This window comes from Nicotiana sylvestris, chromosome 2 (genome assembly GCF_000393655.2).
Source record: "Nicotiana sylvestris chromosome 2, ASM39365v2, whole genome shotgun sequence".
NCBI classification, from domain to species: domain Eukaryota; kingdom Viridiplantae; phylum Streptophyta; class Magnoliopsida; order Solanales; family Solanaceae; genus Nicotiana; species Nicotiana sylvestris.
In genome coordinates, this window is record NC_091058.1 from 60,665,277 (window position 1) to 60,737,365 (window position 72,089).

General features: G+C 39.4%; 4 protein-coding genes across 4 annotated transcripts; 1 reads left to right on the forward strand and 3 right to left on the reverse strand.

Moving 5' to 3' along the window:
- Positions 1-9,811: 9,811 nt before the first annotated feature.
- Positions 9,812-13,660, reverse strand: LOC104220282 (protein POLAR LOCALIZATION DURING ASYMMETRIC DIVISION AND REDISTRIBUTION-like). Its single transcript, XM_009771120.2, has 3 exons — positions 13,134-13,660; positions 10,606-11,039; positions 9,812-10,341 (listed from the first exon to the last, which is right to left on the reverse strand). The coding sequence occupies exons 1-3, from the start codon at positions 13,408-13,410 to the stop codon at positions 10,051-10,053; spliced, it is 1,002 nt and encodes a 333-aa protein (XP_009769422.1). The 5' UTR covers positions 13,411-13,660; the 3' UTR covers positions 9,812-10,050.
- A 10,624-nt stretch (positions 13,661-24,284) lies between these two features.
- On the reverse strand, positions 24,285-28,434 carry LOC104221212 (mediator of RNA polymerase II transcription subunit 9). Its single transcript, XM_009772223.2, has 7 exons — positions 28,316-28,434; positions 26,337-26,704; positions 26,156-26,218; positions 25,975-26,055; positions 25,532-25,590; positions 25,337-25,417; positions 24,285-24,476 (listed from the first exon to the last, which is right to left on the reverse strand). Exons 2-6 carry the CDS (start codon positions 26,652-26,654, stop codon positions 25,360-25,362), a joined length of 579 nt encoding a protein of 192 aa, XP_009770525.1. The 5' UTR covers positions 26,655-26,704; positions 28,316-28,434; the 3' UTR covers positions 24,285-24,476; positions 25,337-25,359.
- Positions 28,435-29,698: 1,264 nt separating this feature from the next.
- On the reverse strand, positions 29,699-30,130 carry LOC138884970 (uncharacterized mitochondrial protein AtMg00810-like). Its single transcript, XM_070165848.1, has one exon. The coding sequence runs from the start codon at positions 30,128-30,130 to the stop codon at positions 29,699-29,701; it is 432 nt and encodes a 143-aa protein (XP_070021949.1).
- Positions 30,131-54,653: 24,523 nt separating this feature from the next.
- On the forward strand, positions 54,654-55,190 carry LOC104221214 (protein LIGHT-DEPENDENT SHORT HYPOCOTYLS 4-like). The gene has a single exon (XM_009772224.2). The coding sequence runs from the start codon at positions 54,654-54,656 to the stop codon at positions 55,188-55,190; it is 537 nt and encodes a 178-aa protein (XP_009770526.1).
- Positions 55,191-72,089: the final 16,899 nt, after the last annotated feature.

The window sequence follows — 72,089 nt, forward strand, 5'->3', positions numbered from 1 at the left end:
AACCATGGGTGGTGGAGGGTTTTGTTTGGGGGGTGGAGCTGGGGGAGCGTATGAAGTGGTACCATAGCCCTGGGTGTGATAGGGGAAGGCTGAAGATGCGTGGGGAGTGGTGGGCTCCTAAGCTTGAGCCAGGGGTGGGATGTAAGATGGATTGGCGGGATATAGTGGTGCCGGATGTCCCTGAGACCATGCCCGATGCATCTCAGCCATTTGTGCTTTTAATTTCCTCATCTCTTCTTTCATAGCACCCACATTTGTTACCTCAACTTCATTTGAAGGGTCTACGATGCTGATTTCCGAATCCTGCCCTGTCATTTTTACTTGATCTTTCGACCGAGTGTTGTACGAGTGAGTTGCCAGAATTGCCAATCAACTAACCACCTGCCTGGACTCACACATTTAGACAACCACTTTGTTAGCGATTAGGTTTTAACAGATTTAACAACCGCACGTTGGCATGAATGCACTTATACAGTTAATCATTTCTATTATGCATTTGCTCGATTGCATGCGTCATCCCGACACTTCGTTCCTTGTTTCTTTTTACCCTTCTTTCAAATTTCCTCACCTCATCCCTTTCTTGTGCTCTTCTCTTTCTTTTCTTTCTTTCTCTCTTTCTTTGGTTTCTCTTCTTTTTCTTCTTTTTTCTTCTTTCTTTTTTTTCTTACGATTACGGCCGAATCCTATGAAGATTGCCTACGTATCGTGACCCCGCACGAATCAGACCAAGTGTAGTTCATGAAAATAAATGCAAAAATAAAGGGTGAAAAATATTTTTTTGAAATTTTCAATTTTCATTACTAAAACAAACTATTACAAACTCAACACTTTTCGGAATGAGACTAACAAACGCAAACTAAAAGCAAATACAGACTCTAAGACTGCAGGCGCGCTTGACCTAGAAAGATAACGGACATACGAAAGACTGACTCAAAATGGTAGAAAATTACAGACACGGACTATGCATACTCTAGTGCTTCAAACTTAGGTGTCCGCGGGGCGTCGCTCGGCCTTGCCGCGGGCCTAGGATCCAAATCCCTTTCAAACTGCTTTAATTCATTCATGGTTCGCTTCACATAGATCATTGCTGCTGAGATAAAAGTAGTATAAGTCATGTCTTCACAAACTCGACATCTCCTGAAAATGGCAAGAGCAATGGCTCTAATCCTGTCTTTTGTTTGCTTCTTTTCTATGAGCAAGCGTCTTATCTGTTCGCTGCACGTCTTTAAAGCTCGAGAATCCTGCAGGTGTTGATCTTGCAACTGCTGCACTTCTACCTCCATTTGGGCCAACAAGTCGTAACAATGTCCACTTTCAATTTCAAAATCTCTAGCCTGCCTAACCGCTTTACCCTCAAGGGCAACCACTTTTCTCTTTAAATTGGCAACAATCTTCTCATGGTCCCTTTTCAACTGATTCAAGTAGTGGCGACGCTCCTCTGTTATTGTAGCCCACTGTGCTTTATGTTCTGCCATGATATTCTCAGATTTTTCTAATTCATCCCGCCATTCCCTGACTTCGTTTTCCAATCTTTTTATCAATTGCTCATCGGATCGGCTCCTCGGTTGCTTATCGACGGTTATCTTCAATTGCCGGATTTGGGCCCTAAGTGCTTCATTTTCTCGAGCCAGTCTATTCTTTTCACCTTGATCCGCGACAACCTGTACACTGTTCTCGAATTTCAGACTCTCAACTTGCTGCTTCAGTTTACCAATCTCAACTCGATAGCCTTCTTCCTTTGCTAACCAGTCCCACTGCTCTTGGGACGACTTGGCGAAATCTTCGAGATGAGGTCTTTTAGCCGGTCTCCCACATGCCACGTCACCTCTGAACCAATCATGATACCCTGGGGCAACTTCCCCTTTAACCCTATCAGACACATAAGTGTTTGCCATCAAATGTTGACACTCACTCCAGATTTGGCGAACCTCTTTCTCGGGGAACCGACCGTCAGGACTAATTTCGACCACTTGGGTACTCAGATCTTCATCTCTCGGTACTACTTGATACCTCCCGAGTTGCCTCAGAACCCGATATGGTGCATAGGGCTGGATGTTTTTGAGTCCCATCAACAAAAAATGCGGGCGGGCTGCTGGCATATATATGGCCTCTTCGACAGGCAACCATCCAAGCACCCACTGTATCTGGCTGGCATTGAGGTTCCGAAATAATGTTGTCCAGGCCGTGAATCCTTCAGGTAGACTAGCCCCTTTGATTCTTGTGTAAAATTCTCCTATACAAGTTTTCTCAGTCGAACCATAACTCAATAGCTGAGAGCGAGGGCACAAATGCTCAGTCATCCACATTTGTAACAACAAGTTACATCCCTCAAAAAGTTTGTCCCCAACTTTGCACGCAGTGAGAGCCCGGAAGATGTCAGCCACGATCATATGTGCTAAAGTGCTTTTCCCCATGGTTTGCAAGGTACTGACGACCCCTGCTACTTTCAAATCAATATTACCATCTTTTCTCGGGAATATTATGAGGCCCAAAAAAGCAATCATAAATGCCACTCGTCTGTGTTCCTCCCATTTTTGTCGGTTACTTCTACTACATAACTTAAAGTCTGGATTATTGAACCCGCCCACGTGGCCATACCTATCATATATGAAGCGGAAACTGTAGAAACCCTTTGCAAAATCTGGATGATGAACTGTTCGGGGTATTTTCAAGGAATCCAAGAACCAGTGTATGGTAATGGCCCTAGGAGCAATTAAGTATTTGAACCTCAATGGAGCTTGATCACTTCCAATATACCCCGCTATTTCTTCCAATGTTGGGGTGAGCTCAAAGTCTGAGAAATGAAATACATTATGTGCTGAATCCCAATAGGCGACCAATGCCCTGATGATATCCCCCCGAGGCTGGATGTTTAATAAATCCGGAAGGTCTTTCAAATATTTTTTCACTTCGTCTTGCCCCTCTTTGCCTAAATCATTCCACCATAATTGCAGCTCAAAAGGGATTTTGGTCATTATTGAAAAGGGCTCATTTATCATCGTGTTCATCCTGTACATTTATTAAAGCATTTAAGCAAAAAGAAAACTTTTATTCGACTCAAAAAAAACCATCTAATATCCAGCTTATTCACGATTCTTACTTCTCTTTTTTTTTTAAGATAAAAATACCCAGTATTGCAACACGGCCTTTCAACGCCTTGCGGACGAAAACTTAAGGCTGTGAGGGTCGAAAAACAAAAAAAATGAAAATATGACCAAAGGTGGCTGTTTATGCAAAGTCAGCCTTCCGGCGCCCCGTTTGGGAACATTTGGCTATTTTGACAAAAACGGCATCACCTAGTTTATTTATGACAAAAATTAAAATTTTGATATTTTTTGATTATTTTTGCAAAGGGGAGGTTGGACCCGATGAGGGTTGCCTACGTATCTCACGCCCTGTGAGAATCAAACCATGCGTAGTTCGGGCAAATTAACCGAACTATTTTAAAACATGACTCTTTTCCATTTTTGTTTTTGGCATTTCATAAGCGAAAAAACTATTTTTAGAAACAAGACTCTCTTTTTTTTCTTTTCAACAAATAATAAAACAACCTATTTTCCAAACTAAAAATAAAAGACTTTTTTTTTCTTTCCTTTTTCAACAAATAATGAAACAACTTATGTTTTTCGAACTAAAACAAAAAAATTTCTTGTCCTTTTCCTTTTCAACAACCAACTTTCCGAAAAATAAAAGACTCTTTTTTTTTCCTATTTTTCCTTTGCTTTTTTTTAAGTAAAACAAAATAAAACATTTTCCTTTTTTTCAAAATTTCGGCAGAGTTCCGCCAGTAATTGGTCATTGATTTTTTTATTTATAAAATAAACAATTAACTCCCTAATTGATATTCCTTTTTTTCCCTCTTTTCTCTTTTTTTTTCTCAATTTTCCAACATTCCCGAGATTCAGAAACCGGTCAACATGTAGGTTTGAAACAAATATATATACAGAGCAAGTAGGATGCATCAGGACGGTCTTTTCATTTCAGGTTGCTAGTCCTAGACAGACCCAACCCTTGTGTTGAGTCCCCTAAGTCAAATGCAACATGATGCAAATAATCGTTCCTACTAGGGATCCGGCATGAAGTCATGTTATTCTATGTTCAAAAACCTGGGTCAGTGTTCTAGACTGTGTACCCGAACGGACAACTCGAGTCGAGGAGGGGGCAACTTACCGGGAACCAAAAGGCCATCTGGCTTCGTAACTTGTCCGGCCTCTTTCTTAATTCAAGGTATGACACTAACAGAATAGGGAGTCTCAACCAGTAAGCACATCCCCGGAGGTGAAGAGAGAAGGGTGTCGGCGTAGAGTTCAAATAATATCAAAGCGGTAACATTTAGCACATTCAGCATGAAATATGTAGGAAAATCAAATGTAATGAAATACAACATTCCAAATGAACCACAAATTAACCACAACATCAATCCTATTATTACATATCCGGTACAGATTTAATCATTCCAAATGAACACTACGGAAACAGTGTATGACTTAAAGTAACAACACAATACTCGCACTTCAATCTCTTTTTCAATTCAGTTTTATTCAGCTTGTAAACACATACACCACTCAATGCTAGAGATAAGTACCTGGAAGTAACGAAACAAGTGGGGAATAAGAAGGATCAGCAGCAGGCAGCAGAAATAATTGAACCGCAGTAATAGTTTCAACCCAGCAAGCAGATCAGCAACCCAAGTACCAAACAGGAAGGAGAAATTGACCAAAACAGCATTAATGCCAAACAAACGAACTCAAATGGCATCCATAGACATCAGCAACCGTCAAACTCTAATAAATCCCAGTTTAATTCAATCCAAAATGCTTAATAACAAACCAGCATGGTTCAGAGCACTCTAACAATCAAAGGAGAAGACTAATTTTTTTTTTGAGGGGATTTTGGGGCTCTCAGCTGAAGGAAGAAGACCCCTTCCCTAAGGCATTTCATGCCCTTTTATAGGCAACAAGAGAGAGTAGATCAGATTTTAGGCCTTCTTTTTTAGTCCCTCCCTTATTTTCAGTTTAGTCCCTCTATTCTTGACTTGCTAAACAAGTAAATGCATCACAATTATTGAAATCTACACTTGTACCCCATTCTAGAAGCCTCTAGGATGCTCTTTTAGCTAGGCAATTCCTATACTACCCTTACTCCTGCTTTAAAATTACCAGTCCTTAAAGAAACTACCCCTTTCATCCAACTAGAATTATTATCTTGTTTTCAGCTATAACCATACTGCTCAAACAGCCAAGATTTAAATAAAACTTCAAACATTTACCCCAAATCAAACAAAATTCAGAACAATCCAATTATTAAAACAAACTACTTAGCATGAAGCCACCAACCAAAGAAACCCCGATTGATTCAGAGTTTGAACTAATCGACTGACAAGCCCACGCCCAATATTGATAGAAATATATAAAGAATAAACAAATACACAAACTATTCTAATCGAATTCACTAGCTAAACCCACAGACAACAGAAAGCGTGAGGCCATGACTTCTAATCCTAACTGATTGTTCAACAAACAAGGTTATGAATTAAACTAATTGACATTCAACTAAACTAATCAACACAAAACAAAACTGAACAAAGCGATGAACAAAGAAACTCACCAATGGAGGGAAAACTCCGGCCAACCACTGCCGTCCGAATCTTTCCAGATTTTTGACACGTAGCATCCCTAACCATGTGTTTTCACAAGAAAACACATGGCTAAGGATATTACGGTCCAAAGTCACAAAGATTTTGCGTTAGGGTTTTTGGCCGGAAAATTTAAAATTGATATTTGAACCAATCTAGGAAGATTCGAGACCAACGGGTATGGGGATTGGGTAGAGTAGGTTTCGGCGGTCACAAGGTATAAATTTGATGGTAATTGGGTTACTTTGAGTTTTGGCCGGAAACCTTTGATCAAAGATTCAATGAGCTAGGGATAGATTTGAAGGAAACGGATGGTGGATTCATGACGAGGGGGAAGAGGAGGTCTCGTGATGTTATTTTGGTGGTCGATGGCATAAATGGCGTTTCCCGCCGGCGAGGATTCCGGCGAGCTCAAGGCTGTACGAGGAAGGAGGCATCTGTCTCTAGGGTTTGTGAGTGTCCTTCAGACACTTTTATTCAAAAGCTATATGGACTCTGAACCGTTGATATAAGGCAGATGAACGGTCAGGATCGTATCGCTTACAAAACGACGTCATTTGGGTTAGGATAGGGGTAGGCCGGCTATTGCAGCATTGGGCCTGGATCTGGTTGGAATGGTCTAAGGGCGTTTGGGCCTGAAAATTATCAATGAATTAGCCCAAATTTGGGTCTTTATTAAGACCACTTTCCTACTCTTATTTTCTTTTCTCTTTTATTTCCTTTTTCTCATTTTTATAATTTTTTCTAATTTTTATAAAGATGTAATACCAACATGAAATCCTAATTATTTCAAAATAAAGATTAATTAATTCCTAAAATTGTTTTAAAAACTATTTCATGACAAATTCACAATAAAAGTCATTAGAATGCAAAAGTGAACTAATTTTGTGATTTTTCATGTTTTGTTCTAAACAAATTAACCCTTAATTGATACTAAAATATAAAACTAAACCTAAATGCGAAAATGCAGAAGTTGCTAGTAAAGCGTGAGTCGCGCCTACTAACAATGTTTTTGGGCAGGCCCCAATGTTTGACAATGTGCGAGAAGAAGAGTCGAGCTGTATCTTCTGCTGAGATGTTTTGCGGGGCTGCTATGAAAGTTGCATAGTCTGAAAATTGATCTATGACAACCATGATGGATGCAAGATTGCCGACTTGGGGCAATCCCGTGATGAATCTGAGGGAAACACTTTCCCATGGTCTCTGAGGGACATGTAATGGCTGCGAGGGTCCCGGCTGTGATGAGTGATCCGACTTGTCCTTGTGGCATGGCTGACAAGTCTTCACACGATGATGAGCGTCACCAGTCTTTTGAGGCCGATGACATGATGACTGATTGTTGCTGCGAAGGGTAGCCTGAACCTGAGGTTCATGTCTGTTGACTACCTTCTCCAACTGCATGGCCGAGATGTTTTCAGCGGCCATCTTTATGGGAAAGCATGGTATGGTGCAGGGCTTGGCCCCGTTTTCTCCCATCATCAGGAGCATGTTGGCATATGGTACCGGTATGGTGTTGGTTTGCCTCATGAACTCCAAACCCACTATGATGTCGAAGTCATCTATGATTGCGATGCGCAGGTCGATGCTTCCTTTGTATGGGCCAAGTTTCACTGGGACATTTGTAGCTGTTCCACCCAATGTCTGAGGTGGTGAGTTGATAGCCTTGACGCGGCCTTTGCTCTTTTGTACCACAAGACCTAGGCGCTCTACTTGCGTTGATGACAAGTAGTTATGGGTGGCACCCGTGTCTATCAATGCGTGAAGGGGCTTGCCGTTCACTTTCAATTCGACGAACATTAGGGTCCTCGCTTGCTTAGGAGGTCCTTCGTCCATCTTTTCTTTCCCTTTCCTGGTGATCGGGACTGATGTTTTCTTAGGAGGACATGCACTGGTCCCCGCTAAGGCATGAGGGATAGAGCCAACAATTGCATTGAAGGCGCCTACCTGGTTGTCTTCTGATGTGTCTGATGCATCTGTCTCATCCTCGACAGTCTGATGAGCATTGACCTTGATGTTTGGGCATTCATTGTTCCAATATGCCCCGCCGCAATGACGGCATTATGAGGGAGGCTTTCTCCCCTGATTGTTGTTGATGGATGCAGCATTGTTGCTGTTGGAGGGAGGAGTCTTAGTTTTGGATGCATTCCGATCTCCCCTACTTTTTCTTGGGCCACCATTGCTGGGATGGTTCCCGTTGAATCCCCCTCGGACAGACGGCTGGGGCCTGTCGTTCTGAGTTCCCAAATGATAATCGGCAAGGCATTCTGCAGCTTGAATGGCCTTGGGCAGGGTGTCTACCCGTTGTCTCTGTAGTTCCATACGGGCATGAGGTTTCAAACCTTCTATGAATGCGAAGAGTTTGTTTTTGTCCCCCATGTCGCGTATGTTTAGCATGAGTGCGGAGAATTCGCGCACGTACTCCCGCACTGATCTGGTGTGGCGGAGTTCCCGTAGCTTTCTCCTTGCATTGTATTCCACATTTTCGGGGAAGAACTGCAGGCGTATGGCTACCTTCAATTCGTCCCATGTCTGAAGAGTATCTTCACCGGCCTTGATGGCTTCGTATTTGACTCGTCACCAAAGTTTGGCATCGCCCTGAAGATACTTGGTAGCAGTCGCTACCTTTTTGGATTCCTCCAAATGGCCCACGACATCGAAGTATTGTTCGATATCGAAGATGAAGTTTTCCACTTCTTTAGCATCCCGGGATCCGTCGTATGGCTTTGGCTCCGGTATCTTAAGCTTTTGTGGAATGGGGGTGAGGTTTGCTGCACCCCTGATATGGTTGTCGCCTTCTCGAAGTAGGCTCTGTAAGGCAGCATTGACAACATTGAGCTTGTCTGTCAAGTCGTCTATGGTTTGATGCATGGCAGTTAGTCTGTCTGCCTCTTGTTGCTGATGGGCCAAATCGTCGGCACGCTCCTGCTGGAGGTCCTCAAATTTGCCATGAATATTGGCAGTTTCGATGGCTGCCGTTTGTCGGTCGTCGTCAGAGTCACGACTGATGTTTTCAATGTCATTTTCGGCCTTCCGTATTCGGCGGTCCAGGTCGTCCAACCTTTGCACTAGGTTGTTGTTTTGATCAGGCATCGTATCCACGATGGGTCGTAATCGATCAACCGTCTCTTCTAGGGATGCTAGACGCTCCCCATGATTCACCATGGTCATAAATGGTGATGATGGCAAATGTGTTCCCTCGTCCGATGTCGAGCCTAGGCTCTGATACCAATTGTTACGCAACGCCTTCCTGATGTTCTTTGGAAGGGCAACGTAAGGCTAAGAAACCGATGTCAGTGCGGTTGTTGTCCGCCAATGAGGTCCCCTCCGCACGCTAGACTAGATTGTCAGTGTCGTGCGGGAAAACCAATGTCATGAGCAATTGCGGAAGCTGAGAGAGAATTGGGTTTTGAATGATGATGATGATTTTATTGATGAATGAAAATGCTGATTACAAAGATGCGGTGTCGAGGAGGAGAGACACCAGAAATGCTTGCTTGAAAATGTTTGATTGTTTGGTCCCCCTTAATAATGCTTTAAAAAAATAAACCAACATTACATGACTAGTCCTAATAAAGCTGTAGAAGCACACTGAAATGGAAATGATGTAAACTAGCCTATGATTACAATGAAAAGGACTTAGATTATTACAAGGTAGAACTAAGTCCGATGGCAGCAACTTTGTCTTGCGGGTCAGGGTCTGCGCGCGCGTTGCTGTGGGCGCGCGACACTTGATGTGCTGGCCTGAGGCTGGGCGTTGGTGCTTGGCATCAGGGTCTGTGCGCGAGGCGCTGCTGGAATGTGCCTGCAGCTTGACGCTGGCGAGGCATCAGGATCTGCGCGCGCGGCATTGTCAGGGCGCGCGGCGCTGTTGTCATTGGCCAGCTCTTGGGCGCTGGCGAGAGGCATCGGTGGGGCGACAGAGGCGCCTGCGCGCTTGTCACTTGGCGCAGCCAAGACCACGGGGCCGACCATGGCGTTAGGCATTGTGAGGCTTGTTAGGCCGCCATGGGGCGCGGCCAAGGGGTCATGGGGCGTGTCTGGAAAGCAGCCCATGACATTACACTTGCAGTGTAATTGTTTGGCTTAAACTTCTTTTATTTTTCCTAGTTAATATTCTTCATTCTCTCATAGATAATTACCTTATTCTTCGTCAGCAGACAACATGTTAAACCAGACTTTTAGTGTGTTCCTGAGAAATAACTCTGTGGCGACCATCTCAAACAAAATGAAGGCATCCATTCCTCTTGTTATTTCAAACTTTAACTTTAGTATTTGATATTTGAAGCTGTGGTTTATTTCCCTTCACCTTCTTTTACATGAAATGGTATCCGGCCATGTAAAAGGTTTTTTTCTTCTTCTTCTTTCTTTCGATCCAAAAAAACTTTGGACAAATTCCTTCAAGGTTGGTGTGGCGTTTAATCTATTGTAGCAAGTGATCGACGACTAGGAACTTGTTGAGAGATGACCTTAGCAGTATCTCTCCACCAACAGATCTCTTTTTCTTTTTCTTCAAGCTTTTGCATGGCGGATTCTAAAGCTGATTCCAGTTCTTTGATCCTTTCTTCTTGCCTTGTCTGCAGAAGCTCATGCAGTTTCCTGTTTAATTCTTCTGCTGGAACTCCACAGCTTTCAATTGTTACACAGGCATTAGGGTTGTATACTTCTGTAAAGCTTGTGCTAATGCTTCCTTCTGAGCTATCCATAATCTGCCACAATTGAAGTTCACTACTTGAGGTCTTACACAAAACTAATTAGAAAATTATAATCGTGTAAACAGCCTCTTGCAGAAATGCAGGATAAGGCTGCGTAAGATAGACCATTGTGGTCCGGTCCTTTCCCGGACCTAGCGCATAGCGGGAGCTTAGTTGCACCGGGCTGCCCTATACTATGCTAAACTAAAAGCAATTTAGTATAGTCATCTCGTACTCCAATTTGTAATCTAAACAAATGTAACTGCTAACTGAACGTACCTCAGCATTCTGTTGTGTTGGATATTTCAACATGACTTCTGAATCTGAATGGAATTGCAAACGTTCTAATTCGACTTCGAGCTCTGCTTCAAGCTGGTTCATTTCCAAATTCCTCTCATTTCCTTTCATTGATTTGCAGTTGAAAGCTGTGTGATCATGGCTGCAAGTGATTTCTGATTCTTCTTCTATATCAGTAGAGTATGCGAATTGTTCAACATAATCTGAATCGTGGTGTGAGATTTTGGCTCTTGAATCAGAAAGATTTCTTCTGATTCTTCCTTGGTTTTGGAATTCCACCTTGGAATTATGAAGCAGGATTTCCATTTCTCTACGAATCTCAACTATTTTGTTGAGCTCATTTTTGGTAGCATTAAACAGATAAATTAGACCAAATCCAATGCCTAGGTTCAAAGAGTCTGCTTTCTTGTCTCCTCCTGCATAAAATGTTGATTGGTTTGTTTTAATAAATATTACACAGATGAAATCATAGAAAGACGAAATTTTCTAAAATGGCATGGATTTTGCAAATTTGCTTAGGTTTATCATATGCATGTATATATGATGGCTTTCGTAAATAATGCATTCAGGTAATAAGTTACATGTCCAAAATATTATTATGTCATTTTCCATGTCAATCAAAAAAAAAATGTTTCATATTCTTATACGGGATATAATATGAAAACGTGAAGGTAAAAATAGTAAAATAACGTCAAAATAGCACGGCCTAGCCATTTTTCGGATTGGTAATCGAAAATAGCCAGCGTTTGCAAAGTCATTGAAAAATAGCCACCGTTTTGCTGAAACACGGAAAGTTACAGCATAATATGTTGGATTATGGATCTCCTGTGTATAAACTTCCAGAATATTATGTTGGAACTTCAGGACACGGAAAGTTCCAGCATAATATGCGAGATTATAGAGCTCCTGCATATAAACTTCCAGCATATTATGATGGAACTCCAGCACATTATAAAATTTCAGCATATTATGCTCAGAGGCGGATCCCGGATTTAAATCTTATGGGTTCAATTTTAAGGGCTTTTAATATTGAACCCATTGTATTTTTAAATTTATGGGTTCATATCTACTATTTTTGCAATTTTAATAAATTTTTACATACAAATTTTTATTCCGCGTCGAAAGTTATGGGTTCAGTTGAACTCATAGGTTATACGCTGCATCCGCCCCTAATTATGCTGGAAGCTCATATGTAAAAAATTCGAACTCCAGCATATTATGCTGGAATATTTCGGATTTTTAACTCTATTTTAGTTCAGATTTTATCTTTATATGAAAAGTGACTAAATTTCGATTACTTTTGAAACTGTGGCTATTTTTCAATTACCAGTTGTAAATCCAGTTATTTTTTAATTTCACTCTAAAATAACATCTCAATTTCATGGCCCACTACCGGAGTTGCAATATTTCAAATAAAAGGTACGTTTCTATATTAGATGACAGCATGCTCAAAATAAGAGTTTAAATATTTTTTAAGTGTCAAAATATTTGGAAATCATATTTTAGGTTGAAAGGTTGAATTCAAACCTGCCGAAATTGTATGGAGTAATTATTTTTTAGTTTGTCAGCATCTTATCTAACTGAAATAAATAATTTCGGCAGGAACGTAGGGATTAAATAACATTAAAAAGTAACGGATTTGGCAAACGAAGCTGTCTCTGAGTTTTCTAGTTCAAAGCAACACATGGTCCTACCTATTTATTAAGATGACATTGATATGAATTTTTTTTTTTTCTCTTCGTAATATGAAGTTTTCCATGCACCTAATATTTTTAAATATGTAAGTACTAATTATTTATTTCTGTTTTCGTTTAGTGGTTCTTCTTGTCCTGCCTTCCTTCTTGTTACACAACCTTATTTCTCTTTTAAGACTTAACAATTCAAGCAAACATATTTATAAAAGAAACAACTTCTGCAATATGTCCATTTATTTACACTATCACAATACTGCTTATATATGTTTATGCAAATAGCCACCCTTAAAAAAGGAAATTTGTAATAAGAAATAAGACAAATTACCTATAACAAGTTGAAACAAATTTTCTTTTATATTCGAATAAAAATTAAATCCTTAAAGAATAAGTATATATTTAAGTTTATATACTGATAATATAAATAAATAGTAAAAGGTAAGCTCGGTGCATAAAGTATCTCGCATTCATGCAGGGTCCGGGCCGGGGAAGGGCCGCACCCCAAGGAAATATGATGTTAGGCAGCCTACCTGACTAATTTCACGGTTCGAACCTATAGGTCACACGGAAACAACTTCATCGTTGCTCCAAAACTCCCCTTTTTATACATTGACAATATAAACTATATTTTGTACAATTAAGTGACTTCAAACACAATTCCATCAATAGAAAAATGGTAAACAACCTACTATTAATCAGTCTACATAATCACATAGATACGGTTAAAAAATATTCTAACTTTGAATTTGAATAACACGACCATTTGATTTTTCATCATATTGAAAAAGTAATAAAAATGAGAGGTGTGAAGCAATTTACCTTCCAGTGCCGTAGAAGGCGATGAGGACTCCCTTTCTAATCTTGTAAGATAATCCTTCTTCTTCCTATTAATCTTCTTCTCCTTTTTTCTGCTAACATACTGAAGCTGTTGCTCCTTCACTTTTTTTGTCTCAAACCACCTCGACAAAATCCACCTTGGCGATATACAAGTACTAAAGCTCCTGGTACACGTTGTTTCTGCAGATCTTCTTTTCCTAATTTCTGTACAAGCCCTTGCTGTGATTATGGAGATGCTACAATAATCGTCACTTCCCATTAGGATCTTCGTTAAAACTTATTTCCCCTCAATACTTGCTGTTTTATGGCCAACAGAGTTAACTCACGATCTCTTGTTTGAGTTTTCGAAATAGAAATACTACTAAGAATTGAGGAGGGAAATTTTTGAAAGTGAAAGGTTCACGGGTTTCTTCATGTCCTAATTTATGAGCCTATCTCACTGAAACCGAAACAACATTAATGACATTAATTTAGGTGATGATTCAATTTTTGTATATTACTCCCTCCAATAAGTGATTTCTTTTTGTATTTGGCATGCTCCTTAAGAAAAAAACATAAGTATCTTAACTATATTACCCTTAATTAAAATTTATATATTATTAACTTGACACATTGGTATGCGTAAAGAAGGACAAATTTGACAAAGTAAAGTTAATTCATTCTTGATTATGTAAAAGGAGCACTTATTTTTAACCAAATAAAAAGGTCAAAAAATCACTTACTATGGACCGGAGGCAGTAGTATATTACATGGAAATGATTTGTGTTATATTTACCAAAAAAATCGATCTTCTTGTTAGTTCTGCAGTTTAGGCATTAACGCTGTAAATTTGAACAAAACCAGTTTTCCCCTGAAACTGGTTGGGAAAGTAAATGCAAAAAATACACTCTACCCACCCCAGGTTAAATGTTTTGTTATGCTTATCAATGGCCAATTCAATTTTTTTTTAACTGAACTTCGTTTTGAAATAAAAATTAAAGTTTTGCTACAAAATAGTTAACCATACGCAACTTTTAAAATTTTATTTTAATAAATACTCAGAAAGTTAGGGTAATATAGCAATTGCTAAGAACAAAAACAAGATATTCAATTTCTAAGGAAGAATGTAATTTAAATAAAAAGAATGAAAGAAAATGAATACATATTATACATCTATTTGGCCATAAATAATATTTCTGTAATGCAAGTACTGACGTTTAATATTTTCAAATGACATCAATATTTGAAACACATTGAAAAACTTATTTGATGAGTATTGCAAGTAAGATTTCAATTTTGTTTCTAAGTGAAATTCATATTTAAATATATATTTTTGAATTCTAACTTCCAACTTTAAATTCAAATATCAATCCTTTTTCGACGTCAACCGAATACTGCCGCGTGCTTAGTACATGGTGGATGATTAATGACTAAAGGAAAGGAATTAATCCCTAACTAATCTTGCCAACTACGTAATAACTTTTATAAGCTAGTTAATTAATTAGTTGAATATTCCTAAAATGCAAATCACTAGAATGTTACAGAATACGTATCAGAAAATAACGAAATAAAAACGTAAAACTCCTTTCCTGGTGTGACGTAATATCAGAGAGAGGATTATTTCGGGGGCTAAATTGCAACATCTAAGAACTTGAGGGAACTCCGTCCCAATACTATCAAACGATATTTGTTTTTTCACGCAATTACTGATCTTTAATGTAGTGGAAGGCAGATGTAGGAATTAGCACACAATTGCGGCCAGTGACAAATTATTGCTCTATTTTGGGACCACGAAGCATATGACTTTATTCATCCTTTCAAAATCAATTGATTCTATCTCGGAATTTATAGTTTAATTTTCGAATCTCTCTCAGCTTTCTATTAAAAAAAATGTGAATGTTATCAGAAAACCAAAAGTATAATTACCGAAAGCTCATTTCAATTGTTATGTTTTGCAGTTAAGCTAGTTAACAATGGGCATTCTCGTTTTAATTAATGTTACACTTATGTTGAATAGTTGTTTATATTTTTCGACTATTACTGGCTCAATGTCTTGGTACCAGCCACGGAGCTCCAACTAATAAACAGAAAATGTTTCATAATTAATCAACTAAATCAAAATTAGAAAAAGGAAGAAGTACAGTGTGGAAAGGGCTTTAAAGAAAGTAGCTGTCTAAAAATAAATGGTGAAAGATAAATAAAGTTGAAGAAGAAACGAGTTTGCATATGAACAAGGACAAAAGGCCAAATATACCCCTCTACTCTCAAATATTATTTACATGTACCCTTCATTATATTATTGGGTTATCCATACCTCTACAGTCATACATTGGAACAAAAATGCCCCTGTTTTGGATGGAGTGACACGTGCCAACACCAGATTAAAATGACTCATTTCTTTTTTTTATCCAACCCATTTTACAAAAAACTCACAATGAACCATATTTTCATTTTTCAGTTTTTTTAAAGAATTTTCTTTTTATAAAACTTAAAAAAAATTGCAAAATATTTTCGTTTTTCTAAACTAAGTAGATACTGAAAAGATTTTGCAAAACAAATTGAAAAAATTCATTTGTTTAACAAATATTTTTTTTAAAAAAAAACTATAAAAACATATTTGTAAAAACTAAAAAAAATGTAAAAAATAAATTTTTTCTTTCAGTTTTTAACAAAATATTTTCGTTTTTTAACAACTGAAAAAATATTTCCAACAAAATATTTTTGTTTTTGAAAAATGTTTTTTTTTAGTTTTTGTAAAGATTTTCTTTTTGTAAAAACTGAAAAAACAAATTAGTATAAACTGAATTTTTTTTGCAAAAAACAGAAAAAAATTATTTTCGTTTTTTAAAAACTGAAAAAATTATTTTCAACAAAATATTTCGTTTTTTGAAAAATATTTTTTTCAGTTTTTAAAAAGAATTTTGTTTTGTAAAAACTGGAAAAACAAATTTGTAAAAACAGAAAAAAAAAATATTTTTGTTTTTTAAAAAACTGAAATTTAAAAAAAAAACTGGAAAAAAATGAAAATAGTGGTCGGGTTGTGGGTTTTTTTAAAAACAGGTCGGGTAAAAAAAAGGTCGTTTTAATCTGGTGTTGCCACGTGTCACTCCATCCAAAACAAGGATATTTTAGTTTCAAAGTATGACAGTAGGGGTATAGATAACTCAATAGTATGACGGTAGGGGTATAGATAACCCAATAGTATAACGAGGGGTACATGTAAACAATATTTGAAAGTAAAGGGGTATATCTAGCCCTTTGCTGAACTCCTTTTCCTCTTTTTTGAAGCATGAACAGATGAACTAGAGAAAATTCTGATAGGTTTGAAAATGTGACGACCCGACCAGTTTCTGCTTCTTATTGCTTTGTCTATCGATTCTATGCATGTTCGGCTTAGTCGGTTCGGGTCCGGAAAAGATTTGGTAAGGCTTGAGACACTTAGTCTCTTTTGGGGAAGCTTAAATTGAAAAAGTTAACCGAATGTTGACTTATGTGTTAGAGGGCTCGGATGTGAGTTCCGATGATTCGGATAGCTTCGGGAGGTGATTTTGGACTTAGGAGCGTGATCGGAATGAATTTTGGAGGTCCGGAGTAGATTTAGGCTTGAATTGGCGAAATTGAATTTTTGGCGATTTCCGGTTGATAGGTGAGATTTTGATATAGGGATCAGAATGGAATTTCGAGAGTTGCAGTAATTCCGTTGTGTCATTTGAGATGTGTGTGCAAAATTTCAGGTCATTCGGACATGGTTTGGTTGGGTTTTAGATCAAAAGCGTAATTTAAAAGATTTTGGAATTTTAGGCTTGAATCCGATGCGAATTTGTGTTTTGATATTGTTTTGAGCGTTCCGAAGATTGGAACAAGTTTGAATGAGGTTATGGGATATGTTGGTATGTTTGGTTGAGGTCCCGGGGGCCTCGGGTGAGTTTCGAGTGGTCAATCGGACCATTTCATGCTTTGGAAAAGTTGCAGATTTTTGAGCTTCAGATATTGCAGAGTTTTCTTCTTCGCGATCGCGTAGGGCAGTGATGGGGGCAGCCCAGGTTGTTCTTCGCGTTCGCGAAGTTGGAGACGTGATCGCATAAGGTGGTGAAGTTATTGATCGCGAACGCGTGGAGAAGGTCGCTTTCGCGTAGAGTTAAGTGGACCAGGGGATTGACCTGGAGTTTATTCATCGCGAACGCGGTCCCTTGTCCGCGATCGCGTAGGTGGGGGATGCCTGAGCATCGCGTTCTCGTGGGAGATGACGCGTTCGCATAGAGTAAAAATTGGGTTCTGAGAATTTGTGCTTCGCGATCGCGAAGGGGGTTCCGCGATCGCGATGAAGGATTTCAGGCTTGGGCAGAAGGTTTAAATAGTCGTCTTGTCCGCGATTTTGGGGTTTATTTCCTCCATTGTTGAGCGTTTTTGAAGCTTTTTGAAGAGGATTGAAGATGGATTCAAGGGGAATCACTTGGAGGTAAGATTCAGAGACTTAAAACTCGATTCTAATGTGAAATCTACCTAATTAATCATAGAAATTAAGCTTAAAATTGAAGAACTACGGCTTGAAATTGGAGACCTAGAATTTGGGATTTGAGGGGTCATTTGTGGTTGGATTTTGATGCTTTTGGTATGAATGAACTCGAGGAGTGATAAGGAATCCATTGATGTGATTGTTACCGAAATCCGAGACGTGGGCCCGACGGTAGGATTTTGGTAATTTCGGGATTTGAGTTGTAAATTGATTATTTTCGCTTGGGCTTCGTTCCTTTAGCATATTTTGACGCCGCGATTCTGATTTTGGATAGATTCAACGGGAGTGGAGGCCGATTCGAGGGGCAAAGGCGTCGCGGGCTAGAGTTTAGACCGAATTGAGGTGAGTAATGATTGTAAATGATGTTCTGAGGGTATGAAACCCCGGATTGCACACTGTTGTGCTATATTGAGGTGACACACACGCTAGATGACGAGCGTTGGGTCGTGCACTGTTGGGGATTGTGACTTAGTCCATCCCGAGTGATGATTTTACCGCGTATTTGACTGAAAACTATTTGCTATCATCATGTTTTGGGCTGAATGCCATATTTGGGCCTCGTGCCAACTATTTGAACCCTTAGGGGATTTTTATTGATATTTCCTCACTGCTTGACTTTATACTTGAACTCAGTCATGCTATATTTTATTGTTTTCATAACTTAACCATGTTTACTCTGTTTTAATACTTGAATGATATTTTAAATAATATTCTAGGCTGAGCATCATGTTTTACTGTTGCCCGAGTGGCTTGTGAGATTCTCACTAAGTAAGGTCGAGGGCCTATGTTGTGAGGAAACACTGATTATGATTATGAGGCCTAGGGCGTGAGATTTGTACGCCACGAGGTGGCTTGTTGATATGAGGCCGAGGGCCTAGTGATGATGCCACGAGATGACTTGATATTGCGCTTGGGCCAAAAGGGGCCCCTCTAGGAGTCTGCACGCCTCCAGTAAGCACAGATACCTATAGTGATGTGAGATATAGCCCGAGGGGTTGGTATTGTTGATATTGTGCCCGATGGGCAACCCTTTATGTGCTTATTTGTCTTATTTGTCTGTCATTTACCTGCTTAATTGTTAAAAAGGCATTTCATGAAGTTTGAACTGAATTAAAATGACTTTAGACATTATCACTGCTTCACTATTTTTTTTATGGCTTTTACTGATTCATTATAGCCAGTAATGTGCTTTATATGATTTCTTGCTTTCAGTCTTTATTTATGATTATTACTCACTGAGTTGGAGTACTCACTTTACTTCTTGCACCCCGTGTGCTGATTCAGGCGTTGCTGATCCTGCTAGTGCAAGTTGAGAGCTCCCGACAGATTTCGGAGTTCACGAGGTAGCTGTTTTGGCGTCCGCAGTCCCGTGGTTCCCCCCTTTATTTCATTTCTATCTCTTTTTCAATTACTTTGTAATAGTTTATAGACTTTTCAGACTTGTGTTGGGATTGATAGATGCTCATGACTAGTGACACCCCGATATTGGGCTGTGTTGGGTTTATTTTTCGCAAACTGTTCTGTTAACTACTTACTTTTGGATTATTTATTACGTTTTAGACTTAATTCTTATTGTTAATTGTTTAAAACTGAAATGGAAAAGTGTCGGCTGGCCTTGTCTTCACGAGAGACGTCATCACGACCGGGTCCGGATTTAGGGTTGTGACAGAAAACCAAAAATGGGAAATATTGCTTGACAATTTTCTGTTAAGCTAGGAAAATTCACATTAATACTGTCTTGGGCTGCTTTCCAACCATGCCCCATGGCCCATTAGACGCGCCCCATGGCGTCCTGGCAATCCTCTCAATGCCCAGCGCCATGGTCGGCCCCGTGGTCTTGGCAGCGCCAAGTGACAAGTGCGCATGTGCCTCTGTCGCCCCACTGATAGCCCTCGCTAGCGTCCAGCAGCTGGCAGATGCCAACAGTTCCGCGCGCACAGACCATGATATTAATAGCTCGCGCACACAGACAATGCCATACGCATATACCATGATGATGCCAACAGCGTCGCGCGCACAGACAATGCCGCACGCGCAGATCCTGATGCTTCGCGAGCGCCCAACCGCAGGCAGATTCCAATAGCGCCACACGCACAAACAATGTCACGCGCGCAGACCCTGATTCCAAGTGCCAGCGCCCAGTCGCAAGCAAATGCAAATAGTGTCGTGCTCGCCGACAGCACCACGCGCGCAGACCCTGATGCGAAAGACAAGGTTGCTGCTAATGGGCCTGTTTCTACCTTATAGAAAACTAAGTCTTTTTCATTGTAAATATAGAGTAGTTTCATTTCATTTACTTTCAGTGTGCCTCTACAACTTAGTTAGGTCAAGACATGTAACTTTGGTTAATTGTTTTTAAGCATTATTAGGGGCGATCAAGCAATCAAACAATCAACTCACTGTACTGGTGTCTCTCCCCCTCGACACCACATAGTCTTTTGTAATATCTTTCATTAATGCAATCAAGCTTTCATTATCAATTCTCAATTGCTCTTAATATTGGTTTTCCCCGTACGACATTGACAATCTCGTCTAGCGTACGGAGGGGACCTCAGTTGGCGGACAACAACTGCACTGACATCGGTTGCTTAACCTTACGTCGCTCTTCCAAGGAATCTCAAGAAGGCGTCGCGTAACATTGGTATCAGAGCCTTGGCTTGGCATCGGACGAGGGAACACATTGCCATAACCACCATTTTTTACCATGGTGAATTATGGGGATCGCATCGCGGTCCTTGAAGAGACGATTGACACATTACGGCGCATTGTGGATACGGTGCCTGAACTAAGAACCAGCCCAGTGTAAAAGATGGACGACCTGGACCACAAAATGCTCCAGGCCTAAGTTGACATAGGGAACATCAGTCGCGACTCTGAAGGGAGACCGGCAAACGGCACCCACAAAGGCAGCCAAAATTTATGGCAAATTTAAGGACCTCCAACAGGAGCGCACCGAGGATTTAGCCCATAGGGAACAAGAGGCAAACATGGTGATTGCCATGCAGCAAACCATAGACAACTTGACAAGCCAGCTTAATGTTGTCAATGCTGCACTACAAAGCCTATTTTGAGGAGGCAAAAACCAAATCTGGGGTGCTGTGAACCTTGCCCATGTGCCAGAAAACTGAAAATTCCTAAGCCAAAGCCATACAATGGAGGTCGGGATGCTAAAGAAGTGGAGAACTTTATCTTCGACATCGAACAATAATTCAATGTCATGGGAGTTGAAAGAAGCCAAAAAGTAGCAACTACTGCCATGTATCTTCAGGGTGATGCTAAACTCTGGTGGCGGGTGAAATATGAAGCCATCAGGGCCGGGGAAGATACTCTCAAAACATGGGCAGAACTGAAGACAGCCACACGCCTGTAGTTCTTCCCCGAAAACGTTGAATACAATGCACAAAGAAAGCTACGGGAGCTCTACCAGAACAGGTCAGTGCGAGATTACGTGCAAGATTCTCCGCGCTCATGCTAAACATATGTGATATGGGGGACAAAGACAAACTCTTCGCATTTACAGAAGGTTTGAAACCTCATGCCCGTATGGAGCTGCAAAGACAAAGGGTAGATACCCTACCCAAGGCAATCCAAGCGGCGAAATGCCTTGGCAATTGTCATATGGAAACTTACAAAGACGGGCCTCAACCGCCTGTCCGAGGAGGATACAACAGGAGCCAGCCTAGCAATGGTGGCCCTAGCAGAAGCGGAGGGGATCAGAGTGCAACCAAACCTAAGACTCCCTCCTCAAGCAGCAACAATGTTGCATCCGTCAACAACAATCAAAGGAGGAAGCCTCCTTCAGAATGCTGTCATTGTGGCGGGTCACATTGGAACAATGAATGCCCACATACAAAGATGAATGCTCATCAAACTGTTGAGGATGGGTCAGATGACGACTTAGACGAGGCAGAACAAGTAGGTGCCTTCAATGCAATTGTTGGCTCTATCCTTGATACCTTAGCGGGAACCAGTGCTGGTATCCATCAGAAGGACTCATGCCCAATCGCCAAGAAAGGGAAAAAGAATGCAGATGAGAGGCCTCCTCCTACACAAGAGAGGACCTTAATGTCCGTCGAAATGAAAGTAAACGGCAAACCCATTCGGGAAATGACAGACACGGGTGCTACCTATAACTACTTAGCCTCGACTCAGGTGGAGCGCCTCAGTCTAGTTGTGGAAAAGAGTAGGGGTCGTGTCAAGGCTATCAACTCACCACCCCATCCAGTGAGTGGAATAGCCAAACAAGTGCCAATGAAGCTTGGCCCTTACGAAGGAAGATTCAACCTACGTGTGGCAATCATAGATAACTTCGAATTGATAGTGGGATTGGAATTCCTGAGGCAAACCAACACCATACAGGTACCTTATGCCAACATGCTCCTGATGATGGGAGAAAACGGTGCCAAACCCCGCATTATACCATGCATGCCCATAAAGATGGCCGCTGAAAACATCTCGGCCATGCAGCCGAAGAAGGGAGTCAAAAGACATGAACCTATGGTTATGGCTACCCTCAACAATAAGAATCACAAATCATATCATCGGCCTCAAACGACTGATGACGCCCCTCAATGTGTGAAGACTTGTCTAGCATGTCAGAAGGACAAGTTGGACCGATCAACACAAACGGGACTCTTGGAGCCACTACCTGTCCTAAAAAGACCTTGGGAAAGTGTTTCCCTGAATTTTTTCACAGGATTACCCAAGGTCGGAGATCTTGCAACTAACTTAGTTGTGATAGATCGGGTTTCCAAGTATGCCACCTTTATAGTAGCCCCACAAAACATATCAGCAGAAGATACAGCTCGACTCTTCTTCTCCCATATTGTCAAATATTGGGGCCTGCCCAAAGACATCGTTAGTGACCGCGATTCACGCTTCACTAGCAACTTTTGGACCCAACTCTTTAGGTGCCTCAGGTCAAAATTAAGTCACAACTCAAGCTTTCATCAACAACCTGATGGACAGATGGAACGGTTCAATGACATGCTAGAGGAATATCTCCGCCACTTTGCAATCGGATCATAGAAGAATTTGGTGAAGCTTCTAGATGCTGCTCAACTGTGTTTCAATTCATAACAGAGCTCTAGTACAAACAAAAGCGCTTTTGAAATTGTTACCAGACAACAACCGCTACTCCCACAAACTGCGAATGCACCAAACATGTTAAAATCTCCTCGAGCTGTTAACTTCTCGAGGGAATGGGAGCGAATTTGGAGATAGTGTGGAGCTATCTTGTCAAATCCCAAGAGCGGGCGAAGAAGTATGTCTATCAAAATCTTCACTTTGTTCAACACCAAACAGGAGACAAAGTGATGGTAAAAATCCCAAAGCGGTACTTGTTTGCAGAGAGGACCCATGACTCTCGCCTATTGCAAAAATACATCGGACCCTTATCCATTGAAAGAGCAAAGGGAAAGCCACATACCGAGTGAATACCCCAGCCTAGTGGAAGATCCATCTAGTCTTCCATGTCAGTCGTCTGAAATCTTTTCGGAAAGACATGTAGCATCATTCACAAAGCCAACTCACAAGACCGAGGGGAACAGACCTTCAAGCCTACAAGAGCCTGATCAATCATCACCTTGCAGGTAAGGCTCTGAGGACGTCGCCAACTCACGTGGTGGAGAATGTCATGGGCTGCTTTCCGGTCATGCCCTATGACCCCTTAGACGTGTCCCATAGCATCCTGGTAAGCCTCCCAGCGCCATGGTCGACCACGTGGTCTCGGCAGCGTCAAGTGACAAGCGCGCATGTGCCTTTGTCGTCCCACCGATAACTCTCGCCAGCGCCCAGTGGTGGCTGGCAGATGCCAACAGTGTCACACGCACAAACCATGATGATGCCAACAGCGCCGCACACACAGACAATGTCGTGTGCGCAGATCCTGACGCCTCGCCAATGCCCAGCCACAAGCAGATTCCAACAGCGTCGCGCGCACAAACAATGCAGCACGCGCAGACCCTGATGCCAAGTGTCAGCGCCCAGCCACAGGCAGATGCACATAGTGTCGTGCGCGCCGACAGCACCGCGCGCGAAGACCCTGATGCGAAAGACAAGGTTGCTGCCAACGAACCTGTTTCTACCTTGTAAGAAACTAAGTCATTTTCATTGTAAATATAGAGTAGTTTCATTTCATTTACTTTCAGTGTGCCTCTACAGCTTAGTTAGGTCAAGTCATGTAACTTTCGTTTATTTTTTTAAAGCATTATTAGGGGGATCAAGCATTCAAACAATCAAGCAAGCAAACAATTCTCTATACTGGTATCTCTCCCCCTCGACATTGCGCAGCCTTCTATAATAGCTTTCATTCTCAATTGCTCTTGACATTGGTTTTCCTGTACAACACTGACAATCTCGTCTAGTGTATGGAGGGAACCTCAGTTGGCGGACAACAACTGCACTGATATCAGTTGCTTAGCCTTACGTCGATGTTCCAACAAATCTCAGGAAGGCGCCGTGTAACAATACTTATGCTTTTTCTTTATCCAAAACTTGACCTTTGGAGAAAGTGTTCTTACAAGATTTTTTATTCACTTGCTATTATCCTATCCCATGGTAATATCTAGATAATCGTTTTTCTTTACTGCCAAATATAGAATCTTTATAAGTGACGAAATAATAAAGCCTACAAATGATTTACGCACTAGAAAAAGACATTTATATTTATTTTTGGTCAGAAGACAGACATATCAAGTCACCGCCAAAGTCTGGCGGAGGCCAGTCTCAGAACAAAAAAGTTTGCGAATGAGGAAGAATTCCCATATAAAGGCCTTCGCTTGACGTGGTGCAAGCACAAAGATGTAGATGCTAGCAACTTGTGTCTTTTCCTGTATAAAGATAAAAGTTTCATCAGGCCAGCCATATGGGAATTCAGATGTTTAATTCAGATGCGCAAAATGATCCCACAAAAAAAGAATTGGTTCTCTGAATCTTAATTTTGAGGAACTGGATGTTGTATAGGATGCTGAATTTAGTAACTACTTTAATTGCAGTTCGATTAATATAATACTAAATTGATATTATGTTTGATTGAACAGCTATCCAGTTTGTAGAATTGGAATAGTTCTCTTCAGAAGAATCCAAATAAAGGAAAAGCGATGATAACTCACCCTTATGGAGTGCAACTAGTTGATAAATGTTACTCCATGTAAGAGAGAAATCCTAAGGCTGACCTTGAAGATGTTAATGTTCCCTAACCCAAATTCAGTCGCAGGCCACTAAGTAGAGAACATACTAAGTGCTTAAGAAAGAAGAATGAGAACTTCCCAGACCTAGAGAAATTTCAGTAATTTAAGTGGTTTTACTTCTGTGGATGGCATGAATACCTAGCATGGATAACCAAGTCGATCCTGAGGCAAGAAGAAGTTCACCCAGCTCCTAGTTGAATACTCCATTTGAAAATCGTCGAGTTATTAAAGGCGAAAAGTGTAGACTTAAAGAGCAAAGCACCATTAAAATGTGGTCTTTAGCGAAGAATGACAACTACCCAGACCTAGAGGAATTTCAGCAACTTAGGTAATTGTTGCCAGCATGAGCGGTTAATTATTAAATATAAAAAAGAGTAAACTACAAATTGACTGCACTGGGTACACTTGTTTCACTGGCATTGAATAAAAATAAAAATGACAGGTGATTCAAGTCAACTTCTTTTGGGCAGACTAGAAACAACTTGCAACACGTACCTCACCATATTTAAAATGGAAGAAGCAGCTATAGTTCAGAGTTAATAAGCTCCTCAACCGAGCCTTTGTACTTTGAAATAAGATCCCTGGAATTAAGCATGAATCACGTCCATCAGAAAAAAGAAGCAAATGCAAATTATACTACTTTCAGTAGAAACATTCAGAAATATAACAAAAAGTATCTCCACCAGGATACAGACCTGCGCTGATTTAGCAATTGTTCGCACTCTGCCTTTTTGCGCTTTTGTCCCTCAACTGTCTGTCAAAAGAACACATGAATGGTCAATTTTTATCCACATTGAAGCATCACAATATACAACAGAATTATAATTTCTGGAGTAACTTTGTTCAAGTGATCATCATGTCAAACATAATAAACCACACTTTTCTGTAAAATTCTTTACAACTATAAGTTGCACAAACAGGCCTAATATAAGAGCACCATTAAAAGCAATTATATGGCCAAAGTAAACAAATACAACTCTTACAGTAAATAATATAACATTGTTTTGTGCTTATTTTTCCTTGTGTATGTGTTTGGGCTTTTTTTGTGTGTGTTTGGGGGGGGGGGGGGGGGGTGATGATGATATGGAGTGTGTTCAAAACAAGTTTCAACAGCTATCAAAGGATGCACATGAGATACCATTGATCTTGAGCTTATAGACCCTGATATTGAGGTCAACAGCTGCTGGCACTTCTCAAACTGGTTTTTCAATTCAGTAACCTTGTGAAGCAAAAAGTAACTTCGTTAAACTAGAACAAATGGCAAACTAACATGTATGATCAAATTATCAAATAATGCATCAGTTAAAATATGAACAAACCAATGCATCTGAGTGCTGATCTCGGTTTCCATTTTCAATAGCATCAGCTAAATTCTCCACCAACTGTAAGATGACAATTAAAGTTAGAACGAAAGGTCTCACTAAGAAATAAAAATGCCTCGTTACTCCACTGAAATAGCAATCTATAGATAATCCATCGATCATGGTTTTTGCCTAGTACTTGTAGAAGATGGAAGTGAGAGGCAAGTGATTGATGGTGCTGTTGTTGCTGTTGTTGCATCTGCTGTTGCTGCTGCTGGATTTGCTGATGTTGTTGCTGAATTTGTTGCTGTTGCATCTGCTGTTGATAGCGTTGTTGTTGTTGTTGTTGTTGTTGTTGCTGCTGCTGCTGATAGAGCTGTTGCGGTTGATTGAACTGTTGCTGCTGAAATTGCTGTTGCTGCAGAAATAATTGGTCTTGATTTGAGGGTGTGGAAGGATTGCTGTGAGTTTGGATGTTGGGGATCATTGTCCAACTTCCTCCTCCAAAGTGGTCCATAGCTAATGGCTGTTTAGCTGGCAAACAAGAACCAGGTGCTACTTTTCGTTCTGAAAATGGATAAACAGAATTTAATATGTCATCAAATGTAATCCTGTAATAAATAAATAGCCAAAACTAGTAAAACATGAACTGGTCTAACGGAATGAATAGCAAAGAGAAATAATTCTAAATAATCTGAAAGGTCACTTCATATGTTTCTTATCATTCCTAAATGACATTTCATCCGCATCTTATTACCAGAATTATTCCTTGCTATCAAAGAGAATAAAACCCTCAAGTGAGACCCCTCAAAGCTGAAGCCAATGCATTGTATTGTAACTAAAAGTAATTATATCCAAGTAACACCTGTCATAACTTCTAAGCAGTTGTATGGTGTGCAAATTGTTATCAAAAGGTATATTAAAAAAAGTTAAAAAACTACAACTGCAAGTATGCCTTAATTCCAAGCAACTCAAAAGGATATTTTTTTTGATGAAGTAAGAGATATTATAAATGGCATCAAGAAGATGCAGAAATATAGATACAAAAGATTTGTTAGCTCCAGTACAAAGAGTCCTATACTAATGTTAAAGAGCTAACAAAGTCCAAAAAATTGTCAGGGGAGTTTACAGGTGTTAAGGTACTCCAACTGTACAAAAGTAAAAGACATTTAGCCTTAAGGAAGTGGTTTGGAATTGCTATTCCATCAAAACATCTCCTATTCCTCTCATTCCAAATACACCAAAAAAATACAGAAAGGGATTAGTTTCCAGATTTTCTTGATGGTTGTACCAACTTTCCAACTATTCCAGTTCAAAAAGGCTTCCTTTAAACTCCCAGGCATTGCCCAGTCCATTCCAAAAAGAGACAAAAACATGTTCCATAGATCTGCTGAAACTGGGCAGTGTAGTAGAAGGTGCCTGGTTGTTTCTTCATTTTGCATGCACATGTGGCATTTGTTTGCCAAGTGGAAAGATCTTCTAGCTAAATTGTCTTGGGTCAAACATGCTTCATAAAGTGCAATCCAACCGAAACAAATCAAAAGGATATATTATCTAATAAAAAGTTCATGACAAAACATAACAAACATACACTATCACCTTCCCCTTTTAGTTTGTTTCTGCATATTCAAAAATTGAATTCAAACAGAACAGAATCTCTAATCAAGTCCCTCAAGGATGCAAAAAGAATTTAAAAAAAATTAGATAGTTAAAAGGAGAAATGACTCAATCTCAAATGCACCTTCTTACTCTTTATCTCTATTTTAGTTCAATAATCAAAAAACGACTATGCCTCAATCCCTAATTAGTTGGGGCCAGCCATACAAATTCTCAGTATCCATTTGGACCCATTCATTCCAATATTCAACAATTTAGGTTTTATAACACCAGAAATTCTCTACATTTTCTACTGACATAAAGATTTCAAATAAGATTAAAAATACCCCTAGCAAACGTTGGACAGTAACAGTTATTACTCACTAGGACAAGGATGCATCGAATCCCTCATTAATCAGCACTTAGAAAAGAAATTGCACAAAAATCTCCTTATCAATGAAAGTAACAGTTTTTGGGTCAAAATCACAACCTAAGAAAAATCCCTTTATTGAAATCCACAACTAATACAGCTAACAACGAAGCAGAGGTACGTGGAGGTACATAGAGAAGGAGAAAGATTACCAGATATGAAAAGCCGGATCTGATTGTGCAGACAGTGAATGTAGCAGCGCTTGAGCCAACAATGGAAAATTCTCTGCTTTTGTGAAATCTCCGGTCGTCGTTTCTGTTTACTACTGGAGTTGGAGTATTATTTTTGAGCAAACAAAGTCCTAATTACTGTTTTCCTTTTTACCAAAGAGTGCTTACTGTTTACTTATTTACTTTACTTTTTCTCCTCCACTTACCCTGGAGTTTCAAAAGCGGCTAAAGGCACCATTAATTATTGGATTTTTATTTTACTTTTCATCTCGTATCCAATTACTCATATTAGGATTCGCGCTGTATAAAATCTTCATAGCAGAATTTTTTACATGGACTCGAATTCGATATTGATTAAGGATGGACGACCTTAGGTGCGTTCGTCGGTCGGTATGGTACGATATTTAAATATTTCGGTTCGGTATTTTCGGTATTCGATTTCTTAAAATATTATACCAATACTGTACCTAGTTAAATTCGATATGGTTTGGTTTTTCTTCTTTCGGTTTCGATTTATTCGGGTTGGTAACTTTGGTTTATTCAGTTTGAGTACTAACTAGTGCATAGAGTCATAGATTATAAAATTCTTAATTAAAGTACTCAAAAGTATAAAATTAAAAATATTTGTTAATAAAAGTTTTGTCCAAAACTAGCAAATATCAACCAAAGAGAGAAAACCAAGGGTGTCTAACGGGTGGGTCGAACCGGGCTGGGTAGGGAAATTTAGTAAGCATACGGGTTGTGGTCCGGGCCAGTTACGGGTGGGGCATACCGGGTTTAATGGGTTTAGGTTCATCCGGGTAAAAATTGAACCGTAAGGATTACGGGTATAAGGGGCCAGGCCGGGCCGGGTTAGTGTAATTTTTAATATTTGTTTTGTATTTTATTTTTGTATAACTATTGTAAGTTATATTAATATAAAGTAAAAAAATAAAGAATACAATGAAAATGGGAAAAAATTGCACTTATAAATTGCAAGTGCTACATTTATTTCAAAATTCAAACTTACAAATTGAAAAGTTTGCATTTAACAAGTAAATTAATGAAAAAAGAGTAAATTCAAAGGCCTCATTGTTTAAAAAAAAATTAAGTGGGCGTTATACCTGTATGGGTCGGGCCGGTTAACCGGTTAATAAAAATTGTTGACCGGGTTTGACCGGTCCGGTTAACCGGTAGCCCCAAGGTGAACTAACCAAACCCCCTTACCCCTTTAACTTAGCCCCCTTCTACCGGTCCGGGCCGGTTCCGGTTTTTAACCGGTTTGGGCCGGTCCGAAAACGGGCTGAACCGGCCCGTTAGACACCCATAGAGAAAACTATACATAAAAGAATAAATTTGATCATTCAAATGCGTGTCTCTTGGACTCTACATGTATTGACTTAGGTGTTGCATACTATAGGCAATGTCAAGTTTGGTGTTAGTGAGAAAGTTCAGTTTCCTTATCAGTTTCCTGTAATGAGATGGGTCTTCTCTTATCCCATCATCTGCTCTGAGTTTAATTGAAGAGTCAAGAGGTGAGGACATTGAAGGACATCTTAAACTATTGTGTTCTTTTAGTAGATATTGAGCAAACTTCCTTTGTGTAAGCAGAACACCGCCTGCAATGTACAATACTTTTATTCCTAGAAAGTAGTGAAGTTTACCTAGATCCTTTATTTTGAATGTCTTATCTAAGAACTTCTTTAGTGAAAGGATTTCCTCCGTATCTTTGCTAGTCAATATAACATCATCCATATAAACTGCTACAAAAACCACTGAATTCCCTTTCTTTCTGGAGAAATATGAGTAGTCCAACATTGAATGTGTGTGGCCCCTGGAACAAAGTGCTTCGGTTAACTTGGCATATCATTTCCTACTTTCCTATCTCAAACCATACAAAGATTTGTTCAACTTACACACAAGGTTAGACTTATGCACCATGAGGCCTTGTGGTACTTGCATTTACACTTCCTCATATAAATCTCCATGGAGGAATGCATTATTAACATCAACCTGATACATTTCTCAACCTTTCATCATTGTTGTGGCAATTAAAGCTCTCACAGTTGTCATTTTCACAACTGGAGAAAAAGTTTATTTATAATTCACTCCTGGTTGTTAGGTATAGCCATTCACCACTAGTCTGGCCTTTAGCCTCTCCACTGTACCATCTGCTTTGTGTTTCACTTTATATATCCACTTGCATCTTGTCGCTCTCTTCCCTGCCGGAAGGGGTACAAATTCCCAATTATGGTTTGCATAAAGTGCTTCAAACTCATGTGTCATGGTTGCTTGCCATGCAGGATCTAGAATTGCCTCCTCATATGAACCGGGTTCACAATCATATGAGATATTGGTAACTAATTGATGACTATCATGTGTTAGATCATTAAGAGATATATATTGTGTATTGGAGCCAGATGTACTGAATGAGAAAGATGGTGTACTATCTACTGGTGTAGTGTTAGAAGAAGGATCATTATGATTGGATTGTAACCTGGGAAGTGTAACCACATAATCTTTCAAATAGGTAGGTGTTTTGTGTATCCTGGAGGATCTTTGTACAGTTGGATTCAGTGAAGGTTGTTGGTTATCATAACTGGAAGAATTTCTGGTAGAGTTAGAGACATGAGAAGGAGGTATGTTGATGACAAGCGCAAAACGCCACTTAAATTATGCTCGCTAATAAAAAATAGTATAGTAAATTATCGTATCCACAAGGATTGGAGTTAAATAGTATTATCGTAGTTTCTAGTTTGATTGTTATCCAAGATGATCAACAATTGATATTTATGTGATTAATACGAAAATTAACTAAGAATCTAGAGCTAATTGGCTAATGACAATTGAAGCAATGAATAAGCTAGGGTTTTGATAGGATAGGTGCAAGATAATTATCTGGGATTTAACTATAGATAATTTACTTCTAATGTTCAAGTGAGTCTCTTGAATTCACTCAATTATTAGTTCGATTGTTTAGTAGAAACTCCTCTTTCGATTAAGTCTCAACCTCACGAGATGAACCAATTTAAGTTTTGTGAAGATATGCAAGAATGCGTAATGGATTGGTCTTTAGGAGAACCTCTCTCGATTATCCTCCTAACTAGGTTTAATCAATGATTCAACTAGCCTTTTTTGATTATTAAGAAGAATTAATGAATCAACCAATAATATAATGCAAAGATATCACAAGCTATGCTTCTCTAAATTACATGAACAAGTGAATATAGATGCAATAATTAAATCATCCAAAAATGCTTCAATACATAAAACTAGAGTTATAATTCACAAACAAATATTAATACACCAAATCCATCAAATACTAAAGAGAACTACTCCATAAACATGGAGAAATTCATCACAAATAAAATTAAAGTATAAGAAAACATAAATTCAATCCAAACTCGGGTCTTGAGTGAGGAAGGAATAATGAAATCCTTGTGCTTTTGCTCCTCCAACTCTTTCTTAGCCTCCTTAGGTCGATTATGTGTCAAAAGTCCAAAAAATAACTTTTTCCATGTATTTATACCAAGTAGGGTCGGGCCTAGATGAAACTACCTTCTCCTAGTCGAATCAGGACATTGGCTCTATAAAAATTGCACAGACGTGCCGCATTGGGCGACGCACCATACAGGGCATTAGTGGGGAAATCTAGAGAGCTAACGATTTGACAGGCAGCAAAATTTAGGCAGCCGCGACGCCCCAAGTGCCGCTCCATGCGTCGTTGCTGTCGAGGTTTCTTAGAGCAAGGTTTTTTCCTTACTTTTTGATATCCAGATGTGGTTCTCGACCCCCGAACGCGATCCCGACTTGATCCTTTGGGCTTTTACTCATACTCCAAAGCTCCAAATAGCTCGAATTAATTTCATAACATCTACATCACTCGAAAAATCACTCCTACAAGGCATAAAACACATAATAAGTACAAAACACTAACAATTTAAGCTCAAACACAATAAAAGTGCAATGAATTAGAATACGATAAGCGACTAAAACACGAGATTATATCCTACCATCAGTTAATGCCTTGATTAGCTATACTACATGAGGTGTTAGGTGACTGTGAGTGGTAATGTGAGCTTATGGGATTATGATCAGTGAAGGAGGTGTCAATATGAGGGATAACTCCTATTCTTCTTGTAGCCGGAGCAAAACCATTGGTTTCATAAGAAGAGAAATCACCAACATTCTAAGGAATAACATTATTAGCAGTAGAAGTCTTAGGACCAGAAGATAAAGGAAAGGAAAAATGTGTTCATGGAAGATTAGATCTCTAGATGCATGGATCTTCTTGGTGGCCAAATTCAACACCTTTGTAGCCTTTTATCCCAAAAAGATATCCCACAAATACATGAGGTGTGGATCTAGGTTCAAATTTATCTTTGTGAGTTTTAAGAGTTGTGGAAAAATAAAGGTAGCCAAAACTTCTAAGGTTTGAGTAGGCAGGCCTTTTGTTATACATCAACTCAAAGAGGCATTTATTCTTGAGGGATGAAGAAATCAGTCTGTTTATTAGGTATGTAGAAGTATGAACACACTCCCCCTAGTATCTAATGGGAAGTTTGGACTGGTATAGCAGGGCTCTGGCTGTTTCTAGCAGGTATTTATGTTTCTTTTCCACTATCCCATTTTGCTAGGGTATGTAGGGGCAAGTTCTTTGATGTAGAATCCCTTTGTCTTGAAAGAAAGAAGTATTTAGATTCTGTGAACTCCAAACCATTATCAGTTCTTATGATTTTTTACTGAAGTGGTAACTAAGTTTCAACCATTGCAATAAACCCTTTGAGGACATGTAAGGCATTGTTTTTGCAACTCAGCAGATGTGTCAATGTTGATTTTCTATAATAATTTACAAGGGTGATGAAGTATCTATAGTTATTATGGGTTATGATGTGGTATGGTCCCCACAAATCAATATGTAATAACTCAAATATCTTGGTAATAGAATTGATCTTTTCTAGAAAAGGGCAATCATGTCTGCCTGGCTATTGGGCAAATGTTACAAAGAAATGATTGTTTAGGTGCAAAAGTGGCTGGTATATATCAGATTCCTTTCATTTTGACAAAAGTCACATGGCCTAATCTATTGTGTCATACAAGATCCACAATATCCTTTTGATGTAAGGTAACATGACACACAGAATAAACATATTTATTATTAATGTTCAAAGAGCTCACATGAATACATAGATGTGCAGGATTATGTATAGTTATTGATGAATCATGAGTTTTAGAACTAGAAGCTAATGAAATAGTAGAAATATCAGTAGGAACAACAGTAGAAAAACTAGGAGAACAACAAGTAGGAGTGACAAAACTAGTTGTGGGAATAGATAAATTGGACCTAGTGTTGTTGTTGCACACATCACAGAAGAGATACATACTACTTTTGCTCTTACCAATCTCTAGAGGTCTCTTCAGTAAAGGGGCTTGCAGTAGTATGCAAGAAAACTTGGTGAATATGACAAGGCAATCTAGTTGTACAGTCAAGGAATGTACATAAATCAAATTGAATCTGAAGTTAGGTACAAAAAAAAAACTTTTCTTAAATAGAATTTAGGACTTAGAATCACATCACCAATAAATGTCACTTTTACTTTGTAGCCATTTGGTAAGGTAACAAGAAATGGGTATATTAAGGTTTTGGTATTGGTTAGCATTGATTTGTTAAATATCATGTAGTTCGTGGCTCCAAAGTCTAAGATTCATGTGTCAGCATTAGTTTCAAAGTGCTCATAAGACTGATCTTTAGATTCAATAGAAGAAGAGCATGCAACTATACCTGCAAAGTTCACAGCTCCACTGGCCATGTTGGCAAAGTTCATAGCTCCACTACCCCTGTTGGCATTCCCAGAACTATCTCCTACATTACCATTGTTGTTAGCTTGAAAATTCTCTAGGATGGTGAGAAGTTTCCTATATTGTTCTTTTGTCAAATTGTACATTGCTCGACCTTGCTCCTAAGCACCACTTTCAATATCACCAATACTTTCACCTTCACTTGGTGCACTAAAGACATTTGCAGCATATCATTTGCCTTTATTGAATCTGGACTGCTGTGAACTCTGTGGTGAATTTTGTGGATAGCCATGTAGCTTGTAGCACTTGTCTTTAGAGTGCCTAATTTCTTGTAGAATTCACAATACACACAAGGTCGATTCTGAGGATAGCCCCCCCCCCGAACACATTACCCCAGTATTATTTGTTTGTTGATTATAGTTTGTTTTGAAATTATTGTATCTGTTTCCACTTGTGTTCCTAAGATTGTTGTTACCAGCTCCACTTTCATTTAAAGCTACGGATTCCATAAGTTGATGACTTTGTGGGCATATCTCTCTTTGCTTTTCTTCTTGAATAAGGATGAAGAAAGTCTGTGCTAAGGAAGGCAGTTGGCTCATCATAAGAATATTGCCTCTCACTATCATATATACCTTTTAGTCCTATAAAAGCCTGAATTAACCTCCGGTCTTGTTCTGTCTTGTGCATACTTACCTTATCTCCACACGTACAGTTGCAAGTGCAACGTATATTATCATTCAACTTCCCACAATTTCTTTATTTTTGTATAGTATCCAGTGATATAAGGTGATCCATGAATTAAGTTATTGACTTCCTTTTGTAACCGATACAACTTAGCCCATTTCGTTTGATCATATCTGTCTTCCAGCTCCTGCTAGAGTTCTTTATAATCTTTTACATATTGTAAGCTATCTGCTAAGCCTTTGGACAATGTTCAGAATCCATGAAGTCACCATATCATCGCATCTCTCCCATTGACTGAAAGTAGGACAATTTGGATCTGGCCTTTTGCAATTCTCATTTATGAAACATGTTTTGTTCTTCACATATAGTGCTCTCAATACTCCTCTCTTCCAAGACCTATACCCAGATCCATCGAAAGCCACTAGAACTAGCATAGATCTAGCATTCTATGAAGGATGCATGTATAACGGATTGGTCGACTCCATAGCAATTTGTGAACTTGTGCAGTTTTGCGGTGGTTGAATCAACTGAAGGAGTTTGATCTCCAGCCATGACTTTAAATAATTACTCAATAGTATAATGAATTGATGGCAGTATGTAATACTAATTAAAAAATGATTCTAATACGTAATTCAACAGCAAAACAAAACTGTTACAGCAATTTCGCAAAGGAGAAGTAAAAGAAATGAGCTTTGATTTCAAAGAGAAACTCACAATTGATTGAACCCTAGATCTCAGTAATCGATCGATATCAAACAATTAATGATCAAATGTTGATAGAAGACAAGAAAACAGAGAGCTCATGGCTCTGATACCATATCGAGAATAAGTAATTAGTAAGAGAAGCTTGAGCTTAGCTCTAAGCTCTAATGGAGGAAAACATAGTAAATATGAAGAAGACCCATCTGAGAGAAGCTTCCAGAAAATGGAACAATGAATGAAATGAATTCCTCAACTATTATAAGCATCCTATTCCTCTATATATATACACTCGAACAACTGGACATAATTGGAATCAAAATGCAACCAACTAACTAACAAACGGAAGCAAGAATATAACTAACTATCGGATAACTAACTATCGGATAACTAACTAACGGACACATACAATGAAAGAATATAACTTGCAGAATAATTACATATCTCAAAAATGTTTCCTTTTTATTATTCTTAATAAAAAACGTCGTATACATCATAAATTTGGATTTATAGTTTATGACTCAAAATCTTGCCGAGAAAGCTGGGCGTGGGAAGATCGTAAGGTAAAAAGACTGTGTTCTAATAGGTCGAGGTCGACCAAAGCCCAACAACGGCAGTCGCTGAGCGAGCCGTAGAGGTCGAGGTCGAGTAGCGAATAGTAAGAATAATGGCTAGTGTAGTCTTGGAACTAGTGACATGACTATTCTCCTGGATATTCCCCTTGTTGTACTTTTTAGGATTTTTAGAGAATATCTCATATATATAGAAAGAGAGGGAGAAGAAAAAAGGGCACTTGAGCTTGAATCTGAGAAAACTGTTGTAAGAAGTTGACTCTTGAGAGAAAATACTAAATTCACCTTTCCATAGTGATTGATTTTATCAATTATTCTTCCCTTTCACTCACATGATCCAAGAAAGCATTGCTCATATTCTCGTTTACTGCCATATTTCATTGTCAGAAGGAAGAATCTTCCACATCATTTGATATTTGGGTGAATTGTTCTTCCTATTTATATGTACTGCCATTTCTCATATTTATTGTTCATTACTCATTCTTTATTTACTCTCTAAAGTGCGCATTTAATGATTGAATACACGACTCTGATCACTAGGTAAGCGGTATCACCCAAACTCTAAGCTAGATCTAAGAATTATTATGCTTGACTAGGATTCACCTTTCACATAAGTTATCGTTTAATTAGTTTAACAAAGAGTATTATACTTTTTGATCAAACAATTTGGCGCCGTCTGTGAGGAGTTTCTAGTCAAAATCATAGTCTTTCTAGATCTACATAAACATACTGATAAACAAAGTATATGACTTTCTTTCCCCTACTTGCATAATCTAGCACGGTAGGAAATGGAGAAGAAAGGCTGAAAGCAGTTGCAGGCCTTACTACTGATCTCCTAAACACCATCAATAAAATTCACGGAGAAGACGAAGAGAACGTGACACCAAAATGCCTCACCAAGGCGAAGTGACTGACCCCTCCTCACGACAGCATTACCGCTTTTCAAGGGAAGGGAATGTCTATGTCCCTAATGGAAGAAGCCCCACCAGCTGTAAAAAAGTTACTAGAAGCATGGATAACGAGTACACTGAATAGTATACTTGACAAACTCGCTCAGATGGTGAGCAGAGAAGGCGTGCAAATTGACATCGCCGAAACAACCAATGAGAAACATACCCTCCCCCCTTGACAGGTATCACTAGGGGTGTTCAAAACCGAACCAAAACCAAAAACCGAATCGAAACCGAAACTTAATGGCTTATTGGTATCGGGTTAACGGTTTAATAAATGGGGAATAGATTGAAATATTTTTATTAACGGCTTATCGGTTTGGTTGCAGATTATTCAATTTTCTTAACGGATAATCCGTTAACCCGTTAAGAATATATATATATATATATTAAATATCAAAAACCCTTCTACTTCGAATACTCTATCTCTAACGCCTAATTTCTAAATAATTAGAAACCCTAACACCTAAATTTCAACCAGCAAGTAAGTACCATACTGTATGATCTCTCTCTGCAATTTGAATGGTTTAGTTGAATGGATATTCAGTAGCATATGATCTTAAATCAATAAGGAAATAATAGTCTTTTCCTCCATTGAAACATTACTAGGCTACCTGTATAATTTTGTTGTATGTAATGAATAAGGAAATGTTGTTCTCATGTTTGATGATTATGATCGCTCTTCAATGCATATAAATAATGAATGGTACAGTGATTCCCATCCATATTCTTGCTTTTCTATGTGATGAAGTTGGCAGCCATTGCTTCATATTTTCACTCTACAACACATAACACACTACATCATTCTTACGTAGGCGTTAACAGACATATATGTCTAGACTCAACGTGTAATTTCCTATTTTGAATTTGTATGCTAGGCGGTCAACAAACAATTAATGCACGCAATATAGATTGAATTAGGCCGATAAACCGCCCGATAAGAGCTAAACCGATACCAATCCGCTCGATATCTTATCGGGTGGCTAGCAGATTAATACATTTAAAAGCCGATAACCGTTAAGTCAAACCGTTAAGAGTAATTAACCGCCCAATCCGCCCGATAGGCAGCCCTAGGTATCACTCATTCTGTTAATGATGTAGGTAACGACGCCCTCATTGCCATCCTTAGAAAAATGGAGGAGATGGAGAACGAGGACAAAGCACTCCACAACCAAACGAGGGAGCATCAAGAAAGGGTAGATAAGATATCGGGGCCCCCAAAAGTCCTACCAAAATGAGACACTGGCTAGTTTGTAGAACAACCATATAGCGACGAAGCCGCACTACATGCTATACCAAAAACTTTCAAAATGCCACCGTACTTGAATATATGATGGCACGACAGACCCTGAGGATCACATCATCCACTACGTCACCGGAGTGAGAGGTAACGACCTCGCTAAAGAGCAAGTGCCATCTATATTGCTGAAAAAGTTTGGTGAAACCCTAACTGGGGGATCATTAACATGGTACTCACAATTTCCCGCATGGTCCATACAGATATTTGAAGAAATGGCTGACAAATTCATCACCGCTCATGTAGGGGCCAAGAAAGCGGAAGCCAGGGTAAATGACATATTCGCCATCAGACAGTCACCTGGAGAAGGGCTAAGGGATTTCTTTGCCCGATTCAATAGAGTGAGAATGACCCTTCCAAACGTATAAGAGGGAATGTCAGTAGCAGCTTTCCAAAATGGGCTGAACAAGGGCGAGTCTAGGGCAACCAAAAGACTGTTGAGTAGACTAATGAAGTACTCTCCCACCACATGGGAAGAAATACATAACTCTTATTGTGCCGAGGTGAGAGCCGTTGAGGACGATCTCAATGGACCTACTCAATGTCTGACCTCGGTCCAAATGAAATCTAGGAAAAACCGAAGAAACGAAAGTAGAAGGGAGCTAGCGGGGTCACGACCTTGTTGATACCCAATTTTTCCCTATGTATTTTATACCCAAAATATTTTCAAAATAGCATATATGTGCATATATAAGCACACCCAAGAGTTTTGGTATTTTTGTGATTTTTAAACCAATTTACTACCTATTTTAATACCACAAAAATCCAAAATCATTCCCAAAATTATCATTTTTGATGAATAAATTATTTCATTCTCATATTTACACCAAAATATAATTAAGGTGATTTTTTCATATTTTACCAATTTATTTGGTATTTTTAAAGCTAAATTGCATATAATTGCAATTATAGCATATTTTTTAATTAATAGCATTTTATAACAATAAAATTTGCTCCAATATTTTTTAAATTAATATTATAATATTTTCCTACCTAGTATTTTTAATTTGCTTTAAAATCGTTATTACTATTTTTATAAAATAGAAAGGGGAAAAGTGGCTATTTAAAACCTAGCCCCAGTTGCATTTCAATTATAGCCCAAATTGCACCCCAATTCGACCCAATTTCAATCCCCAAATCAAACGATCCAATTTCAATTTAGCCCGCCCCTGACCCAACTAGCCTAACCCGCCCGACCTCCCCTTTTAATCCAGGCCATTGATCAGAATGATCAATGGCCACGATCAGTTCTTTCCTTTTTAATTCCCACTTACACCCTAACCCTAAATCACTTTTATCAGATACGCCGCCTCTAAACCCTCGTCCTCTCAAACTCTCTCTAAGCCTTCTCCGAAACCCTAATCTTCCCCACCGGTTTCTACCCAGTTTCACCGGAACCCATGGTATCCCAAGCCCTGGGTGACCTGTATTCACCTCCATGTGCTCTTGTACACTTGCTTCTTGAAGAATCGAGGTCTGACCTTGAAGGTTTTCGCTCAGATCTCCGCCGATTCAAGTTTCACGACCATCTCCGGCTTTGCTCCGGCATGTCCTGATCCTATCTCTGACTCATCCGACTCAGATCAGACCTTTTCCAGGCCTTTCTCGCCTCTAGGGTTCTTCTGAAACCCTAGCCTTACGAGGTTCTCCTAATTTCTCTAGATCTATTCTAGATCTATGTTTATTTTAAGGTTTTCAAACGATTTCTCGAAGTTTCTTTCAAAACTTTGCTTTCAAAAACGTTCATCTTCTTCGACTTAGGGTTTCTTTAGCTTTACTTGCTCTACTGTGACTCTCATGTGTTTTTACTGTATTTGTTCTACTGTGATTATTTTGTGTTTTTCTTCGACTATACTTTCTTCTACCGTTTTCTTATGATTTATTTTACTGTATCTTGTTCTTTTATTATGTTTTCATGAAATGTGTAAGGTCTTAAGTTCCTTTGGGTTTTCAGAACTTATTTTGTTGTTATTCCTGCCTGATTTACTTGCTTTTGTCTCTACACTCGATTAATGGTAAAAACCCTAGAATTTGGGGGTTTCATTCGAGTTCTTGAGGCCACTTGTTACGTGACTTGTTTGCTTCCCATCTCTGAACTTGTTTGGTTTCAAATCCCTAATTTCTGAGTTCCTGAAGTTGTTTCATCTTTGCCTGACCTTCTGCATGCTCTCTGATATTCCCTCTTGCCTATAGTCCACTACTCACTGATTTTTGATTGAAATCCAGCCTCGCATGTTTAAAGCTTATGCACTCTTTATAGGTAGAATTTCCCACTCAGAATAACCTCTGATTTTGGGACTGATTTCAGACTTCCTTGTGTAAGCCTGATTGATTCATTCCTTGTTTAATTTGAAGACCCTCTCTAACCTTTCGATTCCCCTATTTTCTGACTCGGTTCATTAGTGATTTTGAATCTCTAATTCCCTGATTTACTATGTACTAATTGATTTACTCCTTGCGTTATTTATTTAACCGTGTGTTTCAAATCCTCTCCTATGTATTTACCCCTTATTTGTATGATATGCACAATGTGTTACTTGATCCCCTTTCCTTAAATAATTTCTGCCTTTTACCGTTCAAATTTGGACTCCTTAAATAAAGGAATCTCTGCTATTGATTGATTTTAATTGATACATGATTATTTTCTTGCCTTGCTTACCCTGATTTCAAAGTATAAATACCTGCTCCTCTCTTAACACAAAAAAAAAAAACACTTCAGAATTCAAACACACTCCGAGCACTTTTTTTCACAATTGAACACTATCCAATTTCAAAAAAAACTCTCTCTACTACTACTCTACCTCTAATACTGAGCACTCTGCTCCTCTTATCTTTTACTGTCTGAAACATTCTTGAGTTCCTTTTGAACTCTCAAGTACTTGCGGAGGAATTTGGATTTTGATCCTACTGACTTCTGGCTGTTTTATTTACTTTTGTTGTTCTGCTGTTCTAAAACTTGCAATTGGTATGTCACTCTAGTTAAATAATACCCTCTCTACTATGTGTTTATTTTACTCCTAGCATGTTGTGCTTTCTTGCACTATGCATCTACATCCTAGTCTGTTATGCTCTCCTTCCTTATGTTTCCGCACCCTTAGCCTATTATGCTTTCTTTCTTTCCTTGTGTTTCTGTAAATGCTTTTCTAGGTGAGTCCCTTCCCTCTGACCCCCTTTTGTGTGAGAGTACAATTCTGAGTCATGGAAGCACCCTGTTATTGCTGCCCATGACTTTGAACTAGGTCCTTGAACCCTTACTCAAATCAATTCCCACTCCCTTCTTCCCCCTTTATGTGCTGAGCCTTGACTCAAGTCTGACTTCTAAAGTCTGATCTTAATATGTTTGGACCCAGCAATTGGTCAGAGGTGTGCCAGTCTATACCCATGGCTGGGCATGACCACCCTTTGCTATGGTTCCCCAATCCCTCTTTCACTTTGCACTCATTCCTAGTTCTAAGTTCTGCCCCTCTCTGGTAAGCCATGTTTCGGGACCCTTGAGCTCCCACTAAACTTGGATGCCTGAGGGCTGGCTGTTCCGCACTGCACTATTCTAATTCTAAATGGTATCCTGAGTGTAAGCAATACCGGGAATCCTTGAGATTCTTTGGAACTTTGAAACACTTTGGATAAAGAGAAGGCTTTGGAAATTCGGAATTGGTTAATCACATGTTGTTGGGCATTAAGATTGAATTAGGCTGCTCGGATCTAGCTGTTAGTTTTTAATGTATTTATTTTCTTTCTTTTGGTCTGTAATAATTTGTATAAAGGATTTGGGGAATATAGTAAAAGGGTGTGGGAGGGGTTTTTACATTCTTGCATCAGTAGGGGTAGAAACCATGCTTTAGGATTGTAATTTTATAGAAATCCTGCCTATAGGGCTGTTCAATATTTCTGGTTCCACATCACCTAGAGACCATGCCTATAGGGTTAACGCTTCATTGTGTTACAAATCACATAGAAATCATGCCTATAGGACTTAACGTTCATGTAATCAATGCATATAGAGATCATGCCTATAAGGAATGCATATGCATTAGGCAAACTGTAGGGTTAATTAACACAATCATCTTTTACAAGTTCAATAACAGGTTTTAAAAGTCAAAATAGATATCATGCCTATAGGATTTGCATCAAACTCGTCTGATTCGCTTAAAGTAATAATGATCTATTAACTGGCCCTTAACGTCTTAATACAGCAACGATTTCAGAAGTCTTAATTCTTTGACAAAAACTCTCTTGACTTAGTATGCTTTTAAATCCCTCAAATCAGCATCTTTTTTCTGAAACAGTTTCTTTCTAAACATTCTGTCTAAATGTTTTACTCAGACCCTGAAATTGTCTTTTAAAACAGTTGCAACTTACCCTTTCCTTAGATATTTCTATCTCTGAAACTCTTTCACAACCATTTCTGTGTTTTATTTTTTACTACAGTCCATACTTTCTTTTCAAAACTCCTCTGCATTGGACTACTTTTTCCTGAAACCAGTACCTTTTAAATCACTCGCTTGAAATACCTTAATCTCTGACAATCGAATCTGAGTTGCCTAATGTAGACTTTCTGTCTAAATGTATGTGTTGAACTAGTCCGCTCGCCACTTAATTTTTTAACTTAAGACCAAATCAGTATATGCTAAGACATGCTAAACTAAGTGTTTGTTTGGTTAAGGGGTTTACTTGAGCCTTACCTATTTGTTTGTTCATCCTTATATTTATTACTTGTTTTGTGTGTCGCAATTAGAATTTTAACCTTTGAACCCCATATATGCCTACATCCCTTTCCTTCCCCTTTAGGATTAGAAGTCCTGATACCCCGGGACTGATAGGTTGGGACGGGTAATAGCATGCAATAAATAACGATACCATTTCGCGCCTTAACACCTTAACGAGGTGGGAAGGGTAGATATGGATATGATGACCGATGCGCTAATATCACGTGCGACCCCTCTTCTGAGGAGTGATCGCTGGGTATTGCATTGAAGTGATCCATATTAATTACAAACTTAGGACTCCTCTCCCTTTACTTGCTTTCATCTCTTCTTGCAAAACTGTTCAAAACTCTTTTTCATGAATTTCTGCCTTCTCTACTTATCTTTGTAATTTTTTGACTTGGTCGAAATCTTATGTGCGAATCCTTATTTGAGACTTGATTGTTTACTTGTAAAGTCACAATTGCAACATGGCCGGGAACCACACTAGTGGATCTTGAGGGGTGCCTAACACCTTCCCCTCGGGATAATTTCTAGCCCTTACCCTAATCTCTGGTCTCTTCATCTCAAACCCTTCTTAAAGTGTCCTAATGCACTATAATCATTAGGTGGCGACTCTTCAACTTCCAAACCCAATTCTCGAAAGGGAATAGAGTTGTCCTCCCAATGTCGTATACCCGATTTCTGACCCCACGGTTAGAGGAAAAGGGGGCGTCGTCAGACCTAATCGAGAAAGACATCAGCCTTACGTCAGAGGCACCCTCATGACGCCTCCACGCCATGACGAAGATCCATCCAGGACGCGAACGGGAATCCACCGAAATGAAACAGTTATGCCCCCTTGATATCGGCTCATAATTTTTGTGTTTCCCCCTCTAAAATAGTCTACGCATTGGAAAAGCTCGGCCTAAAGGTAAAATGGCCATAGAAGATGAAGTCCGACCCAAGCACCAGAAAGTTAAACGCCCTTTGTAAATTCCACTAGGAACGGGGTCAAGATTCACAGATTTGTCGACATCAAGTTCGTAAAAAGAACCAAATTCTTGTTGGCGATTATTTATTCAAAAAAATGAAATTCTGAAAACAGGCCGAGGACTGCATCGCCCTCAGATAGGAGGTCATGAACATGCTTCACTAAGGGCACCTAAAAAAGTTGATGAGCGATGGAGGAAGGGCCAACTTCGCCCGAGGGCGAGAACAACATCAGGGGCCGCCCAAACCACCTTCCCTAGTTCAGACCATTCAAATGATCATCGGGGGACGCGACGACGCATCTATCAACAACGTGAAGTTCACCACCACTCACAAGCTCAAGTGGTCAATCACCCATGAATAGTATGACGAACTCGAAGAAAGTATCATCTTCGATAAGTTGGATACCCACGGTTTGGTCTTTCCTCACTATGATGCCCTTTTATTACTTTACGTATTTTTGATACTGATGTAAGATGTATCACGGTCGATGATAGGAGCAGTGCGTGTATCATCCATTTCGAGTTCTCACCCAAATGAAGCTCGAGGACAGGATAGTGCCACGTTATATCACGCTAATAGGTTTTAACAATGCAGTTGAGTGGACATCCAGAAAAATCATGCTACCAGTCCTGGCCGGTGGTGTCACCTTGGAGACCACATTCCATATCATGGACCAGGATATGACGTTCAACGCCATCATAGGCTGACCATGGATACACGCCATGAAAGCCATCCCCTCCAGTTTGTACCAAGTCATTACATTTCCCACTCCCTAGGGAGTATTCTGCATCCGGGGAGAGCAACGCACGGCTCGAGAATGCTACCACATCACCCAAGACTACACGTACACCTAACAGCTGAAAGGAAAAGCCAAGGAAGCATAGCAATTAACGAAGTCGGATCAGATGGCGATGAAAAGAAAGACGTCATCAACGACCCTGAAATCATAGAAGCCATAGGGTCAACCGTAGTGGACCTCGACCCTGTCCAACTTGACGACAACGACCACAGCAAGAAAGCTTTCATCGGCCATAAACTCCAAGATCCAGGTAAATTTAATCAATTCTTAAAAAATAATGTAGATCTATTTACCTTTTCCCATACAGACATGCCAGGTATCCCAAAGGAGATAGCAACTCACAAGTTGAACGTCGACCCATTTTACCCCCCAGTAAGGCAAATCAGACGAAAGTTCAACTCCGTGATAAACAACACAGTTCGTGAAGAGGTCAAAAAATTGTTAACGAATGGTTCTATCAGAGAATCGAAGTACCCTCAATGGGTCGCCAATATAGTCATGGTGAAGAAAAAGAACGGTAAGTGGAGAATGTGTGTGGTTCATAGACCTGAACAAAGCCTGCCCAAAAGACTCATTCTCGCTGCCTCACATCGACCAACTCATCGACGCTACAGCCGAGCACGAATTGCTGAGTTTATTGGATGCCTACTCAGGATACAACCAAATCCTAATGGAGGAGAAAGACCAGGAAAAAAACACCTTCATCACCCATTAGGTGACGTACTGCTACAGAGTGATGCCGTTCGAGTTAAAAAATGCGGGGGCAACGTACTAGAGGCTGGTGACCAAAATGTTCAAAGATCAACTCGGCAAAACCATGGAAGTATATATAGACGACATATTGGCCAAGTCTAAGAGAAAGGAAGACCATATCGACCACCTAAGGGAAGCCTTCGACATACTCAGAAGGTATGACATGAAATTAAATCCCGAAAAATGTGCTTTCAGCGTGACATCTGGAAAATTCCTTGGCTTCTTGGTATCACAACGAGGCATCAAGGTCAATCCCGACCAAATCAAGGCCATAGAAAGTATCCCAGAAAATCTAACCAACAAAAAGCAAGTACAAAAGCTGACCGACCGGATAGCCACCCTATAAAGATTCATCTCGTGGTCCTCCGATTGGTGCCACAAATTTTTTGGCGTACTCAAAAAATACAATGGACTACAATGGAATTCCGAGTGCATCAATGCCTTAAAAGAACTAAAGGTCTACCTGTCTTCGCCACCGTTGCTCACTAAGGAAGAACTCGGAGAATGCCTCCTCGTCTACTTGGCCGTATCTGACGTAGCAGTAACTGTTATCCTGGTATGAGAAAACAAAGGTATCAATCTCCGATCCATTACATAAGCAAAACTTTGGCCGACACTGAAACGAGGTACCCCCACATCGAGAAGTTAGCTCTGGCCCTGGTCGTAGCTTCATAGAAACTTAGACCTTATTTCCAGTGCCACCCCATCTCGGTGGTCATGACTTTTCCTTTAAGGAGTATCTTGCATAAACCCGAATTGTGGGGCAGATTGGCCAAGTGGGCCATAGAGCTGAGCGAGCATGATATAACCTATCAGCCGCGAATAACAATAAAGTCACAAGTTTTTGCCGACTTTGTCACCGACTTCAGTGCGAAGATAATATCCGAATTTGAAAAGGAAATGACTACTACCTTCGCCAAAGTACACGACCAATGGGTTTTGTACACCGATGGCGCTTCTAACGCATCAGGATCTGGACTGGGACTCGTGCTCGAGGTTCCAACCGGTGAAATGGTTCGCCAATCCATACGATGACCTGATATGACTAAAAATGAGGCCAAGTACGAGGCTATGATTGCAGGGTTAAAGTTAGCATTAAAGTACGGAGTACATCAAATCATCCTTCAATACGACTCGCAGCTCGTTGTCAATCAAGTCACCGGGACTTTCCAAATTAAGGAGCAACGATTATAGAAATGTCAGGTCGGGATTTGCAAACTATTACCCGAGTTCAACGAATGACAACTTGATCAAATACCTCGAGCGTAGAACATCAAAGCGGACGGCCTCGCCAAATTGGCAGTGGCCACCAAAAGCATAACCGGAGAGGGGACGTGGTCACTCTCCTCCATTCATCGTTGGACCAAATTGAGGTACACTCTATATACCTAACTTGGGAATGGCACAATCGTATTATCTCATACCTACAGGACGGAGTGCTCCCACCAGACAAAAAAGAAGCCAAGAAGCTTTGAATGCAGGCGGCCAGGTACAACGTCGTCAATAATGACTTGTACAAAAGAACATTTGGTGGGCCCCTGGAAAAATGTTTAGGGCCAAATCAAACACGGCGCGTCTTAAAGTAAGTACATGAGGGCCACTACGAAGCTCACACTGACAACCGAGCTCTCGTTAGATGCCTCATACGGGCAGGCTATTATTGGATCACGATGAAGAGGGAAGCCGTCGACTTCGTCAAAAGGTGCGAGCAATGACAAAGATACACCCCCATGATTCACCAAGTGGGCGAACACCTTAATTTTAGTCACTTCGCCATGGCTTTCATCAAGTGGGGAATGGACATTGTCGGACCCCTCCCGGCGGGACGAGGTAATGTACGATTTCTTTTAGTTTTGATTGACTATTTTTCCAAATGGGTAGAAGCAGGTGCATTCGCCCAAATACGCAAATAAGAAGTAATCACGTTCATATGGGGAAATATCATGTGCCAGTTCGGCATTCCCAAAGTAATTAGTTGTGACAACGGTCCTCAGTTCACTGGAAAAAAAATCACCAAGTTTTTTGAAAATGGTACATCAAAAGAATACTCTCCATGCCATATCACCCCGCAGGAGACGGTCAGGCGGAATCCTCCAATAAAATAATATTGAATATCATGAAAAAGAAACTCAAAAACGCCAAGGAACTGTGGACGGAAGTGCTACCAGAAGTGTTATGGGCATATCGTACCTCGCCAAAGACGAGCACAGGGGAAACGCCATACTCACTAGTCTATGGGACTGATGCAATGATACTAGCTGAGGTCGAGGAGCCCAGTCTGAGATACTCAAATGAAATAGGGCCAAGAAACGACGAGAACAAAAGGCAAGACCTCGATGAAGCCGAAGAGCGAAGAGACATGGCCTACATAAGAATGATATCTCAAAAACAATAGGCAGAGCGGTACTACAACAAAAAAGCCAAAATCAGGCCACTCAAAGTCGGGACTATGTACTCAAAGCCAAAACACAAGCAAGCACAGACCCACGAGAAGGCAAACTAGGGACCAATTAGGATGGCCCATACAAAATCACGGTGGCATAAGCAAAGGGTCATTCCAACTAGAAACAATGGAAGGAAATTACTACCAAACAATTGGAACGTCGTCCACCTCAAATACTTCAACTTCCAAGGATAGACGTCTCCCGAGTCGTACTCTTTTTTCCCTTACCCGAGTTTTGTCCCAATAGGGTTTTCTCGATGAGGTTTTTAACGAGGCAATGAAGAGAGCGTCTCAGAGTTTAGGTATAGATTCATCGCTCGACCTATCAACTACTTTTCCAGGTCAACCAATGAAGGGACTAGATAGACTGGGACTTCAGAAAAACATGCAAACTTCAACGTATATAAACTTCTCCAATGAATATATAAACAAAGCAAAATATGCAAACACATGAGTTTTTCATCTCCACCAAGTTCCTATATTACGCCAAGAGTCAAACATTCGACCTCGCTCGAATCGACTCACATTCGACCTCACTCAAATCGACTCACATTAGACCTCGCTCGAATTTATTTACATTCGACCTCGCTCAAATTTATTTACATTCGACCTCGTTCGAATCACTTAAAGAGTCAAACATTTGACCTCGCTCGAATCGACTCACATTCGACCTTGCTCGAATTTATTTACATTCGACCTCGTTTGACCTCGCTCAAATCGACTCACATTCGACCTCGTTCGAATTTATTTACATTCGACCTCGTTCGAATCACTTAAAGAGTCAAACATTAGACATCGCTCGAGTTGACTCACATTCGACCTCGCTCGAATTTATTTATATTAGGCCTCATTCGAATCACTTAAAGAGTCAAACATTCAACCTCGCTCAAATTGACTTACATTCGATCTCGCTCGAATTTATTTATTTGACCTCGTTCGAATTTACTCACACTCAATCTCGCTCGAATCGACTTACATTCGACTCCGTTCAAATTCATTAACATTCGACTTTGTTCGAAATTTATTAACATTCGACCTTGTTCGAATAAACTAGCGTTCGAACTTGCTCAAATTAATTGACATTCGACCTCGGTCACGTCAACTAAGTCAGGAACTCTTACAAAGGAAAAAACATACGAAGAAAAATGAAAAGAGCCAAAAACATACAACAAAAAGACAATAGTCATTCCATTCCAAAATAGAGAATATCTTACAAAGGGCCAAAAAGACAACCCCCAGCCAAAAGAGAAAAAGAGAAAAGAGAAAAAACTAAGTACAAGAAAATCACACTGCATCACCACGCTGCACTATCTCCGCCTGCGCCATTGCCACCTTCACCGCCCGGCCCAACAATACCATCTCCACCCTCGCCATTTAAGTACTCATTTTTGTACCAAGCATCTGGCTTAATCTCATCCAAATCTTCCTCTTCGTCATCCATCCCGGGCGTGCCGGGGTCATAGCCGCAAGCGGCACGAGCTTCCTCAAACTCTAACTTTGAGGCTTTCCCGGTCACCGTCAAACCTCTGTATATGTCAAGGTGAGCCTCAGCATGGACCCACTTCTCATACAAGTCTTGTGGTACATTGGGATAAGTGGATGCATGAGAGGTAGACGACCGAGCCTGCTGCTGCGCTTTCTCGACCTTAAGGACAGCTATCTGCTCATTCAAATCCTGAACGTCTCCTTCCAATCTACCTATCTGCTCTTCGAGCCTCGCCTCTTTAAAAGCAAAGGTCTCTGCTTCACTAAACCGCTCTGATCTGAAGACACGGAGGGTGCCCGCTAGAGCCGTCTCCTCCGCCATAGCAACTGATCTAGCTCTCTCAACTCGCTCCAACTCCACAGTTTTGGAAGCCAGCTCATCCCTTGAGCCGTTGACTACAGTTGCACTCTGCTCAAGCTTAGCCCATAAAGACGTCACCTGAGCTTGGAGGTCGATGCACTTAGGCATGACCCCCTTGCTCACCTCGAGCTCATCGTTCATAGTCATTAACGTCTCTTCAAGCTCACTGCATCTGCCAATAATCCTCATGAGCTTGTCATCCTTCTCCTTCAACTCGCCATCCTTTGCCTTCAACTCCTCATTCTTCTACCTCAGATCGTCATGGAGGGTTGGGAACAAAGCGTCCTCACCAATCATATGGACCAGGGCTTTGTCCTTGGTACAACATTCTCTGTATTTTGACTCCATCTTTTTGTAGAATCTCGTCCTCTTCTCCTCCCAACAGGTGCTCTCAATATCCAAGATGAGGGTCTGATAAACAGATGAAGAAGGGTCAGCAAAGACAAATAACGCAAAAGGAAGAAGAAATCGAAACGCTAAAAGGGGACTTACTCGCAGGCCATCCCAGAAATGCCTAACGACATGTCCGCATCCTTCATCGTCTCAAGGTCCTATTCTCGGGCTCCGCGCATAAAGGGGCCAAAGCTGGAACCACACTCTCTGAGTTGACCAACAAGTTAAAATCCACAAGGATGATAATATTTCTAGTGGAACCCTCGGTCCTCACCTTCACTCGAGTAAATATCTCCTCAAAAGTCCGCACCTCCTCGGGGTCGATATTAGAACCAGACCTGTCATCCTCCACGGTGACCGTTTTTCCTCTACTACTAGCAGACTATGAGCCAACCTCGGCTGACCCCGGTGTTTCTATTTTCGTAACTGCCTCCGCCATCTCCAATGACCTAGCTTCCGCAACAATCTCCGGTGGGGGAGAAGTCCCCGTGGCTGAAGTGCACGTCGCTTTCACATCCATGATCATGGCCCGTTCGAGTGCGACCACGGCCTCCACTCATCGCCTCTTCAATGGCGTCGCTTCCTCCTCGCCAGGGGAATATTCACCCACTAAATGAACCACCGGGCAAGCTGGGATCTCCACTGACGGAGTTACCGTCTGACGACCATGCTCGCTTAATACCGGAGTTTGGAAAGAAGTATTTCGCACATACTCGACCAACACAAACTGCATCCCAGCCGAAGCAACCGCCTGACGAATTGCGGGGACAAGAGCCTTCGCCTTCTTAAAAGTTCTCCGACCTAGCATCAAAGGAAAACCATAAACGGAAAAAGACATGCACCACTGCAAAAGCAAAATAGTTATAAGGGCGAAACCCGACTTACTGATCGAGGGCTTGAGCCCGAATCTCTTGTTGAAGGACACCCAGTCACGGATCCCTATGGTGTGAGGCAAAACGCGGGCCACCCAATCACTGATATCGGCAACAAAAGATGGGGGATGCCTCTCAGCTGCAAAGGGAAAAACGATGTAACAAGTCATGAATCGCGAAGAGAAGGGAAGAACGTACTCCAAATAAGGATACTTACGAGCAAAATTCCAATGTTCAAGAAAGTCACTAGGGTTTGCCACTACGTGCTCAGTTTTAACATAGAAATAATGGGCCCAAAATTGGCGGTTCGTCCTGTCATCCATCCCCGCCACCAACCCTTTGGTTCCGCGGTGGCGAAGGTGAATCATTGTGCCCTTATAAAAGCTCGGCCCGAAGAGATGCAGAAGATGGCGATAGAGACTTCGTAGCCGGTGAGCTCCACAAACTTTTCCAACATAAGGAAGATCTTGTAAAGGTTAGGAGAGAGATGTGACAGACATATATGGTAGTAGCGGAAGAACTCCCCTGCCAACGGAGGAAGAGGAAGAGAATAGCCTATATGGAATAGGTAGGCATAAAATGCACAATACCCAGGCCTGTGAACTTGAATCACGTTGTCTCCGGTCGGAACCAGGTGAATGTGGGCTGGAATGCCGTATTTGGCCCTAAGGGCGGCAAGGTGTTTCGCCACCATCTTTAACTTCGTAGACTCCGGTTCAAGGGTGGGTTCCTTAGAGAAGTCAGACCTGGAAGTTGGGGACGAGGAATGATCTCCTCCACAATGGGAAAGCTTTCATCCTCCACCACCGCTGATTCTCCACCACCGGAAGGCATGGCCACCGATAATGGAGTATGGTCAGAAATTCTCTCAGCGTTGGGGGTCACAGTAGCCATTTTCTGATGATTTGTATACGAGGGGACAGAAAAAGAAGAAAGGTTGGCAATGGCAGTGGTTACAGGAAGCAAGAACACAAGAAGGAGAAAAGGAAGCAAGTGCAGGGCTGAAGAAACTAGAAGAATGCAAAAGTTTCTTTAAGAAGTTTTCCCCTCTTTATTTATAGAATCGCAAGCAACCGCCAGTGGCCCTAGAATCAAAACGACAGGGCTCGAGGAATGAGGCAACGCATCGGGAAGATGTGCAATGATGACGCATACGTTGTGACGTCATCCTGCACCAACCCCATGACCCACGAATCTCAAAGCGACACGTCATTACTTTGGTAACTGACACCTCCACTCGATCACCACGTCAAAAATTTCTTCACAAATCGCTGACTGAAAAGGTCCACTCATCGGGGCCGACTAGAAGGCGACCCCGACAAGTGGACGGACTAACTGTATGGGTCAAAATCTTGCGGAGGAAGTTGAGCGTGGTAAGATCGTAAGGTGAAAAGACGGCGTTCTGATTTGGGCGGATAGGTCGAGGTCGACCAAAGCCCAACAACGAGCAGTCGATGAGCGAGCCGCAGAGGTCAAGGTCGAGTAGCGAAGAGTAGGAATAACGGCTAGTGTAGTCTTGTAACTAATGACATGAATATTCTCCTGGATATTCCCATTGTTGTACTTTTTAGGGTTTTTAGAGAATATCCCATATAAATACAAAGAGAGGGAGAAGAAAAAAGGGCATGTGGCATTGAATCTGAGAAAATTATTGTAAAAAGTTGACCCTTGAGAGAAAATACAAAGTTCACCTTTCCATAGTGATTGATTTTATCGATTATTCTTCCCTTTCACGCACATGATCCAAGTGAGCAGTACTGCCATATTTCGTTGTGAGAAGGAAGAATCTTCCACATAATTTGATATTTGGGTGAATTGTTCTTCCTATTTACATTTACTGCCATTTTTTATATTTATTGCTCATTACTCATTCTTCATTTACTCTCTAAAGTGCGCATTTAGGATTGAATACACGACTCTAAGCACTAGGTAAACAATATCATCCAAACTCTAAGCTAGATCTAAGAATTATTATGCTTGATTAAGATTTACTTTTCATCTCAGTTGTCATTTAATTAATTTAACAAAAATATTATACTTTTGGTCGAACAAATTGGAGTAGTAATTTAAAAATAAACGCCCGACACCAGATGAGAGAAAAGAATAGACATAGGTGGTCAAAACAAGTTAAGCCACTTTGACACGGATAATAAAAAGACAAAAGCAGGAAGGAAAGAAAAGAAAAGGGTGAAATAGAATGATGATGATAATGACGATCCTCCAAGTTTTGATTTTGATAAGACAATAAGGAGATGAAGTTACATTTGACAAGACTAGTTGAAGTGATTTTCACTCTGTCATAACTCGTAGGTCCCTTCCCCACTTATCTTTTTTGGTCCGTCTTTTCTTTCTTTCTTTCTCCGCCATTACTTTTCCTCTACAAAAGTCTACTCTCTCTCTTCACTATTTTCTACTTTTACCTCGTTTATATTTAAGATTTTTTTTTGTATAAAATTCTATACTCTATTATTTTTATAACATCTAATATTTTTGTATAACTATAATACTACTACTATATAGTATAACCTTTTGTATATAATTAATAAATTATTTGATTTTAGTATTTATAAACTTCACATAATTTATGGTCGAGAAATCAAATGTTGTATTATTGATTTTGGTATAACTAGTGTAATTTATTTTATACACAAGTGAAATAAAATATGTATATTCACAGTACATGAATAAAAATTTCTAAAAATAGATAAAGCTTAAAATGAGGTAATTTATATATAACAATCCATGCATAAAATGTATAATTATCATTTCACTACATAATATTTATTTATTACTCATCTTGTTTCAGTTCATGTGAACCTGTTTCCTTTTTGGTCTGTTCCAAAAAGAATGACCCGTTTCTAAATTTGGTAACAATTTAGTTTAAACTTACAATTCTACTCTAGTTGAGAAGCTTTTATGACCACACAGATACTCTGGGCCCCTTTTGACTTGTTTAGAACCACAAATTCCAAAAGTCTTCATTTTTTCTTAAATATCGTGTCCAGTCAAACAAGTTCACATAAATTGGAACGGAAGAAGTAATACTTATTTCCTGCGTATCAATCTAGACATTATTATTCTCTTCATAAAATAATCAGCACATTATAATAAGAGTACTTTTTTATAAACTGCAATTACTAATAAACAAACCACCCCAAATTATATTTATTTTCACTCCGAAGTGTTTTTTGCTCCGGACTACTCTTGCCTCCTTACACTAAACTTGAAGTTTTTTAGTTAATATGCGAGGTCATTTTAGAATGCAAATTAAGTACTCTACAATTTATTGGATACGTATATGTCTCAATATATGTTCTTTTTTATGACAGTCATTTTATCCACAATTATGAATTTTACTTTGTGAAAAAAAAAACAAGTATTTTAAATTTCACATTTTCAAGAAATATTCCTTCTTGTCCATGACAAACAAACATCAAATAAATCAAATCACCACCCTCAACAAGTAAAATTATTTAACTCTCTCATTTCCTATATATAGTGAGGCGGATCCCTCCAAGAACTTCAAAAAGTTAAAAGTCCCCCACAAACAACAGCCATGTTAGACGTGTATAGTACAAGTTCTATCCCAGAAAACTTCTCCCCACCGATTGCGGCACCGCCGCCATCACCGGCAGTGAGCCGTTACGAGCTACAAAAGCGGCGAGACTGGAACACATTCGGCCAGTACTTGAAAAACCACAAACCACCACTGATACTATCAAGGTGCAGCGGAGCAAACATTCTTGAATTCTTAAAGTACCTTGACCAGTTCGGAAAAACCAAAGTTCACAACTGTTGTTGTCCGTTTTTCGGACACCCTCAGCCGCCGGCACCATGTACATGTCCGTTGAAACAAGCGTGGGGCAGCCTTGACGCGCTAGTTGGTAGGCTACGCGCTGCTTTTGAAGAGAACGGAGGACGCGCAGAGACAAACCCGTTTGGGGCGAGAGCAGTGAGGTTGTATTTGAGGGAAGTGAGGGATTCACAAGCTAAGGCAAGAGGGATTGCTTATGAGAAGAAGAAAAGAAAGAATAATAAGCGACATTTTCAGGAGCAAGAAAAAGAAGGAGATAAGAACTTGAAGCTTCCATAGACATAGTTACGTTGTTTCAGTTTTTTGAATTTAGCTTTGTTGGATGATACGTATGTATATAAACCAGGCTAGTTCTCTTTTTGATAACCAACCCTAATTTCCACCTCTTAGCTCCTTAGCTAGCCAATGTGGATATATAGTGCTCTTCCCTTTTTATGTTATGTTTTTGTTAATACCATCCTTCTGCTGCAATTGAAATTTTTAGTAATTCTTAATATATGTATATAGTGGAAGATATCTTTAGAAAAGTTATCAGTGTCAGTCTATTTTATACTCCATGTATAATGGTGAAAGAAAAATCAAGAGCACAACCGTTGGCTAAGATGAGAAAATACAAAGAATGTAATGGAGTATTATGTTTTATTTACTGTTCTTTTGTGTTATATGTTGCCAATCTTCTCATGTAAAAAGGAATACTATATAGGAGTAACTAAAAGAACTACACTTGTAATGTACCATAAAACTGACCTATAGTCTTATAAGATTTAACGCATTTATTTAAACAAGTGAAATCTGAACAACCCATTTATTTCACTAGTTAGTAAATACAAGCACATGCATAAGTGGAGACTAATTAACTAAAAAGTTCATGACCGACGTCGGGGAGTACTTGAACTAATAGAAGATTGCTTCAACAATTACATAAAACAGTGCTTTCACCGTTTGAAATCTTTCATAGAAAGTTTTCTGACAGAAGAAAAAAAAAAATACGGTGATCGAGTTCTTATGATAGAAATTATTATACATATAATTTCAGAGGATACAGGATTGTGTAGTGTCTCTTCCCATTTTTAAATATTATGTAACTCCTTTAAATATGGAGTAATAAATATACATAATATATAGTAGCAAATATTAGGGTATGTATATTAGAGTCCAAAACGCTTTTGATGTTTTTTTTTGGACAAAAACCATTTTTATACTGCTTAAAAAAAAGTTACATAAATGAGTAAAACGCAATACCATACTGCGTTTTACTTAAAAAAATTTTTTTTTTGTAATTCGCAGTACCGTACTGCGTTTTACTTTAATTTTTTTTTGTAATTCGCAATATAATATTGCGTTTTATAAAGCTGTTCGCAGTATTATACTGCGTTTTACTTAAAACGCAGTATAATACTGCGAACAGCTTTATAAAACGCAGCCCCTTCTTCTTCCTTGGACCACTGAACCGACGCCCCCTTCCTTTAAAAATTTCGATTCTGCTGGTCCCCCCCTCCCCCCACCCTGCGACAAACTTAAAAAAAAAAAGTTTCGGCCCCACCCGTCACCTAAAGAGCAAGGAGTGTAGGTCCCACATACAAGACAAGCTTTGGATTCCTTCTTTCGGGTGCAAAAATTCGATTTCAATCTAATTCAAAAAACTTAAATCAAGGTATTTCGATTTTATTTATGTCGAAACGCGTATAGTACATGCATATTTGTATTGTTTAATGTGTTTCCATGTTAATTTGTGTTATGTTTGTGTTTAAATTTGTATCTTATTTATACCTGGATTGATTTATTAGCTTTGGTACAAAAAAATGTTAAAATTTGATAAATTATTTGTATTGTTAAAAAATTAATATTATTTATTTTGTTTGTTGTTCATATTTGTATTTTATGTTAGTTGTTTTTATATGTAATATTGACCTTTTAGCGTAGTAAAATATAGAGCCTTTTAGTGTAGTAAAATATAGAGTCTTTTAGTGTAGTAAAATATAGAGCCTTTTAGTGTTGTAAAATATAGAGCATTTTAGCGTAGTAAAATGTAGAGCCTTTTAGCGTAGAGTCTATGTAGTTTAAGTATGTAGTAACTGCAAACTCTATCCAATTACACTTTACAAAATTAATTATTTAATTTATAATAATAAACTTACAAAAGTAACAAATTAATATATGTTGTAAAATTAACTCAAATATCGAGCCTGGAACCCATACATAATTAATCAGTCCAATTTTAAACATAATTAATTATTTAATTTATTAAGCTAACAGACACAATTCTAAAAATATTGAAATTAACACGCATAATAATTAAGGATAACTCGGTACTACCGGGCCTCAAATATCGAGCCTGGAACCCATGCATAATTATTCAGTCCAATTTTAAATATAATTAATTATTTAATTTATTAAGCTAACAGACACAATTCTAAAAATATTGAAATTAACACGCATAATAATTAAGGATAACTCGGTGCTACCGGGCCTCAGATATCGAGCTTGGAACCCATACATAATTATTCAGTCCAATTTTAAATATAATTAATTATTTAATTTATTAAGCTAACAGGCACAATTCTAAAAATATTGAAATTAACACGCATAATAATTAAGGATAACTCGGTGCTACCGGGCCTCAAATATCGAGCCTGGAACCCATACATAATTATTCAGTCCAATTTTAAACATAATTAATTATTTAATTTATTAAGCTAACACACACAATTCTAAAAATGTTGAAATTAACACGCATAATAATTAAGGATAACTCGGTGCTACCGGGCCTCAAATATCGAGCCTGGAACCCATACATAATTATTCAGTCCAATTTTAAACATAATTAATTATTTAATTTATTAAGCTAACACACACAATTCTAAAAATGTTGAAATTAACACGCATAATAATTAAGGATAACTCGGTGCTACCGGGCCTCAAATATCGAGCCTGGAACCCATACATAATTATTCAGTCCAATTTTAAACATAATTAATTATTTAATTTATTAAGCTAACACACACAATTAATTTTGTTTAAATTATAGTAGACGACATGGACTTTCCTCCGCCTGCGCATCCCGGACCTGCCGAGGATCAGCTACTAGTGTTGCAGGGCGACCATAGGTCCTCATTTGTATGGGAGGGACAGCTATCGATGCAGCCTCTCCGCCCCAGGAGACCTGACGATTTGTGGGAGTTCATTGGGGAGCATCCTTTCCATGCCCATGTAGTCGCGTGTCTACAAGCTACGGGCATCTATACGATTTTTGAGCTTGGACGGATGCAGCTTGATTGGTCTCTCATCACGGCCTTGGTAGAGCGGTGGCGACCGAAGACGCACACTTTTCACTTGCCCACTGGAGAGGCCACCATCACACTGGAGGATGTTCAGGTTTTGTACGGGCTGCGCGTAGATGGACGGGCCGTAGCACTGCCCCAGTACATTAGATCCATGACGCGTGCACAATTTTTGGATATGATGATGCATTTTACTGGTTATAGTCCTCAGGGTGACGCTGGGGGCAGTCGCGTTGCTTTGTCAGCCATCAGAGATCATATGGCGTTTTTACACCCAGACATTACCGGCGAGACGGAGGATCTCCATATTGAGAGGTACACGCGGTTGGCGCTGCTCCTGCTTTTCGGGTGTGTCTTGTTCCCGAACACTTCGGGGAGTAAAGTGAGTATGCGCTTTCTCCATCATCTTCAGGAGTTGGATGGTTTACCCCAGTACAGTTGGGGTGCTGCTGTTCTCGCATACCTGTATAGGAGCATGTGTTGGTCGAGCATGGGCCCAGCGGTGGACATATGTGGTTTTCTGTCCCTCCTACAGGTGACAACATTTTCGAATACTCTGTTCATTTCTCCGAATTCTATATGGTCGAAATGACTCATAAATTTTACATCAACCTTTTATCTTAGGTTTGGGCCTGGCAGCGGATCATGCCGTTGCAGCCACCTCTACCAGCACTTGCGCCTGGTGAGGCTTATCCGTTTCTCCCTCTAGCTTCTAGGTGGATTCTCCGGCGTGGGAACTACCGAGGGACCGATGCTCATCATAATCTCCCCCTTATCAGGGATGTGCTAGATATGCTGGTGGACGGACAGGTAGATATGTACCTACACTTACTTGTTTAAATTGAGTTGTGTTGTGCATACTCACTTTTATGTTATTATTTAGCAGTTCATCTGGACGCCATACAACGACGAGTTGGTAGCTCAGCTGCCCTTTTATTGCTCAGTCGATCGAATGTTTTGGAGCACCTCCGTCCCGATGATCTTCTTCGATATGGTTGAGTATCATGCCACAGAGCGTGTGCTTCGCCAGTTTCACTGTCCCCAGCCTATACCGAGGGATCCTGGATGGGTGGCTATATAGTATCAGTGGAATGACCGTGCCAGGCTGGACGATATATATATGGGATGGCTGGAGCAGCAGGTCCTTATTTGGGAGGAGCACCGAGCTGACCGTATTTCGCCAGCACCTACATTTACCCAGGAGGCCACTATTCATATGTATGCGTCATGGTACTGCCGTCACACCCGACTGATTATCGGGAACCCCATTCATGTACTTGGCGAGCGCTACAGACCATACGCCGGGAGACACGAGGCACTGGTATGTTTTTTGGCTTATTAATATCGTATAATTGTGATATAGCATTATTTAATTAATATTTTAAATATTTCACAGGCTATTGGTCATCATCACCTCTACCAGTTGGGACAGGAGATGCAGCAGCATACCGACATCCCTACAGTCGTTGACTATGGCCGGCGGGTGGCACAGTTGGCTCGTCGGACCCTGTTTCAGGCGAGAGATGCCGCGAGGTTGGACCACGAGGCTCAGTATGCAGCGCTAGAGGACTACCATCGGGGTAGGGGTGTCCCACGAGGCAGGGGTAGGGCACGAGGGAGGGGTGCCCTACGAGGTAGGGGTGCCCCACGGGGTCGCGGGGGACGGCGAGGAGGTGGTCCCTAGCAAGGGGGCGTTGAGGCACCTGTCGACCCACCTGTTGAGGGACATGATGAGTTCTTTGGAGTTTTGGCGCTTGGAGATAATCAACCGGGTTATATACCTCGGGAAGATGAGCCTTCCAGCAGCATACCTTCGTACAACCTTCAGCTATCTCTGCCAGCATCGCAGGTCACCCCGTTAGGAGCATTGTCGATCATGTGTACATTTGACGAGGATGTATACCAGTACTTTGCATGCCCATCTACCGCAGCTGAGGATCGGCCCACCCGGGACGTGGATGGCGGGCGCAGGTTGAGTTATGCCTCATCCCCGGCGGTTGATGCGGATCTACTACAGGCGCAGGTATGTTTGTATTACTTTAAAATTTCAATTTGTTTTCTTTTCCTTAATGAGCTGCCATTAATTAATTTTTTAAGGTTTTTATGAAGGCTTCGTCCCAGCCCATCTTTGAGGCCACTACATGCTTTGATGAGGACACCACGAATGCATATATTCAGGAGGCCGACGAGACCACGGTGGGAATATATTTTTTGACTTAACATGTACAATACAAATATACTTTGTCACTTGCTAAGTTTAGTACTTGTTTTGTAGGTTGCTGACGGCCCAATGGCCTATTCTTCTAATCCTGCCAGCTGTGGTGTCGATGTTGCTGCACATCCTCACATAAAGAGGCGGCTTGATGATGATGATCCAGATAGTGTACCCGGGCGACAGGGGATGCGACTTAGGCCAGCAGCAGCACTAAAGCACACAGGCTGCAGGACTCACTTATTTACTTAGGTTTTTAGTTTGTGTAAATAGTGCATTATGTAAATAATGATAACAATTATCTTTTAACAACATTTTTATTTTAATTGCGTTTGAACAGCAGTTTTACTTAAACAGTACACAAGAAACACAAATATTGCAAACGTAACACAAAAACAAACAGTAGAACTAAAATCATCACTGCACAAAGGATAACTAAAACCATCACTATGCTCGCCTCCTGGACCTTTCAAATCTTCTCATGGGTATTGGCATAAATTGAACACCCCTGTCCATCAATGCTGATGCAGCTGCATGCCTTTCAACAAACCTCTCCGCACTCTGTTTGAATGTCATGCGGACCATGGCAGTGACAGGCAGTCCACGGGCAGACTTCAACAAGCCGTTGAATGACTCCAACACGTTTGTAGTGAGGGCTCCCCATCGTCTTCCGCCATCAGCATGTAATGTCCACATGTGAAGCTCATGCCCCATCAACCAAGTATAGGCTCGTGGTTCTAATTGTCGGATCGCTTCCATGCGCCTCGTGAATTTGCACTGCTGGTGATCAGTTGCATCCACATTAAGTCATGCAATGCCTTGTCAGGATATTTCTTCTGGAAATTGGCCTTCAGGTGACGCACATAGTAACGATGGTATGCATATGGTTCCTACCATTCAGGCAAGTGACGTACATAACTTAAAATACCACCATGTCGATCTGATATTAGACAAATACCTGAACGCTGTTTGACAACGTGCTGCTTCAAGTGGTTAAAAAAAACGTCCATGTCTCTTCACTTTCGTTGGCACATATGGCAAAAGCTAGTGGAAATATTTGCCCGTTGGCATCTACTGTAACTGCAATCAAAAGCTTAATATCATACTTTCCATAGACATGAGTACCGTCTATGGAAATAACAGGATGACAATGCACAAAACCATCAATTGCTGGTTTAAATGACCAGAACACATAGTTGGAAATATATTCGGGTCTGTCCGGACTCCGCTCACGCCTCCATTCAACAACAGTCCTGGGGTTAAAGTGTTGCAGTGCGGCCATGTACCTGGGCAGATTTGAAAAGGACTTATCCCAGTCGCCATAAATAAGTTCAAAGGCACGTTTGCGACCGAGATATGCCTTTCTTTTGGTTATAGTACAACCATACTCCTGGTGGACGGCTGTAATACACTCTTTAATCTTGAACCTAATGGACACTTCCAAATATGGAATCAAGACAAGAGAAATCAAGTCCACATCCAAGTTGAAGTGATTCTCATTGTATGTGTCCATTTCACATCTGTGCTCGCTAATAAATTTACCCACTTTCCACAAACCTGATTTCTTCTTGGTGGCACGCAACATCCAGTGACAACCCATAAAGTCTCTATGGCATACAACCTTGTATTTCTCCGTAGTTGACTCACTTACCGTCATCTCACGACACTCTCTTATACTGTAGATTTTTACAGCCCTAATTAAGCGAGCTTTATCAGGGAAATACACGCCCTTTGTCAGAATAGCTGGTCTAGACTCATCCCACATCGCTGACCGAAATTCATCATCATCCCTTGTGAGGGCATCCACGTTCGGCATGCTTGGCAAATTATCAAGGTAGGGAATATTCCGCTCATGAAATGGCACGTGGGACTCGTACACTCTTGGTCTAGCGGGACGTGGAGGAACATGCTCCCTCGTCAGCTCAGGTTCAACATTCACTTCCTCCTCATCATCACCCTCATCATGGAAGGGTGTGTCATCCCCAGACTCATCCGTATTGTTGTCATAATCACTATCATCTTCCTGACTCTGCGCATCTGCCAAATTACGATTAAATACGTCATCTATGGGCAACTGTGTGAGGTTAGGAGCTTCAAGAATCTCATTTTCACTGCACAAAAATAACAAAATGATAATATACCCAACTAGATAAATACTTTAGATATAGCTATATCACTTTACTTACAAGTCGTACTGTCTTGACGTTTCATGATGGATATTTGCTTGTTGGTGATGACTCCCGGATGGACCACCGTAGTCCAATACTCCAGAAATACACATATTCCAACTAGGGGCAGGGTCATAACTTGTAAAGTTCGTATCCGGACGGTACCCTCTATGAAAAATATGAGTATTAATACAAATCCAATTAAAACATAAAATAAATATCGCTAAAGCACCCACGGAATTGAAGTTTACCAGTCGTCTTGTTGATTATATAAAGTCGAAAAATTATTTTGCGGTTGCTCATTCGCTGGTGGTGACAAGTTTAAATCAAGGCAAGCTCTTTCATCAGCAATCTGTCCGGCAAAAACTGCTCCAGAATAACCACCCGATGACTGGGGGTTATCCCTACTATGCACGCCCTCATTATTGGGAACGTCTTCTACCTTGACGTACATTTCCAATAATTTTATTACAATAAATTCCCTGTATTCATCCGAAATTCGCAAAAAATCTCTAAGAGTTTCATCATCCTCGATGTTAAACTCAGAATAATAACCAAATCCCTGCGGAGTCACTGAATACGGAAATCTACCGGTTATTTTAAGGTTAACCGAACGCCACCTCTCATTCATTTTTTTACGTAACAACGATACCAATTTATCGTACTCCATAGTAAGCGGCAATTTAACATGACATTGTGGAGGTGAGCTATACCTCACAGAGTTATTCTCCAACACAACCTCACCTCCCCCAATATAGTGAAACCCTTATTTTTGCCACTTCAGACATTGTAAAAAAATGATTGATAAGAAGAAAAGAGAAGTATGAACGTAAGTTTGAAGATTGAATGAATTTTCATAAAATTGAAACGCCTTTAAATAAGGCAAGTCCAAATGTAAAACGCAATACAATACTATGTTTTATGTATTGAATTATTGTTATGCCAGTTCATTATTGGTGGGCCAAAACCAGAGTAAAACGCAGTATAATACTGCGAACAACTTTATAAAGTATTATACTGCGAATTGCAAACAAAAAAAATTAAAGTAAAACACAGTACGGTACTGCGAATTACAAAATAATTCAATAATAGAGTATTTGAATTGAAGTTTTTATACAATATCAACAACCCAATAAAATTTAATAAGTGGGTAGAGTATACGCATACCTTAATTACCCTTACCCCGAGGGGTAGAGAGAAAAATAGTGTGAACATAACATTAACCACTTGCAATCTAAGACAAAACCCTATACTAGCCTAACACTTGTACCGACTAGAATTAAATTGAAGTTTTTATATTACTGTAAAATATAGTAATAGTCCTTATAACGACCATATAGTTTAGATTATTTGACCTTGTGAAAGAGACACTATATTCCCTTATATAGGGAAAATCAGGTAACATGCATAAATTGGATTGGTGTAATAATACAAGCTAAGCTAACCTCACAAAACTTGACCGTGTATGAAATATATAACATAACGTGTCTCGTCGTTTCCCAATTGATATTTTTCAATTATTTTGTTCCCTCTTTGTTTTCTATTAGTAGTAGTAATTTGTTACCTCAATCAAATGATTTTACCTTCTATTCAAAATAATCATTAATTCCTTTGTATTGGAAGAATCGATGGGACATGAATATTCGAAAATGGAAAAAAGAATCCTACCACTTCAAGTTTGCCTTGAATACATACACCACTTTCCTCTTGTTAATAATTGCTGCTGCAAGAAAGTTCTCTTGGATGCATCAAATCGTCTTCTAAAAGCACATTCATTGGAGAAAATGTGGTAGAGATAAAAGGAGCTAGGGCAATAATTGCACTAAGATTCTTATTTTTGAGTTGGTAAAGAATCGTTTCCTCTTTGTGTAATGCATTTAGTATTTTCTTGTTTTAGTCCTTAACTTCCATGATTGCATAGGTGGTAGTTTGCTTTGCGCCACTAGTATATTTTGCCTGTGGTGCCACATTAATATTCAATTAGAATAAGTGCTCTCAATACTCAAGAGTTTTATTTTTGGAGCTAGGTTCTGGACAGAGTATAGGAAAGGAAAAGTCAATAAGAATATGAATTTGTTTTCTGGCGAGTTACTTATATTTCTAATAGCGATACTAAAATAATTGCTTGTTGGGTCGATTTAATTTGTTCTATACCTTAATTATCGTAATCTCAGTGGGATGGAGACAAGAGAGGTCACGTAGTGGAAACCTAAGGACGAACATATCCTCTCATACACTGAGGTCTGAGGATGTTTTCTAAGCGTATATTATCCATATTCTTTCTATTTATACATTACGAACTGTTGTCGATCGACCTTGAAGTTCTAAACATTCAATTAAAACTTTTCGTATTCGATCTTAGCTTGTTTGTCTTTTATGAAGTATACAAATATAAAACAAACTATGACGGTGTAGGATAAGCTCATAAGCTGGTCAAACTAGTATATAAATATTTTTTTAATTTATTTGCGGTTTTGGTAAACACAAAAATATTTATAAGTCAAAATAGGGCAAAATTCATACGTTAGTCTCTTCGATTTTATGGCTTTTTAGCTTATAAATATTTTTGATTTGACTAAATTTTTTGCTATTTTTGTTTAACCCAAAAAATAGTTTTCAAGGTCAAAGCAATAATTTTATATGACGGGCCACAAGCAACTGATTCAATGACGAAAGATATAAAATTTCGTTGAAACAACATGATAGAGAAGTGGGAAATAAATTCAATGACAGATAATATAATAAAAATAAAGCAGAGAAGAAAGAATTCTTATTGAATGATCCTTAATAGGATAATGAGCCGAACAGAGCTTGAAGGGCCGAACTATGGCTAACTTGGGAGCAAGATGCTATGAATTACAATGTATAGAATTGTAGAGAAGAAAATTAGATTCCCCTTATGGTGGTAAAAGTATATCTATTTATAGGGCTAAATCTAAGTAACTATTCTCCTTGAATTATGGGTCCATTATGAGCATTTACTTAATCCATCCATTACTTTTGGAAGACTTGTAACAGCTATGTAAATGCTGGAATTCCGTAACTGATGAGTTAATTCCATAATTGATGAGTTAATTCCGTAACTGATGAGTCAATCCCGTGCTTGTTGAGTCAATCTCGTGCCTGTTGAGCCAATCTTGTAATTGATTGCCTTGTTGTGCCCGTTACAATCATTTTAGCATTTATTAATAATTGATTTGTAACTGATGGTGTAATGATGGTAAATCCCATATAATCCGGGATTAATTGATTCCTTCCTCATTTGTAATTATGAGATATTCTCCCGCACCTGATCCGGGCTATTTCATGATGATCAATTCCGAGGCTAACAGGCACGGTACGAGTATGTTCGGTCCCGGGGGTGTTCACATATCATCTTTACATGTCATTCTTCACTTTTCTTCAAACTTTGCTGACACGTGTCGCCATTTAATAGACCCACATGGTGAGTCTAATTTTTACTAATACAGATAGTCCCCCCACTTTCCGGTTACTCACTATGATGTGACCGGGAAGTGAAAGATTTTATCCTTTTCATCCTTGCCTCTGCTTCATTAAAAACCTTGCCGGAAAAATCCAATAGGGACAAAAACCGGACGAGGGAAAAAAAGTGCAGAACTTAGAGATTCAGATGATAACTCCACCGCTTATGTTCCTTTCGTCAATAATCGGTTGGTTTACCCCTGTCTTGTTTCGGGGTTTGAAGACAACTCTTTGCCTTATGTTTGCAAAGTTTGATATATATATTTCGGCTTTATTTTCTGCCTATTTTAATGTTTGGGTTTTTGTTTCACCCTTTAACTTTGCATTAAAAATGCTTCAATGCTCTGTGACTTTTTTGAATAAGCACGAATTATAAAAGAGGGCCCTTTTATAAACGAAACTTAATGAAGAAAACGTCTCAACTTCATAATGGTGTAAACATACCAAAGAAGAAATATGAACACACATGTTTCTTTGAACAACTTTGAGGAAAGTTTTGTATCATTCTATCTTTCGACTTATATAATAGTTTACATGTATTTAAGTACCATCTATAACTCTTTCGTAAATGTTTTCTTTACAATAGATTTGTAAAAACTTCAAGGGTATATCTTTCAACCCATGATTAAATATTGCCTTTAACTCATTCGTAAGATTTTGAAATTTACATCCATGAGTGTATTTTTCACAGGTTTTTGAATCAAGCTTGTGTTTTTGGCTTGTGACTTTGCTCTTAACTTTCGATTTGTTGGGTAGACCTTAGGCTTGACTTGAATTTTGATTTTTCTAGTCTTTTTTGCCTTCCATATATATAGTCCCCCAAGTGTTAGAGCTTTGAAGTATGAAATCTCGAGCATTTGATTATTCCTTCCATGTGGTCCATTTCCTGAAAAGGAAAAACATACGGGACTCGGAGGTATATTTTTTAGATGATGACTGCTTAACCCTTTTATTTCATCAAAAAGGGTGTAACCTAGACCGAGAATAATACAGTGTTCCTCGTGTCTTTCGGGTCTAATATCATCATTTGGCATTTTAGGGAATTTATCCGAGTACTAATTTTTCTTGGCACTTTAGAAAATTATTTGAGTGCTCATACTTAGTCTTTTAGAAAAGAAAAAAAATATATATTTGGATGCATCGTTACTTGTGCGATGTCTAAAGTTACACCTTTGAGTTTCTAACTTTTAAATAAAAGAAGGCCATTTTATATACTTTAAACGCTATGAATAGGACGTCTCCTTTTCATTCGGGCGTAAAATAGGATCGATTGATCCGAGTAGACTTTTAGTCTGAGGGATTATTAATCCCGATAGGATTTACAAGAGTATTGACCCCATTAAAATTTACGGGAGTATTGATCCCGGTAAGACATTGAATTTGAGGGAGTATTGATCCTAAATAAATATACATCTTAGTAGATTTGTCCTGAAGAGACATTTAATATGATTGGATTTTTTGAATCTAAATTGGAGTATATGAACATACTTCCAAGTAGAGAGGGACACATGTCCGAAATAATATTTGAGATTTACGGGATAATCGATCCGAGTCATAATACAATTATCCATTAAGAAAGGCTTATATATTTAGCTTGAATGGTCGTTGTTGGACTGAGTATAAGTCGCGTGTTTGTTCAAAGTGAACTTTATTCTGGTGGCTTATTTGCATACATTTATCTTGACTTAGATGTAACACTCTCGTTTTTTATCGTGAGATTCTTGACTCTGACATGGAGTTCTCGATCATTTTTGTGTACGTGTAGTATACATATTTTTGAAGAACTCATTCAACACTGTTTGAAGTGTTTATGCTTGATATGAGTAATACAACTAACTGAGTTGAGCTGGTAAATAATGTCGGTATACTCTTAGGAATTCTATCTCCCAACGCAATCAATTGTTTGTATCACTTCTTATAATGTCAGGTTAAATTGACTAATCTTCAAGTATAAGTAATCTCCCTAGTGTTTGAGTTTTGAGGTATGAGAACTCAAACACTGGAATCATAATTTGACAATCCACGGTCTAATAGTCCCCGGTAGGATAGTTAGTTTGGATATTGATGGACTTTCAAATGGTCCAGTTCCAACATAGGGACGGTACCGAAGCTCTTTTTATCAAATATTTTGTACTCTGGACGGGAACTACGGAGGTTCCAAAATATTGTCGAGGATCATGCCATATCTCGATTTGAGCTATTCATCCAGACTTTGATGAGTTTTTGATTTAAAGCCTTATTACCGGAGTAATTTTTACTACTTTCTTTATAAATTTCTCGCATAATATATTTTGTTTGTTTGGCCCATGTGGTATTTTAGCTTTTGGAGCCTTGAATATTCTCAAATATAATTCTCCTTCAACAAGGCAGTAGAGGATGAGACGTACTTAGAGTTATCGAGAGCATGCTTGTCTTTGAATAAAGTCTCATTCCACAGGTAATAAATGAATATTATGCCAATTCCAAATTATATTAGTCAGGCTTACCTCATTTTCATTCTAATTGATGATAGATCAGGGATTGCCTAAATAAGGGATGGCTCGATCCCGAGACTGTTTGATCGGGAAACGATATTTCTCAATAAGAGCCCGAGGTTGCTTTCGGAGTTAGTGATATCAACAGTAGATCCGAGACTAGCACAACCGGCTCGATTTTCTTGGGTTGCATAGTTTTCTTGGATTTGATCAATCGTTAAGTCAATATTTTTGCTCTGAGTCCCCAAGCTAATTTAAGCCCTGTAGCATATGCTTCATACTCGGCTTTGTTGTTAGTAATAAAATAACTTTTATGAATTATCTAACTACTTTCCCTGATAGGCATTAAGCATTGTCCCTAACTCGGGAAGTTTAGTACTTGTGGACCTAATTGTGTAGAAGGTCCAGATTCCGAGAATTATCCCAAAAATAACATGTGCTATTTTTTTTAGCTTCGGGTAATATGTTCGAGCTAAGATTAATCATGAAATCTGCTAAATTTGTGATTTTATAGTCGTACGTGCCTGATAAATAATATCACATTCACTTAGTTCGACTACTAATTTAGCTAGCCTTCCTGACAATTCATGTTTATGCAAAATATTGCGTAATGAAAATATAGTGACTACGGGAATTGAATGACATTGAAATAAAGCCTTAGATTTAAGGCAACTACAATTAATGCCAACTTATCAAAATATAGATATGTAGTTTCCGTATCTAAGAGCATTTTATAATAGATAGGAGAATGTGTACCTTTATCTTCTTGAATTAAAATTGCATTTACCGAGACATCCGAGATAATTTGGTGTACCGGCAATCATCTTTGTCCTCAGAATTTTGAAAGTAATGATGCATTGTTGTTAGATAGCAAGTTCGAATGATTCGACTTTTCGGACTAAACCGATCTTTCGAAGTTCTGTAACTTTATCTTTTATTATTTGACTCTAGTTTCTTCTTTTGCTTGACCGGATTATACCGCGGGTTAATATTGAGCATATAAACCTTTACCTCCGGTGGTTCACCTGCTATGTTAGCATGGAGGCAAGCAAAGCAATTTTATTAGCATGTAAAAGTTTAATCAACTTACCTTTAAATTCGGTGTCGAGTCTCGACCAACGTAAACCTTCCTATTTGGGAAGTCAATGATAATTTCTAGTCCTTCAGCATTTGACCTCGTGGCTTCTGATGCCTTCAGTTGAATGATTGCTTCCGAAAATATTTGTATACTTGTCCAAGATTATTAATGAACCTTCCTTCCTCGTGGTCTATTTCATCCCGCATCTATCTCTTCTTTTTCAGGTGTTAGGTGTGGTATTTTTGTAAGCAATCTCGTGGCTGTTTTACCTATGTTCCTCCTAATCTTCATTCTTCTCCTGTGAAATTTTACAATTTAGCAAGGTAATTCCTTACCTGTTCGGGTAGATCCGGATCTTTTTCAGCCCGTGAAGAAAATCTCGTATCTCTTTGCTCGGACCTGTTTTTTTAGATTTTTGCTTTTAGATTTGGATCACCCAAGAATCACATCCGCTTGATCTCCGGACTTATTTTTTACTTTCAATTGAATAAAAATCCTCAGTTCGGAGCTTTGTACTATATCGAATGTAAATTTTACTCCTCAGTTCCGGGAAGGTCCGGCGTTATTCTTATGACTCCTTCAATCGGATCCAGAATTACTTCGGTTTGATTTTCAAACCTGTTTTTGGACATCTTATTAGTGTCGATTCGACTTACCGTGTCTTCTTCTGTTTAAATTTTGGTGCTGTAACGGTTATGTATTCATTCTCGCATGATAGATAGGAATTCCCGGAGATGTTCTATCCGCTCGTTCTATTCCTTAATCTGTTTTTGTAAGGTTAGAACTAAATTTTGCAAATTAAAATTACCTAGTGTATTTGAACCTCTTGTTCCGGAACTGTTTCGTACAGATCCGTTATAATCAGTTTTTGTACTGGTAGTTGCGATACCAATATATCGATACACATTCTCCATTTTTCTCTGCTTGTTGCTTACATATCATTATCATGACTATTCTTCCCTTTTTATTTTTCATGGTAAAGTCATCTCCAATTTGGTTATCCTTAACTGTGTTGATTGGTAAATTTCGGCCATGATGAAGGTTTAAACTGAAAATAAGCGAATATTAACAAAAATTGTTACTATCTTTGGATGAATAGCAAATTTGCTTGAGTTCCCGGTACCGGAACCAAACTGTTTAACCCAAAAAATAGTTTTCAAGGTCAAAGCAATAATTTTATATGACGGGCCACAAGCAACCGATTCAATCCGAAAGATATAAAATTTCGTTAATACAACGTGATAGAGAAGTAGGAAATAAATTCAATGACAGATAATATAATAAAAATAAAGCAAAGAAGAAAGAATTCTTATTGAATGATCCTTAATAAGATAATGAGTCGAACAGAGCTTGAAGGCCCGAACTATGGCTAACTTGGGAGGAAGACGCTATGAATTATAATGTATAGAATTGTAGAGAAGAAAATTAGATTCCCCTGATGGTGGTAAAAGTATGTCTATTTATAGGGCTAAATCTAAGTAACTATTCTCCTTGAATTATGGGTCCATTATGAGCATTTACTCAATCCATCCATTACTTTTGGAAGACTTGTAACAGCTGTGTAAATGCTGGAATTCCGTAATTGATGAGTTAATTCCGTAACTGATGAGTCAATCTCGTGCCTGTTGAGTCAATCTCGTGCCTGATGAGTCAATCCCGTGCCTGTTGAGTCAATCCCGTGCCTGTTGAGTCAATCTCGTGCCTATTGAGTCAATCTTGTAATTGATTGCCTTGTTGTGACAGTTACAATCATTTATTGCATTTATTAATAATTAATTTGTAACTGATGATGTAATGATGGTAAATCCCATATAATCGGGGATTAATTGATTCCTTTCTCATTTGTAATTATGAGATATTCTCCCGCACCTGATCCGGGCTATTTCATGATGATCAGTTCCGAGGCTAACAAACACGGTACGAGTATGTTCGGTCCCGGGGGTGTTTCACATGTCATCTTTACATGTCATTCTTCACTTTCTTCAAACTTTGTTGACACGTGTCGCCATTTAATAGACCCACATGGTGAGTCTAATTTTCACTAATTTAATTTTTCCTTAATATTGTTTCTAATTCTCAAAATACTCTTCTTAAATCAAGATTTTTGACTCTCTCTCTCCATTCCATTTCCATCCTTCTTCGTTCTCCTTGTAAATATGCTACTATCTAATATTTTTATTTTTGTAAGTAATTGTAAAGACATTTAAGACATTATAACATAAATTGCTCTATAAATACTTTTTTATTAAACACATCAATTGTTTATTGTCAGTTTTAGCCCTTTTAATTCAAACGGACTCATTAACTAAACCTGAGTGGATTTTAAAAATTAATCACGTGAAGCTACTAATATTTTTTTCAGTTGATTGTTTGCTCCAAATGTGTTGTAGCGGGACCTATTTAAAATGAGAAATTTTCATAAAGCACTACCTTTTAGTAGTAATTAGCCATCTATAGATACTATTTACTATATTACGGAATA

What these genes read in the sequence shown, in the direction of transcription:
- LOC104220282 (XM_009771120.2), bottom strand. Translation starts at nt 13,410, where the DNA reads ATGGGAAGTGACGATTATTGTAGCATCTCCATAATCACAGCAAGGGCT. An exon ending in GCCTTCTACGGCACTGGAAG is followed by an intron (nt 11,040 to 13,133) that starts GTAAATTGCTTC and finishes CATTTTATGCAG; the next exon opens with GAGGAGACAAGAAAGCAGAC. An exon ending in CAACACAACAGAATGCTGAG is followed by an intron (nt 10,342 to 10,605) that starts GTACGTTCAGTT and finishes CAATTGTGGCAG; the next exon opens with ATTATGGATAGCTCAGAAGG.
- LOC104221212 (XM_009772223.2), bottom strand. Translation starts at nt 26,654, where the DNA reads ATGGACCACTTTGGAGGAGGAAGTTGGACAATGATCCCCAACATCCAA. An exon ending in ATCAGCACTCAGATGCATTG is followed by an intron (nt 26,056 to 26,155) that starts GTTTGTTCATAT and finishes TTGCTTCACAAG; the next exon opens with GTTACTGAATTGAAAAACCA. An exon ending in CTATAAGCTCAAGATCAATG is followed by an intron (nt 25,591 to 25,974) that starts GTATCTCATGTG and finishes TTCTTTTGACAG; the next exon opens with ACAGTTGAGGGACAAAAGCG.
- LOC138884970 (XM_070165848.1), bottom strand. Translation starts at nt 30,130, where the DNA reads ATGTTGGACTACTCATATTTCTCCAGAAAGAAAGGGAATTCAGTGGTT.
- LOC104221214 (XM_009772224.2), top strand. Translation starts at nt 54,654, where the DNA reads ATGTTAGACGTGTATAGTACAAGTTCTATCCCAGAAAACTTCTCCCCA.